This window comes from Ambystoma mexicanum, chromosome 8, assembly GCF_040938575.1.
Source record: "Ambystoma mexicanum isolate Mex_15411 chromosome 8, UKY_AmexF1_1, whole genome shotgun sequence".
In the NCBI taxonomy this organism is placed as follows: Eukaryota; Metazoa; Chordata; class Amphibia; order Caudata; family Ambystomatidae; genus Ambystoma; species Ambystoma mexicanum.
The window spans coordinates 1,184,694,652-1,184,766,740 of NC_090929.1; positions in this window are offsets into that span (position 1 = coordinate 1,184,694,652).

Below are 72,089 nucleotides of genomic sequence, written 5' to 3' on the forward strand. Positions count from 1 at the left end.
TTTGCCACTGCCATCTGTATGCCACTCCTGCAGATGGGTTTTACTCCCGACACCTGCTGCTTCGTGTTAATCAGTGGAGCAGCATTACGATCTTATGGGATGATCGCCAATGGGCCACATGCCCTTACGCAGTACTGGTGGCTCGGAGCAACATTTCGGCCTTTCAGCTGGACTAGTGCCTCCCCATTGGGACGGCCCTGCGGTTCTGTGCGCTTCCATGTTGCCTTTTCGTACGTGAATGTGGCTCTGTGTACCATGAGGGAACAGGGCGTCACACAAGTAGTGGCTGGTCATTTCTTGCGGATGCAGCCCACAATGGTGAAATGTGTTTTGGAGTTCATGGCCTGATGGCTGTATGGGCTTGGTGATTTTGATGTGCATTAAATTTCTATTCTGATTTGGCCCGTGTAGCGTTCTTCTTTGCAAGTGATGTGGCATATGCCTATTTGGGGGGCGATGTATTGTGAGGAGATCTGCACTGGGTTCCAGCTTCGGAGTTTAGTTGCGTGGTACTGTACTGGGCGCGTTTGCCTACGAAGCCCGTGAGGTCAGGGATGGGGGCTGCCAATATGACAGTTTGAATGTTGTCATGCTCAGGGGCGGGGGATTGGGTTTTGTGTAACAGATGCCGGTCAGCCAGGTGGACTGGTGGAATGATGTGATTTTCGGAATATTGCTGGTCACAGGTGCCTGTGTTTGCGTGCGTTTCTTGGTGGGGGACTGTGGTCATGTCCATTGGGATGGCTTCTGTATTCGTGCCATCTGTGCCCTGCAGCTCCCATTGGCCCCTGTTGTGTTTCTTTTGTTCGTTGGCATGCATGGGTGACTTGTACATTTCAATGGTTGCATTGTGACTTCATTGCACCTACGGGGAGTTGTACTTTGTGGGCAGGGAGCGGTGTACGGGCACTCAGTGGGGCCGTTTACGGTTGATTCGCGATGCCGTACTTCTCACCATGGCGGAATGGTGCATTCCGCCATGCTTGATGGCGTTAGGTACATGTCCGCTAGGGTCGGAATTGGCGTACCCTTGCGCCATGGTGGTGTTTACGGTTTGGCATGGCGCGCGCGCGCGTGCTTGGTGCAGTTGGCGTTGGCGTTCACTACGGTGTCGCTAATGGCATCGTACTTTGCGGTGACGGGTCATAGTCGCATCGAGCGCTATTCGATGGCGGTATTGCATTTCCGCCATCGTTTTCCGGATTCCGCCAGGGTCGTAATGAGGGCCTGTATATTTTAATATGTACAAGTGTTACCTATATGTGCAAGGTTACATAAATGGTTCCATGTACATTATTTTCAGTGTGAGGGAGTGTAGACGCTGATCACTGTTTGCATATGAAACAAGTAAACAATATGTTTTAAATACAAAAACATATAGTGCAATTAAAATATAAAATCAAAATAACTGTCAGGCCTGTGGCGGCTGCTAGGGTTAATTCACGCCCCACTGTCCACTCTGGTAATGTTATGACACAGAACACCACGAAACGCATTCATTCAAACAGCAACAATATTAATTTTCCTTCTGTGCATAGTAACATCAGAGTATTCAACCCGCACTCGGACTCCCAGATATGCTGGCGTTACAACCACAGGTATCGCTATGCGCTGATTGGAGGTTGCCATGGAGACTGAGGCCGCGTATGGAAGCTGCTGTCCTCCGACGCTCACCCCAATCACGTGACATGGCCACTGCATTTAAGCCTTTCAGCCTATGAAGGCATCGCTTCTGATTTTGGCGAAGTGTTTTGCTTATATACATTCTAGTTGCCTGTTTCGATCACTGTTTGCTATCGGATTCTCTTTGACCTGTTCCTTGTCTGTTTTGTCATTTTGGATCCTGTTTGCCTTCCTCCTGCCTGATTACGGACCGTCCTTTGAATTGCTACTCTCCACCCCTTCTGACGCTACGTTCTGGAACATTTACGGTGATTCCCTGGTACTTAACCCGGACTGTGTTTGGACTTCTCTTGCTGCTTGCGATCTCTGGATGTCCACGGCTTTGCCACTTGTGTTCATTACCTCGGAGCCAGCATCTTTCTCTCAACACCATTGTGCGGCCCTTACTCACCTGGACTACTTACACAGCGGACCAGGTACTGTGAAGTGGAGCAGACTCCTCTTGTCCTACTGCCTCGCTCGGACTGAAACCCTACATTCCTTGGCAGTATCCCTGATAGGCGTACACGTTTTGTTGGGATAGTCGTTGGGACTGGAGACTGCCTTCCCGCTCTAGACATCCTTGTTTCGTCGGGACAATCTGCAACTGGGCCATTCACCGTTCTCGGCCCAGCCACTCTCCCCTGCACTGCCTCCACAGCAACCCCTGCACTACGGGACTGTGTCTGTATCCATACAGCCCCCCTTCCCAGCACTTGTCTGCACTTACCTCGCACTTGCCACCAGCTGGCCCTTGTTATTTATCCTGTATGCTGTATGCTAATAACACTGTACTGCACTTTCCCCTCTCCCTTTCCCCCATGCACTTTTCCCTTCCCCTCTACCCTTGCACTTGCGCGATCTGAATGACACCTGGCCTAGTAAGATCGTTGTCTGTCTCCCCTTGTTCCCCCCCCTGCCTCGTCGCGCCTTGAAACACTTGTGTATAGGCGCGTTACAAATGCCTTATCATATCATATCATATCATTGGGTTCGCTCCATTCACCACAGTACTGTCACACAGAGCTGCTGCTTGTTCTTCTTGGTAAATCCAGTCCCATTCCACACTAAACACAATAGCTAAAACTTCCTCACTGTCCAGTCCATATCACTTAGGAATCTTATGTTCATGATTACAGATCCTGGTGATTTCCCGGTTCTTACTCATTAACTACCTCTGGGCCATTGAACAAGAAGTGTTACTTCACCTTGTATTCAGAGGTCAGTTATTTTCCATTAGAAAACACAACTTATTGAATTGTTGTACAAGCCATTGATTTTTGTCCTCTGGTGTCCTAGGTTGATGGGTATTCGCTGGTTTCCATTCTTTCAAGGAATCCATCCTCCTGTTCTGTTTATTTTACAGACAGGGGGTTCTATTGCTATAATCAATCTGTCGGCTACACTACGGGGTCAACAACTAGATGGATCCTGACATAATCAGAAGCTGTATACATATATTATGGAAACCAATGACACTATGGCCCAACTCATGCAATTGGTTATGGAATTGCGCAATGATTTGGCTAATGCTCATGCAGCCACGCAACATTGTATTGATGAAATTCAGGCCGGGTTAACACCTGCTGCACCTTCTGTTTCCCCCTCCTGCTGTGGCCCCTGGCTCTGGCTTGTCGATTCCTTAACAGGATGCCCATCCTGTGTTTATGACCACCCTTTTTCCTTTGGCACTGCCTCAGAGGATCAATGGGGAACCCAGAGCATACAAGACATTCTTGAACCAATGTCACCTGCATTATTTGTGTAGATCTCAGTCCTTTCCTGATTCCGCCACAAAGGCCACCTTCATATTGTCACATATGGGGGATACGGCTGCTTCTTAGGCCAATCCATTGTTAGAATCAGGAAGTGCATTGTTGTTTGATTGTGATGCCCTTATTGAAGCCATGTGACAAGTGTTCGACACCAGGTACAAGTCGCAGGCCACGGATTTAGAGTTGCTTGGGTTACAACAAGGTGACTCTTCCCTCCTTTCTTACCTTGCAAAATTGAATCAGTTGGTTGCTGAAACCGGTTGGCCAGAAGATAAGAAAGCATAATTATTCGATAAAGGATTGTCCAACTCTCTAAAAGACGTCCTGGCCACAGTACCTATAGTTCCGGCAACTTTCCCAGAATTACTAGATCTGGTCCTTCAGATAGACACCAGAAAAGCAGAACGGAAGGGGGAGCGTCAACCACAGTTACCTCCACCAGTCGTTCCTTCTGGTACTGCCTCAGTTAACCCTGAACCAATGCAGATAGGTGCAGTAAGAGGCCCCTTGTCTACTGAAGAAAGAGAGCTAAAACGGAGAAACAATCTTCGCCTTTACTGTGGGTCTGCTGAACACTTGTTATGGTCATGCACAAAAAAAACAAAGAAACAGGGAAATGCCAGGGCTCAGCGGGAGAAGGGGTCCACCTGTAGAGCAAATTTCCAATGGACTCCTTGAGGTCAATACCATTCATTGTCACCGCACAAGCCTCGGTCTGTGATGATCCAGCCTGGGATATTCAAGCAGTGCTAGATTCTGGAGCTACAGGCAATTGTATGGACAAAGTCTTTGCCAAAGAATTGGGTGTTCCCATTAAGCCAAAACTATATCAGGAGGCAGTCAATGCGGTAGATGGTGCTACGCTCAGTTCTGGATTGGTAACAGAACAGACTATGAACCTTACCTTAACTATAGGACACGACCATGTAGAAACGATACGTTTTGATCTGATTGTTTCCCTGAAGTATCGTGTGATATTGGGACTGCCCTGGTTAGTCTTGCACAATCTGGTCATTGATTGGCAGACGGGAAAGCTGATGTTTGTCTCTAAGCATTGTGAGAAAAAGTGTTTGGGTTCACCCGTCATGGGCAAAACCCCTTGCCATACCTTGTTGCTTAATGCTCCGGCAATCAGAGCTGTGTCTACCATCTCCATACGCAAGGAGTATGAATCCTTTAAGGACGTGTTCGACGCTAAGGGTGCTGACACATTACCACTCCATAGGTCCTACGATTGTCCAATAGACCTCATTCCAGGGTCTAAATTACCATCGGGTAGATTCTACTCCCTGACACAAAAGGAATATCAAATCCTGAAGGAGTACATTGACAAATCGCTAGCAACCGGTGTCATACGTACGTCACGCTCTCCTACTGCAGCCCCATTGTTCTTCGTACCAGAGAAGGAGGGGGATTTCAGACCGTGCATTGACTATCGTGCACTAAATACAATAACCATTAGAAACCAATACCCCATTCCCCTGATCTCAGTTCTCTTGGACCAACTGGGTTTATCAAAGATATATACCAAGTTTGATTTAAGAGGTGCTTATAATCTGGTCAGGATTAGGCAAGGGGATGAGTGGAAGACAGCCTTCAAGACCAAATATGGGCTGTACGAGGATCAGGTAATGCTCCCCGCCACATTTCAGCATTTCATTAACAATGTTTTTAATGATATGATGGACAGATTTTTGGTTGTATATCTGGATGATATCTTGATTTATTCTGAAACCTATGAGAAACATATACAACACATGAAACTTATATTGCAACGCCTGCGTGAAAACTCATTATATGCCAAACTAGAGAAATGCATCTTTCATGTACAACAAGTAGAGTTTTTGGGTTATGAGATTACTACCCAAGGTATACAAATGAGCACTGCTAAGGTAAAGGCAGTGTTGGATTGGCCAAGTCCTACAACCTTGAAGGCACTTCAGTCATTCATTGGCTTTGCCAATTTCTACCAACGATTTGTAAGATCTTTTTCCAAAATCGCAGCCCCTCTTTCTAGGCTCACTAGCACTAAACACCCTTTCAAATGGGGTCCAGAAGCTGATGAAGCTATTCCAGCGCTAAAATCTGCCTTTACTACAGCTCCCGTACTGCAACATCCAGATCCCTCTCTCCAGTTCATAGTTGAGGCAGATGCCTCGGATTTAGTCCTAGGGGGGTGTGTTGTCTCAGAAGTGCAAAAATACTCAGGTTCTTCAGCCCGTAGCCTACCACTCTAGAAAATTGACCTCTTACAAACAGAATTATACAGTAATGCAAAAGGAACTTCTAGCTGTTTGTGATGCTTTTCAGGTTTGGAGACACCATTTACTGGGCACAGTGGTTCCTGTTCTGGTGTTCACCGACCACCGAAATCTCTTGGCCCTACATTCTGTGAAATGCACTACAGCACGCCACGTCAGATGGCATGAATTCTTTTCACAGTTTAACTTCACTATTACGTATCACCCGGGTTCCCAACACTCTAAGGCTAATGCCCTGTCTCGTCTAGTGGGGGACGCCACCAAGAAAGGGTATAATGATTCTTTGTTATTACCCAAGCAGGTAATTTGTGGGTGTGTGTTACAGACACCTTTGAAAGTGTACCTACAGTCATGGGTCAGACAAAACCCCCAGTTTATACGCGATATGAATTTAGAGGTGGTGTAGGACCTACCCTATTATCAGGGGAATGCGTATCTACCAGACCCTACATATCAACGCACAGCTATGTATTGGTGTAATGATTCCAAGATTGCTGCGCACCCTGGTACCAGGAAGACGGTCAAGCTAATGCAGCGCTGGTGTTGGTAGTCTCACATGGTCAGGGATATAGCCCGATATAAAGAGGCCTGTGCTGTTTGTGCTCAGGGGAAGCTGAGTCGGTCTAAGCCTGTGGGTTTGTTACAACCTCTCCCAGTGCGTGATCAACCCTGGACAATGATTTAGATGGATTTTATTGTAGAACTTCCATCTGTACAAGGGTTCAATACGGTGTGGGTCGTAGTAGACTATTTCTCTAAAATGGCCCTGTTCATACCTTGCCATGGTCTCCCACCTGCTCCTGTTCTAGCGGCCTTGTTTGTGCGCCATGTATTCAGACTTTTTGGTTTGCCCAATGTGACCATTACTGATCGGGGTACGCAATTTACCTCCCATTTCTGGAGGGCCCTTACAGGCGCTTTTGGTATTGAAGACCATTTTGTAGCTCATATCCTCAAACTGATGGTCAGACCGAGCGAGTCAATGCTACACTAGAGCAATACTTGAGGTGCCAAATCTTGCAACACCAGGGTTCATGGTTACCGGCTTTTAGGGAGAATTCTCATAAATGGCTGATTTCCCTTACCTAAAGAGTCCCCCAGCAGCTTTTCTGGATTTCTAGGATTTATTTTTTTCACCTGGTAAAAGTGGGAGCCTTTTTCCCAGTCTTACATGTGTTTTGCTGTGTGTGTTTTTCACTTTTTATGTGATCTTGAGCCCTGGAGCCTCACCTACTCCATGTGCACCACTTTTTGTGTGTTTTACACAGCACATTCAGTGCAGTGACACAGTGTTGTCTTTGAGACTTCCCACTGACTCAATTTTTCTGGGGCTGACTACTGTCCCCCAGAAACAGGTAAAGTTGCCATTAACTTTATATAGTCACTTTAAACCACAGACTCAGTACACCCCATCTTACATGGAGTATTGGAAAGGGTTAACTCTTATCCCTTTTTGTCTCTGCCTCTTGAAGCCTTGTTTCGCTCCCTTAACATTAAGACTTGGCTGGTGGCAGTTGTAACTACCCTAAATTTCCTATCGCGCTTATCTTATGTAAACGTGATATTCTTCCAGGCTATCATAGTAGCCTCGAACATAAACCCGCTTGACCAAATACATTTTATTTTGGTTCTGGCTGGGTTTATTCACCATTTCTTTTTGTTAAAGTCTTGCTCGTGTTTTTCTCTGCGCACCAAACTGGGGATGATTCCTTTGTTCACTGTCTTTTCGCGGGCTTCTGCACAGAAGCCCTCCTTAAGGCGCCTGATAGTTTAGAGGGGCAGGATGTGAGGGAGGGATCTTTGGACCCTTGCCATGGGTTGCCTTGCCAGGCCAGCCACCCTGCTTTGTGATTGACAGCCAGGCTATTTGAATGGGGGAAATCTGCATAAAAAGTAGGTCTCTGGGATTGGAAGAGCAGAGTCGCCACTGGAACGAAAGAACCAACGAGGAACTGGAAGAAGAGGACCCTTACCACGACTGAACCGCCCGGTGAAGCCCTGCTGCAGGTCTGAATCTCCCAATCCAATGTCAGAGAAGATCCTCCAGGAAACTTCTTCCCTTGAGCTGGTGGGACCAACAGTTCACCCAAACTACAAGCCAGGACCCCTCCTCTAGTCGACTTTGCTGTACAGAGCTACAGTGGGCCGGATAGCCAGGAAGGTTGGACCCTGCTTGGGTTTACATTTACATTTACATTTAAGGAATGTTTCCTTAAACTTAAATGTTTAATGTTTTCTTAAACTTCTCCACAGAGAGGAGCCCTTTAAATGTTTCCTTAAACTTCTCCACAGAGAGGAACCCGTTTGCATGAAGCTAGGGAGGTGAGGCTGCTAACCGATAGAGCCCCTAGCGGTGGAAACATTAAGGAGGATCTCATAAAGACGTGCATCTGGGACACGGCCCCATTATATCCCAACCCCACAGAGAAAAAACAACTCCTAACCCTTCCTTACCTATGGTAAAATCTGAGACAATGCATTACTGTAATGTAACAGACACTCTCAATATGATAGGTACTTGGATGAATAAGAACCCAAGAATGCTACCAGCAAGCATGAAGAGTGTTTGACCAGCTGATGTCAATCAAACTGACGTCTCAGCTACTTAAGCTAAACAGTAAAGAAGGACGAGGAGGGCAAATTGCGGAAGGATAAATCAGCAAGCTAAGAGGCCACCAAAGAGCCAGTGAGTTGGAAACAAGGTGTTTGAAGGCTGTATCGAAGCAGGAGTAGGGAGTGACAAGAACGAACCATGGTAAACTGGGAAAGCACCTTATCCGTGGGCTGGCAGTCAACAACACTGAAGTTGAGAGTCAGTGTGGTGTTGGCGCGAGCTGTGCTGGGTGCACTGTGTGGTCCAAGAAAAACACAGAGACCACCCACACTAGCTTACTGCAGAGCCACGTAGGCAATTGCATGTGAAGTACTAGAAACTGTGGTGGTATCGTGACCTGTAATGGGTAGACCGTTTGGTCTGAAACTTGCACCCAGACTACCATCAGCAGTAACAGGCCACGAAGTCAAGAGGACCAAAGAAGAGTTGAAGAAAAAAGAGAAAGAATGAACCCATGACCCCTAGCAAAACCAGTGAAGAGTTCCCTGAAAGAAGGTAATGGGAATGGTAGTAAGTCTGGGATGGAGCTGGGAAAACTTGAGAAGGCGAAACCAGAAGAAAAGAGAGAAGTAGATGATTTTGTGAGGCAACTCCCTCGTCAGTTGGTCAGTTTCATAAGACTGTATTGAAGAGTCAAGAATTACTCAGGGAGCTTCTTCCTCGTCCCAGTGGGGGCAGTTTGAAGAAGAGTGGTAAAATGGGGAAAAATAATGGAGAGTTTTGGGAGTCTGTCTCTCGTCCCAATGGGGGCAAGTTGAAGGACAGTGCTCAAGTAGAGGGACAACTAAATCCATGAAGAGAACTTAAAGAATTGATGAAGAATCTAAAATTGAAGTAACTAAAAAAAACATTGAAGAGTCAAGGAGCGCTTGGGTAGTCTCTCCCTCTTTCTGGTGGGGGCAAGTTGAAAGGCAGTGTTAATTTCAAGAAAAGATTGCTAAAACTAGTAGTTAACTAGGTGAAGGGATCCATTCTCAAGTGTTGTGATATTTATGGAACTTTGTGAAACGCGAACTGTGAGAGACATCTGCCCAGGAGAAGGGTATTCACCTGGGTTGGGAAAGGAGCTCTTCCATTAGCTTAGTGATTTGTGTTTAAGTAATAGGAAGGGAAAAAGGGAGTAGAGAACAGTATTCTTTGGAAATTGTCTTCAGCAGCATCGAGATGCTCCTTCGAAGCAGCGTTGTCTCAACATCGGATTACCCCAAGATTCAGTTTATCCATTCCCCTATTTTCCCCTATCGTTTCAACAAAAAAGAAGAAACACTTAAAAGGAAGCAACTAAAGAGAGAGAGAGAGAGAGAGAGAGAGAGACAGAGAGAGAGACAGAGAGAGAGTAAGAGAGAGACAGAGAGAGAGAGACCATAATACGAAAAAACACTTTCCAGCCAAAGTTTAACCTACAAGCCAGGAGAAGGGAGGAATTTTCCTAGCCATAGATATTTTGACACAGAAGAAGGGATCTCCTGTTATATAGTTTTGTTGCTTTTGGACTTTTGTGTTTCAGTAGTATTGATAGTTTAGAAGTTCAGACCATGACGTATATCCTTTATTTGGACATCACAGACTTCCGGACAGACCCAAGTTTTAGTTTGGTTGAGGTAGGTAAACTACCTCTAGTTAGAGATAGATAAGATTGATATTTTGTGTTAAATAAAAGTGTGTAGCCAAAACTATACAATCCTGATCTGACTTCGCATTTCATTCATTTAAATATTTTATTCTGTGTAAAAATCATATCGTAAAAATACATATTAAAACACAATCATAAATTCCCAATTCATTCTTAAGACTAAAAAGATAAATCAATTTACAATAAACATTGTACATCAATTCTTAACAGATAAAATCAAATAAAAATGGGACAGCTCTTTAGCATTTTAGTTAGAGGAGAGCAATCTCGCAGCCTCTCAAAATCACATACAAATATGAGAAAGACAGTCTAGTCAACATACTTTTGGCAAGGGATCACAAATTACTTTCAACCTTCTCCCTCTTTTCCAATACTTTCATTCTGGCTATCCAACTCCTATGGATATAACAAGCTACTGGGGGTACAACTTGATGCACATTAAAACCCTTACAAAGCTTAACTGCTTCACTGGAGGAACATACCCCGGACTCACAGTGTAGTGATCTTAGATAATATCCTCTCTGTTAAGATGGACGTTGCATGAACGTTGCGTACCTGTATTTTCAGAAGACGGCCGGACTGGAGAAGCCAGACTGTTGCTGCAGGAAGTCAAATGAAGAAAAGATGATGTAAGGAAGCAACCTCCACCCAGTCCTGATAGAACAGGTATGGATGGGGATCCGCTCCTGATGCCATGGAAACACTTCCCTGCGGATTAACGTGACACCAAGACAGTGCAAGCACGGACAGGGAAGTTTGATGATTCAGGAATGTCCAGGTCTGAAGACTGAAGAATGGATACTCCTTGTATAACGATGAAACTTGCCAGTAGTACACAGTCCTTAAGATGTCGCAGAGAGGGATGGCCAGAAGAATCCAAGTGCACAGATGAGACAACAGCAGCAAGCAGGAGCTGGTACCCCGGCCCAGAGACACAGGCAGAGAATCACGGGAGAAAACAAAACAAGGAGGAACAGGGATCCAAGGAAGGCAGGAGCTCCTGGGAAGGCTGGTACTCAAGGGAAAACAGGAACCCAAAAGGAGATGCCCGGGACCCAAGGGAAAGCAAGACCCAAGGGGAAACCAAAAAACCAGGAAGAACTGGGAACCCAAGGAAGCAGGACCCCAAGGGAAACCAGGGGGCAAAAGGGTAGGCCCCTGTGGGCAGAGGGAATCCCAATGGAGAACCGGTAAGGCACAGGGACTGGAAGCCAGGCAGGCCACAAGGCAGCAGGGAACCCGGACCTAGGACAAAAATAGCAGGAACAGGAACAAATAGCAAGGTGAGCTCAGCGGCGAGTCAGGAACGAACCGCGTTAAGACGTGATTCGCTCCTGTACTCGAGCACAATAAGAAGCTCTCGGCATGAAAACGAGGCTTGAAGCGCATGCCGAACTGCGCATGTGCCGACGTCCCTTGATAGCAGAAAGAGGCTTGACACGCAAGCCTACGTTTCCAATGTCCCGTTTCCCCAGCGTGCATCCGCGTCTCTTGGTAACGAGCACGGATGACCGTCGGGGAACACTCCACCTGCCAGCCGGAATCTGGGGTGCAACCGCCAGGGTCAGAAGCGTCTGCCCGTGGTAAGTATCCTAACACTCTCAAGACTCTCAGGTTTTCACAAAAAACAGAAAGTGCGCAACAGTTTCCATTTCAGCATCACATAGGGGGCATATACCTGATCCCCTCTTATCCCAAGATTTAGTAAAGTTGAACAAAGCTAGTGTTTCCATCTCAAATCGGACATACAAAGATCTTTCAGTCGCTGGGCACGTATAATCAAGGTAACTTTCAAAGCCATAATCTGCTTTGCTCTCTAGATAATCTAAGCCAAATTCGAACTTTATAGCAGACTCTATTATCATTTCTCCGTTTCTTATAGTCACTGAATTTTTAATCCTCTGTAAAATAGATGTATCAATACTTTCGGGGGTTTCCCAGAACGCACACTCATTTAATCTTATTAGTTGTACTTTGGAATGTGCAACCCAGTGAATACTTTTCCCCTGTACCCGGTTTAGTTAATGCTTAATGCATCACAGTACTACCCAAGGACTTCCGTGCTACACATTCTGAGCCAGTAGAACTCTGGCTTCAGAGCCACCAAACCCCCTACAGAACCAATATCATATTCCAAATGCAGCAGTGTTGCAGGTGAGCTCTGTGGTAACTGGAACACATTTTTCAAAAACGTGTTTTCATTTCTTTCAAGAGACTGATGGCTCACATATCCTCAAATTTCCACTCCAAAAACATAAGCAGGAATTGCCTGCCTTTGATATAATTCAAGTGCCGGGGAAATTGCACAGCTCCCATGTTTTTTGAAGAAGGAATTCATAGCCCCACTGTACTTTCCCAGGTTACAGCAGGCTTTTGCAACTTGTGAAGACCATCCGAAAGTTCTCATGGACTCTGATTCCAAGATAGTCATAAAATAACATCTGTTCCAATTTAACTACGTTTACAAAGATGTCCAATTGCCTATATTTCGGGAAATGCAGCCTGAAAATCATAGTTTTTGTTTTTCCAGTGTTAACCTGCAGACCCAGTTCCTCAAATTTCTCTAAACATATATTCAAATTTGCCTTCTGACCTTGAGAAGTAGTAGAACAAATGACTGCATCATCTGTGTAAAATAAAGCAGGATAATTATCCTGACCCATCTTAGGGCTTTCCAAACTCTTCTGCACCAGTACTTTAATTATCTCATCAACATATATATTAAAAAGTAACGGGGCAAGGTCACAGCCTTGTCTTACCCCCGTTACCACATCGAAAGTGGCAGTTGACTGCCAGCCACACCAAAATGGCCCTATTCCCAGTATACAGTGACCGGAAAACAAAGATCACTTCAGGACGAGCCCCTCTCCCAATTAGGATCCGTCACAAAGATTTCTGTGATACACTATCGAAAGCAGTCCTGAGATCCAAAAATACAGCATACAGCCTCATCTTGAAAAGCGTAGCGTACTTCTGGATCAACAGGGATAATTGGAAACTCTGATTAACCATGCTCTTATATCTTTCGAGTCATCTTCGACTCCACACTCTCCTTCTCCCCTCACATCTCTGATGTCGCTAAGAAGTCACACTACCAGTAGTACCTCCTCAGAGGTATTCTTCCTTTCCTCTCCTTCCCCCAGAAGCTCACTGTCTCCAGAGCTCTGGTTCTCTCTAGGCTGAACTATTGCAACAGCCTCTTTCTAAATCTGCCTGCTTCTACTCCGCCCTCTGCAACTTATCCAGAACAGGACTGCAAGACTTGTACTTGGCCTCAAGCCCAGGGAGCATATCTCTCCAGGACTGAAATCTCTGCACTGGCTCCCAGTGACCGCAAGGATTAAGTTCCAACCCCTCTGCATCATCCACAAGGCCTTCTGGGGCCTGGGGTCTCAATACCTTCAGCTCTCTCTCCCTAAATATCTTCCTTCTCGAGCTCTTTGCTCATCCGTCTCCAACTCCCCCAGGGTCAGTCGCTTCTCCAAGCAACGAGTTGGTGGTTAGATCTTTCTCTTCGGCTGGTGCCTCCCTCGGGAACAGCCTCCCGCCTTCCCTTAAGCTTGAGGAGAACGATATCCGGTTCCGGAAGCACCTCAAAACCTTTCTCTTTGCTTCTGCATTTTCTCTTCCTCTCCTCTGCTGACCTCCTGGCTGCAACTGAAACTGCACTGTCCGCCTGGATACCCTCTCTTCTCGGGCCCAGGCCCGATCCGTGTTAGTAGCCAGTGTCAAACACCAGCACTGCCCACCTGGCAACCCCCGCACTTGGGGACTGTTTCTGTATCCCTACTGTCCCCCCTGCTGTCCCTCCTACCAGCCTTTGGCACCTGATGTCTGCACTTACCCGTGCACTTGCCACTAGCTGGCCGCTACTTATTGTTATTGTTATCTTTCCAAAGTACTGCACTGTCCCTGCCCCCCTCCCACGCACTTGCGTGATCCGAATGACACCTGGCCTAGTAAGATCATTGTCTGTCCTTCCTTTGTTCCCCTCCCTTGCCTTGTCATGCCTTGAAACACTTGTGTATAGACGCATTATAAATGCCATATCATATCATATCATATACCATATTTTTTTTCTCATCCACCCAAGTTTACAAATGCGATACCACAATTTTCGCAAATATCTTTTCCATACCATCTAAAAGCAAAATAGGCCTATAATTAGCAGGCTCATCCCTGCTCCCCTTTTTATAAATTGGTACAGTATTCACATTTCTCCAGGAGGCTGGGATGACACCCAGTCAAATGAACGTGTTAAAAATCCTACATAAAATTATATCCAGACCTTTGTATCATCTTTTTATAAGATGGAATCCTATCTGGCCCAGATGCTTTTCCAATCTTTTGGGATTCTGTATCCTTTTGGACTTCTGTAACATTGAACTGGAAAGTTTATACCCAGGGGACATGTTCTAAACACTGCTCTGGCCTGAAAATCTGGTTTTGCCCTACATTGTTATTTCCATACATGTTTGAGAAGTGCTGCCAACAAGTATTTGCTGGGAAACAGCATTGGACTGTTTGATCCCCGTTCAGGTTTTCGCACGCTATCAATTTCCAGTATAGGGTATGATCTCCTTCTTCATATGCTTTTAGCAACTCATTCCATTTTTGTAGCACACAATCTTTCTTTTTCTGTGCAGTTAGGGCCTTACATTTGACTCTGCATATTCAGAGCTGTATCTTGTCCACAGTCCCTCCCGAGCCTACATATTGCACTATTTTGTTTTTTGCCTCTCTGCAAGTTTTGTCATACCAACAATGGTTTTCTATTGCATATCGTTTAGCTGCATTCCCAGATGAGGTCAACTAAAGCACCAAATTCACCAAAAATGAATGAAACTCCACCACTAACTCTATATCAGGTACACCCTCTGAGTGAGTTGATACCAGATTTTCCAGAATTACCATATATATATCTGGTGTGTGCCTTGTTCAACCACCCTATGCAATTTCATGGATTTCTGGGCATGGCAACGTTTCACCATCTTTGATTTATATGCTATTATGGATGAAACCTTGTCAAAAAAAATAAAAATACTCAGTGGATTATGGTCCTGGTCTTCCCACAATTCATCCAGTCCTTATGCCTCTATTTAGTTAAGGTCAACTGCAACAACTATGCAAGGCTTTGTATTGTTAGTTCCCTTTCCTGGAATTGATCAATTATTGAATTATTTCCACCATAGTCAACCCATTAACCTCCATTGATCTATTGTACAGATTACATAATAGAATCCATTTATCTTCCCCAGTACTAATAACCAGACAATGAAGCGCCTCCATGCCTGTTGGGCACACAATCGCCTTCTATTCCAATACTGTCTCCTCCAGCATGATAACAAGACCCCCACTTGGTCTACCCATAGAGCCTTTTCTGGCTAGAACTTGAAATATTTGGTAGCCCTGTAGAGTAATCTCCTCTTTCCCCTAGGTTTCCCACAAGAAGATCAGCTGATACCCCCTCAAGAAATCAGTACCAGTAGCATTTTGAAGATTTTTTTTACAATACCAGCAATATTCCAGGATAGGAAAGAACATCCTCTCCCTAATGCCGGGCTAACCACTAGGCCCTGTGGCAGTCAGTCCACTTCTTCTAGATTTCCCCCATCATCATCAGTTGACATTCTCCCCATCCTCTGTCTCGTTGAGGGGTTTGAAAATCTTCAAGATGTGGAAGGGGCATAACCTCTGAATTCCTGATTATCACCCTGCTCTTGGGTACCATGTGTAGGGGCATGTGGGCTAATCAGAATGCCATCAACTAATTCCCAGGTCCAGAGCAAATCAGAATATAATCAGAGAAAGAGATTTGCATAGGGGTCAGAATGCATCTCACTATATCTGTTCTATTAATGGATAAGCATCCCTTAACATGTCTTATCCAATGGATGCATTTATTTTTCAGAGCGCCCTCATCTTCAAAAGAATTGCATAACAGCCTTGGAACATTAACGATTGTAACAAAAGGTGGATTCTATAATGCCCCTCCCTTCCTAATTGTAGATCCTTCACGTAAATTAGTTCAACATTTCTGGCCTTCAACCCTGCCATTATTCACTCTACGATCAGCGAAAGTTGTTTCTAGATCCGATATTCTTTGAGTGATTTTATTATTAGAATTCAAGTTTGGATTTGGAGGTTGAGGCCTGTCAGATCCCACAGGTCCAGCGCTACGATGCGCTAGTGCTGGATTTCTTTCAGAGTTTTAATCATATCAGACACAATTGGGCTTGAAATTCCTCTCCCTTGTAAAACCATAGGAGGCTTGACATTCAGGAAACGCCTTTTGGGAGTCACTTCCTTTCATTTGTGATGTTAGTATGCTTACATTAGCTTTCATATTTTTAATTGCGCCCACCAATTCCATGAAGCAATTACCCAGTTTGTAAATGAAGGAATGAATCTCAATTAACAAACCCCTAACACCTAAGCACTCCGTGAGATCTGTAGAAACCACAGTATCAGTATCCAGTACTCGCAGGATTCCCTTTAATAATCTGTATGGGTCCTCTGTCTGATCTCCCCCCTTTTAAAGCATTTTATTCTGCTATGTTGCCTTCTTAAAGCTATTTTTGTACTCTTAGCTTGTATCTGTGCTGGGTCTTCTTTGGCCGCTAAGGCAGTAAATGTATTATTAAAGGGTATCAGAGGATTAACCTCAAATATTTCTTCACAGCCAGTTTTACCTTTCATCTCCACACTAGGGTCATTTGTTAAGATTATGGTGGTTGCCCCTATTTCCAGTATCTGTGCTGAAGGACTCGCTTGTTCCCCATGTTGGTGGCATTCTATAATATGATTTATACCCCTATTTCCGCCCCCCATGTTGTCAATTGGGAACACATATTTATTACCACATCCGTGCCCTGGTCTTTTTTCCACCTAAAAGGTATCAAGCGAGTCCTTTCTCATTCTACTTATTCATGGGATAGGATCCGCCTCTTTAACCAGAGTAGGTTCATCGAAAATAATCAACCAAGGACCCCAATTTTCATCCTGTGCCACATAACTAAAACCTGTTCCTTTTGTCAATGTGCCCACCTCATCTGTTAGTATTTTCTTAGTATTCGGGCCTTCTGTATCATTTAACAAATCTTTAATTTCAGTGATAAGTGTATTAACCTCTCTGACAGGTTTGAACATCCGAGATATTTCTTTTTGTCTAACTTCCGGAGAAGCGGAAGTAGCAGCTTTCAGTTTGGACATATTTCAAAAATAAAAATACCATAAATACAGAAATTGTCCTGAATATCTGAATAACCAGCTATCTAAGTACACTCAAGAAGGAAATAAAAACATAGTTGGCTCTCCACTCTTTATAAGTTGAGGCAATTAGTCGGGTGGAGGGGCACGTCAAACTGACTCAAAGGGCACCCATTGTACGACTCCCCTCTCACAACCTAACAAAAGGCTGTTATCACACAGCAGCCTATGTTACTGGGATTGCTGCGGTGGCACACAGTATTGTCCAGATGGCCTTTAGACGTAATTTGCACCACACAGAAGTTATTTGAATTAACCAGCTTAATCTCAGTAGCTTTTTCCTGCTGAGGTTTCCAAAAAGAATACACAGATTGTTAAACGGGAAAACATATTGTGCCTCCTTTCTTATATATTTTGGCCTATGCCCAGTCCCTCTGCGAAGAAACCGCGTTTCAAAAGTTCCGATTTTGGATCGACTTCGCCGCCATTTTAGGATCATCCGCCATTTTTATTTCTGTTCAAATGTAATTCTGTGTTCTAAAATGGTGGACTGTGTTTTCAGCTTGCAACCGAGCCATCCCGACCCTTTCACCTTAGTTAATGTTTGGACTGTCCACGGCCTGAATGTTTAGACTGGGTAAAGAGACCTTGTCCCATGCCTGACTTGTGGTTTTAGGATTGTCTGCACCAATAAGCCTCATCCACGAACATACACCGGAAACAATGTAATGCAAATGTCGAGCGTGGACACTGGTTGTAACACATTGTGAAGGTTGTATGTGTTAAGGCTTACTGCTAAATCCTGGAACACACTGTTGCCATTGTAACTTGTTTGTATGTAAACCGAAGATAATCCGTGTGCATATTGTTGTATAAGCCATAAGTGAACTCGGCACAAACTCTAGACCATGGATTATAAACTTGCAGAGCGGCTGAACATTATTGCTGAAATTGTAGAAATAACCGAATGTCCAGATGTCCAGTACCTCTCACTTCTCACACTGAAGGGCTGGTATTCACTGTGATGTACTGAGGGCCAGATAGCTATCTGATTTGTTCTTTGTAAACTGTACAGTAGTAATAAAGATCTGTGAATCTTTATAAGCCCGTGTTTGGTGTATTTCCTTTTGATGGTAGTCAGCCTCGATATTTCCTCTTGCTTTTACAGATGGTGCCCGAATAGGGACCCTCAAGATTGAAGCCATCTCGTTGAAGGTTGATGCGGCTATCGGACCGGGATCGGACGGTGAAAAATGGGGCCCCTTTCTTGGATGAAAAGCGATACCTCAACAGTACTGCATGACCCGATCCCTGGCCGGTGAGCCAGCGGTCCGAGAATGCATCTTGACGAGGGTCCATATATCGAGGCGGGCAGTTTGGCCGAAATCACCAACCACGTGGGTCCTTTGTGTCCTTAGAAATCCGATCGGACCTTCTTAGTTCTTTGATCAGGTGATTCGTGACCCGATTCTTAAGTATCCTGATAATTTGTTTTGGGGCATTGCACTCGCAATTACAGTTATTGACCAGGTAACACCAGTAATCTGACATGCCTGAGAAATTGTCTGCCTGCTTCAGGGCGATATTCCGCAGTGACAGACAATCTTTGGAATTTAGCCGACCGGCGCCAATGGAGGGGTCTCCGGCGTGTACTATGTACTGTAAGCACGACATTGGTAGTATAGTGTTTAATGATATTTGGCACAGACAAACTGACATGCTTCTGAACTTCAGTGGCCAACCAATGGTAGTTTTGAAATTCCTCGTATAGAATACTTATAGTCTATATTATTAAAGAAAAAGGTCAGACCTGCAGCATTTGATGTATTACAGAATTGGAAGAAAGAAGCTATGCAGCAACTTAAAAGTAGAGAGAAACATGCGCGCCGTCACATGTCCAACGCCGAAAAAGCGTTGTTGTACAATCAAAATAAAAAGTCTGAGTCAGAAATATGGATAGGGTTTTTTACTTCGTATTCAGAAAATGTATCCGTCTAAAGACTTTCATGTGTCTGATAAACTAATTGACAAACTTCTAAATGAACGAAGACCTGGTGCCACTGCGCCACCTCCGTATGTTCCTATCCCTGTTGTTTTGCCTCTTCCTGCTGTTGTTCCTCCTCCCGTAGTAATTCCTGCTCCTCCTATCATTCCTCCTAATGTCCCTCTTCCTCCAGCTGTTGTTCCTCCTCTTATCGTTGCTCCTCCACCTGCTCCTCCACCTTTGCCTACTGTTACGGGTTTGGTAGATTTGCCTTCTGCAACAGTGTTAGCACCTTTGTTACCGAATGTACAAGATTTGCCTACTCTTCCTCTTCCGAGTGATTCTATACCACTTGTAGTTGGTAAGGGAGCGGAATCAAATATTGTAACTCGTAATACTGTACCTAAAAAGAGAAAGTGCGATTTGACTGCATGGGCTAGACAGTGCATGGAGAAGGGTCAACAAGCTGATGTTTTTGTCACACTCTCTAATCTAGCAAGTTTTCCTGAGAAAAACATTTTTATTGAAGGGTTGGGAATTAATTTATGTGTAATGTGGAACAGACTTGATGATATAGATCGCCCACAAAAGTTGAGAGATCTGAATGTTTAGCATGTTCAAGAGATAATGCGGAGAAAGTACATGAGCACGTCGAGAGGGTTTTTGAGTATAGAAGGGAGTTGGAAAGGTTACGGAATGAAGAAATTGATGGTGATAGTTTGGACGCTATGTTTGTACAAAAACAGTTCCTTTTTTGTTGTAAGTCAATAAATGAGGAAACGCGAATTTGCACAAAGGATGCGATTAGGTGGATTTCAGACATGTCGATATCTCCCGTAGAAGTATATGGCATGTAAAGTCAGTATACACCGGAAATGCAGAGGAAACTGATACAGGTAATGGTAGAATACCTGCAGGATGAATGCATAAAAAGAAAGATGTATTGTCCCGCAGAATTATTGAATATCTACAAGACAGCTTTTTTATCTAACACTCCTTCAGCTGCTTCAACGCTCGATTTAGCTCTGTTGCTCAGTAAGCATTCGGAGTTTCCTATCTCTCAGTTGCCTATGAGAGAGGTTCCTCCGACATTTGTACCAAAGGTTGAGATTCCAGCTAACGTTGCAGCAGGTACTGCTGCTCAAGAAATTCCTACACATTATGTGTCACAGTTTGCTCACGTCCCGTTCTCAAGACAGGAAGTGAACACCATTAAACAATCCATTCCCGATATTAGAAAGAATCCAATGGGATTCTATAAAGAGATAGAATCTGTTTTGCAGTCATCAGTATTTACCTTGAGTGATATTGATTTGTTATTTCCCGTGCTCCTACCTGTTGATTTGTGGAAACAGATTAGGACTGTAGACGATGTACCAGGGTTAGAGGACACATGGGTTAATATAGTTCGATTAGATAGAGAAAGGCCAGCTGGCGAGAGACCGCCACAGGTAATACTGACTTTGAAGTCAGTATTAAAGAAGGATTATTTGGGACAAACTTACTGCTTGTGTCCAAGGGAAGTCTGAGGGTGCTACCGAATTCTTTAATCGGTTCGAACAAGTGCTCTCAAATTACAGTGGACAAGATTTGAGCACAGAGTCTGGAAAATTACTTTTTGTGGACAAGTTTGTGCATGGATTGTTGCCTGACATCCAGTCACAAATTATGTCTTCGGAGAGCGCTTGGCAAGCTAAGTCTCAGTCTGAAGTATTGCATATAGCTCAGTACTATGAGAACCGAGTCAATAATGAGAAAGAAAGAATTGAAAAGAGAAAGGGAGATCTGAAAACTAAAGTTTTGTTACAACAAATTGTCAGAGGTCCTAGAGGGTGTACTTCACAGTTCAGGGGAAAGTATGCTCCACAGGGAAATGTGCCGTTGGGTCCTGTAAACGTGAACCAGTGTGCTTATTGCAGACAAGAGGGTGATTGGGGTGCACATTGTCCGATCCTCCAGCAGAGGTCGAATAACGCATTTGGTAACACTGGTAGACGATTCAGAGGCCGCCCTGGGGCAGGGGGTCCTGGTAGAAGTCAGTTTTCTCAAAATTTGCAACCTTTTTCGCAGTATAATCAGGCACCAAGTGTGGATAATAGAAACATTTTTGATCATCCTTCTGCGGCATATCTCTCTGAAGAAGATCTTCCTTTTGATGACATTCTGTTTCGCTAGGATTCCCCGAAGCAGGGTTTGCAACTGATGCCTTTTCCCGTTAATCAGAAAGGTCCCTACGTTGAGTTGATAGTGGGAAATAGGAAACATCTATTCTTGATAGATACAGGAGCAGAGACGTGTTCCATTGACCATTCACAGGTTCCAAACATTCCACTCTCAGGGCAAACCAATGTTTCTGTAGGGTTTTCTGGTACGCCAGTAGTTTGTCCGGTTTCTTTGCCAGTACTGATTACCTTGGGTCCATTCTAGGACCACTGTCCATTTCTTTTGACTACGAACTGTGGAGAGAATTTGTTGTGATTGAATCTGTTGAAGGAATTAAATGCGGTAATTCATTGTTCTTCGGATGGAGTGCATTTGACGATTTCACCACAGCAACTTTCTGTCTCTCAGTTCTTGACTAGACCTTTGCCGCCGGAATTTAGTGATGTTCCGGAGTGTTTGTGGGCAATTGATGATAATGATGTCGGTGTTCTACAGATTGAGCCTGTTAAAAGCATTTTGAAATATGGAGTAAAGTTGCCACGTATTCCTCAGTATAAGATTTTGGTTGATGGTGAGCAAGCTTTGAAATGCATAGTCTCTGATTTTGTACATCGTGGGGTAATTGAGGAAATTGCAGGTAGTTTGTGCAATAGTCCGATTTTGCCTGTGTACAAGAAAGGCGATAATGCAATCCCTTTGTGTTTCATCATTGATTTACGTGCCATTAATAAGATTGTTGCTCCACAATTTCCTATTGTGCCTGATGTGACAACAATATTAACCATGATTCCGGCTTCCGCTACTCACTTTAGTGTTGGAGACCTTAAGAATGCTTTCTTTAGCATTCCTATACACAAGGATAGCAGATATCTGTTCGCGTTCACCTTAGGGGGGCGCTCGTTCACATTCACCCTTGCGCCACAAAGATATACGGAAAGTCTGAGTATTCATAGTAGGGCTTTGAAAGAGCAGCTTGATACACTCGAGTTGCCCACCCCTTGTACACTGCTTCAATATGTAGACGATCTACTTTTAGCTGCTTACTCAAAGAGTGCCTGTAAAGAGGGCACCGTGTTGTTGCTTATTCACCTTGCAAAACATGGACACAAAGCTTCACTAAAAAAGTTTCAGTATTGTCGACAGGAGGTTGCCTATTTAGGCTATCTCCTATCAAAGGCGGGAAGAAGGTTGACGCCTGAACGGATAAAAATAATTTCTAGCATGTCTGTCCCAAATACACAGAAGGAAGTCAGAGCCTTGATAGGAATGGCTTCTTACTGTAGGCAGTGGATCCCGAACTTCTCGTTAACGATTAAACCAATGTTGGCTTTGACGAAGAAGGGCATTTCTTCACCATTGCCGTGGAACTTAGAACACCAGAAAGCGTTTGATCTGCTCAAGACTGCACTGTGTTCAGCATCAGTTTTGGGCACACCAAATTATGAAAAGGCCTTTGTGTTGTACGTGCATGAACGTGATGGATGTGCTTTGGCTGTATTAACGCAGGAACGTGAAGGGAAGAATAGGCCGTGCGGCTACTTTTCTTCCACCCTTGATCCTGTTGCATGCGTTTTGCCAAGATGTTTGAGAGCTGTCGCTGCTGCTGCTGCATCTGTAAAACAGAGTAAGGGTATGGTCCTAGGCCATGCTTTAACCCTGATAGTACCTCACTCTGTAGATGTTCTATTAAACAGAACACAAACACAACACCTCACCTCTGCACGATTAACGAGATACGAATTGATCTTGTTTGCTCCGCACATTAAAATTCAGAGGTGTTGTCTCCTGAATCCGGCTGAACTTTTACCTTTCCCGCAAGATACCGCTTGCAGTGACGAAGCGTCACATGACTGCCTCTACACCACAGTGCAAGAGACTAAAGGCAGAATCGATTTGAAAGATACTCCTTTGAACAACCCACAAGGGGAGCTGTTTTGTGCTGGCTCCTGTTTCAAAAACTTCCAAATGGTACATCCACAGCTGCTTATGCAATCACCACATTGAGCATGATTGTGGAGACCAAAAGAATCATGCATAACTCCGCGCAGGCCTTAGAGATTTAGCATTGACCCGAGCTTGTGAACTTTCCGAAGGGCTTAGAGTAAATATATATACTGATAGTCAGTACGCTTTTGGGGTGGTTCACAACTTCGGTAGACTTTGGGCAGAACAAGGTTTCTTGGCCTCGCATGGAACTAAGATCCAATACGGCTCCTTGATAGTACAGTTACTCTCAGCGCTTGCACTCCCCACTCAGTTAGCTATCATGAAATGCACAGCACATCAGAAAATCATAGATGATGTGGGAAAAGGGAACGCTTTCGCTGACCAGATAGCCAAACAAACTGCCACTGATCTCTATTCAGAAATGTATACATCAAGGGAAGCCACAAATGTTTGTACTTTGGATGAGGGTATCGAATCAGTAAAGAGTATTCAAGCTGATGCCACATTAGAAGAATCTAAGAAATGGGCTGAGGGTTTGGCAAGATTGGATGATGACGGGTGTTGGGTGGACAAGTTAGAAGGAAAATGGTTGTTGCCAGATGCATACATTACAATGATGGTCGCAATGGCTCATGGCCCCACCCACATCTGTGCACGGAAGGTTACCAAAATGTTACAAAATGTCTGGGTGAATGATAAAATCTCCAAAATAGCTGAACGTTTTGTTCAGAGTTGCATGATCTGTTTACAGCAAAATATGGGAAAGGGCACATCGACTCCAAGGAGTAGCTTTGGTCCACCTTCTGTGCCCTTTGAGGTCATACATTTTGATTTCATTGAAATGGAGCGTTGTAATAATTACAAGTATGTACTAGTTGTTATCTGCGCCTTTAGTAAATGGGTTGAAGCCTTTCCTCCATGCTTAAGGAATATTTTCCTAGGTTTGGTTTGCCAAGCTCATCTGGTCGGACAATGGTCCACATTTTATCACTGCTGTAATTCTGCAGATATGCGCGGGATATCAGATCGATAAACGGTTCTATTCGGCTAGACATGCTCAGAGTGCTGGTTTGGTGGAGAGACATAACGGCATCATAAAGAACAACCTCGCTAAGACGTGTGCCGGCACCAAACTGAAATGGCCGGATGCCTTAACGATCATGTTGTTATCAATGAGAACGACCCCACAGACTAAGACTGGGCTCTCCCCATTTGAGGTGGTAATGGGAAGGCCAGCTAACATTTGGAACCTGCCTAAGCCGAGATCGTTGCAGGACATTGAACATGTACTTCTTCCCGATTATTGTGACCGGTTGTTAGACGATCCTCTGCACACCAGTTCGCTACAAATCAGAACACTGCTCACATATCTCCACCATCCCCTCCCACGGTTCCAGGCTCAGGTGATTCGGTTAACCCAAAGAACCGGAAACCCCGTACCAGCTTTGGTGTACGGGCTCGATTGCAGCCCTTTCTGCATTGGCAATTGCCTTGGAGAGCGTATGGCAGAAGGGGCGGTGTTACGTCACCACGTCGGTCACGTGATCCAGAGTCACGTGTCCTTGTTGGACGTCACATGATCCAGAGACGTCACATGACTCCCAGACACACAGTATAAAGGTCTGAGAGACAGAACACTCATTGCTTCTCAGCTGGCTTCAGACCCTGTTTGGCGTTACTACTTGCTCCTTGCTATCTTGATCACGGAACTCTACCTCGGACTCCCTCGGACACCCCTTTTGTACCTTTGCTTGGAACTGTTGACCTGTTGCCGGATTTTGGACTTCACCTCGACTTGCCTTTGGATCATCCCTGGTTACCTTGCTGAACTTCTACGCCCTTTCCCTCCTTGGGATTCAAGTCAAGCCCTCTCTCCTACAGGTGGCTAGCCCTTCATCCACGCTAACCTGCGGTTCTACCATTCCAGGGACCGCCGCATCAACTGAGCCTCGAACCTCTCTACTAGGTTACCTGGGTTACCCTTACACCAGATAGGTAAGACATTTTAGATCCTTTTGTTTATCTGACTGTGTTGTGATTGCCTGGTACTTAACCCCGTTCCTTCTCGACAGCAGCATCAGTGTTCCAGAGGCTCCGTGGATCTGGGAAGACATCTCCCACCTGTGGCCTCAAAGGTCGCACAGCGGGTTTCTATTAAGTTCCCCTGTGCGTCACTTGGGGACAGAGGACTCATCGGTCTACACGACACTCAAGTCAGAACAGACTGAGAAGCCGTATAGTCGTGTTTGACGATGCAGGGATCCACGGAAGAACCCATAGCTGCTTTAGTCCAGGCAATTACAATATTAAGGGCAGATATGGCAGCCGCGAACACAGTGATCCACCAAAGGTTGGATTCCATACAAAGTGTTCAGCATTCCCTTCCTGCAGACCCTGAGTTTGGAGATGCCAGCTCCTTCACTACACCCCCTCCCTTGGCTACTTCTACAGTCCCAACTCCAATGATCCTCCCATCTCCTTCCCCCCTGGCTGCTCCGGAACGCTATCAAGGTGACCCCAAGAAATTCAGAACCTTTGTTAATCAGTGCAAGTTACACTTCTTATGCAGACCTTTGGCTTTTCCTACTGCCACTACTAAAGCCGCCTTCGCCCTCTCCCATTTAGCCGGAACGGCTGCCGCTTGGGCTAATCCCCTGCTAGAGAATAATATCCCAGTCCTTTACGACTTTGATTTGTTGGTTCTAGAAATGTCCCGAGTATTCGATACTCGACACAAGGCGCAGTCTAGGGATTTGGAGTTTTTGGAACTGACTCAGGGTAGAAGGACTTTGATAGAATACATCACCCGTTTCAATCAGCTAGTTGCAGAAACATCATGGCCAGAAAACAAGCGGGCGGTGGTCTTTTATAGGGGGTTGAGTAATACCATGAAAGATGCTTTATCAGTGATCCCTTCTATGCCTACTCAGTATCAGGAATTGGTTGATCTCGTCTTGCAGGTAGATGCACGACGATCAGAGCGTAGAGCTGAATTGGGGGTCTCCTCCCATCCTACTCTTGCTAGCACTCCTGCTTCCAGTACAGAAGAACCTATGCAAGTGGGAGGTTTACGTAGTCCTATCACAACATCAGAGAGGGAACGTAGAAGGGTGGACAATGCATGCTTTTATTGTGGCACTACTGGGCATATTGTGAAAGAGTGCCCTCGACGTCCCAAGAAGAGCCAGGTTTTTCGGATGGCTCGACCTTAGATCCGGAGAACAGGTCGAGTGTCCCGTCATCATCTCCGGGTACCTCTCTTGCCTTTGCTCGTGTCCAACCCGTCTCTGTAAAGGCTACTCTATGTCCCTCTACAGGCCTTCTTCATGCAGTCAATATCATCATTGATTCAGGTGCCACTGGTAATTACATAGATATCGATTTGGCCCATTCCCTCAACCTACCTTTAGTGGTAAAAACACGACCGGAACATGTCCAAGCCGTAGACGGCTCTGCATTGGTTTCTAGTCCTGTTAGACACCAAACTGCACCCATCTTGTTGAACATACAAGAAACACACACAGAAACCATATGTTTTGATTTAATTTCCACACCCCAATTTGGTATCATACTAGGTATTCCATGGTTACGTGAACATAACCCACTGATCAATTGGCAGTCAGGCACTGTACTCTTCGAGTCCGAAGTCTGTCAGAATTACTGTCTCCCGGTCCATCAAGCCTCTGACACACCTTCTCGGGCCTTAGGAGCATTAGCTCAACTCACTGTTGATGATCCAGAGATTGTTCATTCGCATACTGTTGGGGGGTTGGTGTCTGGGATTCCTCCTGAGTACAATGCATTCGAATCGGTTTTTGATCGGGGCTCTTCCGAGGTACTTCCTCCACATAGACCATATGACTGCCCAATCGAATTACTTTCTGATTCCGCTATCCCTTCGGGCAGGATCTATTCTTTGTCCCCTTCGGAGGAACAAGCATTGAAAGAGTATGTACAGAATGCCTTACGTTTAGGACACATCCGTCCCTCCACTTCACCAGCAGCAAGTCCCATATTCTTTGTACCCAAGAAGGAGGGGGATTTACGCCCTTGTGTGGATTATCGGCGTCTTAACGCTATCACAAAAAAGGATAGATATCCAATCCCGTTAATCACCCCACTTCTGGACCATTTAACTCATGCTTCCGTTTTCACCAAGCTTGACCTACGTGGCGCATACAATTTAGTACGCGTTCGCGAGGGAGACGAGTGGAAAACGGCTTTCTGTACTCGTTACGGCTTGTACGAATATTTAGTCATGCCTTTTGGCCTATGTAATGCCCCAGCCACATTCCAACGATTCATGAATGACATATTCAGGGATATTCTGGACGTTTACATGGTTGTGTATTTGGACGACATCTTAATCTTTTCTCGTGATCTTGATAACCATGTAAAGCATGTTCGAGAAGTACTATCCCGTTTGAGAGAACATTCCTTATTTGCCAAACCTGAGAAATGTCAGTTCCATAAAACTTCTGTTGAGTTTCTGGGTTTCCATATCACCCCTGGGGCGTTATCCATGAACGAATCTAAGGTCAAAGCAGTATTAGATTGGCCAGTACCCCAAACACTCAAGTCCTTGCAGGCCTTTTTGGGATTCGCTAACTTTTATAGACGTTTCATTTCTTCTTTTTCCACAATTGTTGCGCCGCTCACGGCTCTGACTAGTCCTCAGGTACCCTACCATTGGCACGGGGAACATCAGGAGGCTTTTGAGGCTCTGAAAACTGCTTTCACTACCGCACCGGTACTCCAGCACCCCAATCCTGATCTTCCGTTCACAGTAGAGGCAGATGCCTCTTCTTTTGCTCTTGGTGCGGTATTGTCACAAACGTGTCCTACAACAGGCAAATTACATCCAGTGGCATACCATTCCCGTAAGTTCTCCAGTACTGAGACTCATTACACTGTTACGGAGAAAGAACTCTTGGCTGTCATGGATGCCTTTCGTGTTTGGCGCCATCATCTTCTGGGGGCCAAACATCCCATCACGGTTTACTCAGATCACCGGAATTTGCAGGATCTGGACTCATTGAAGTGCATTAATAGCAGACAGGTCCGATGGCATCTTTTCTTTTCCTCTTTTGATTTTCGTATCATGCATCGTCCTGGCACTGCACATGGAAAAGCAGACGCCTTGTCACGTTCCCCAGGGGGGGTCGTGTTGCCAACCTTTCCTGACACTGTTCTCGGAAAGAGTCATGTGATTTGTCTTTGTACACCTTCATTGTCGTTATTAGACTCGGTACGATCTTGGACTAGCAATCACTCCGACCAGTTGCGAGAATGGGACCCCGTGTTTTCTGATGGGTTGCCTTTCGTACATGAACGTCTATTCTTTCCCACACCTGACACTCGTAATCTGGCCCTTGAGTGGTCTCATGATGCCCCTTTTAATGCCCATCCCGGTCAAGAGCGCACTTTAGATCTCCTCAAGCGCTGGTGTTGGTGGCCCTCTATGAGGCGCGATGTAGACTGCTATGTCAATTCACGTGCAGTGTGTGCTCAGGCTAAACATCGGAGAGGCCGACCGGTTGGGTTGCTACTTCCACTTCCAGTTCCTCCCAGGCCTTGGCATACACTGACTATGGATTTCGTTACCGATCTCCCCAAATGACGAGGCTTTGACTCCATCTGGGTAGTGGTGGACACGTTTACAAAAATGGCTCGTTTTGTCCCTTGTAAAGGTATTCCTTCGGCCCCGGTCTTGGCGGACTTGTTTTTTGAACATGTGTTCATGTTATTCGGCCTCCCTTCGGTCATTATATCCGATCGAGGATCACAGTTCACCTCTCGGTTTTGGAGGTCGTTGACTAAATTGTTGGGCATTGATACCAGGTATTCTTCGGCATATCATCCTGAGACCGATGGGCAGACCGAAAGGACGAATCAATCTATGGAGCAGTATCTTCGCTGCCTTATATTGCAACATCAGACCTCCTGGTTGGCCGCTTTGCGGCTTGCTGAGTTCGCGTACAATAACGCGGCTCATTCAGCTACAGGTTATTCTCCTTTCTATGCCCTCTACGGCCAACATCCCAAGGTCTTGCCAGTCCCTGATGCTTCTAGTTCTTCGAATCCTGCGGCCACGACGTGTCTTAGGGATCTGTCTGCTGTACATGCTAGTACTGTGGTGCATCTCACGGAAGCGAAGACTGCCATGAAGGCCCGTGTGGATGGCAAACGTCTGGCTGCTCCCCGACTGGTGGTGGGTTCTAGGGTCTGGTTGTCGTCACGTCACCTTCGCCTAGTGGGTTGCCGGAAACTGCTACCTCGTTTTGTCGGCCCGTATGTAGTCTCACAGGTAGTGAATCCGGTGGCTTTTCGTCTGGTGCTTCCTAGTTCTTGGCGTATCCATCCTGTCTTCCATGTGTCCCTCCTCAAGCCTTGCCCCGATTCTGTCCGCCTTCGTACCCCTGTTGCACCGGTGTCCCTGTCCTCTCCTGATGTCTTTGAGGTGTCGGCCATTTTAGGGTCCCGATGGTTTAGGGGTAGGCTCCAATATCTGGTGGATTGGAAGGGTTACGGCCCGGAGGAGCGTTCATGGGTTTCCGCCTTGGATCTGAACGCCCCTCGGCTGGTGACCCGCTTCCATAAGGATCATCCGTCCAGCCCACGGGGTCGTGGGCCGTTGGGGGGGGCTATGTTAGACGATCCTCTGCACACCAGTTCGCTACAAATCAGAACACTGCTCACCATCCCCTCCCACGGTTCCAGGCTCAGGTGATTCGGTTAACCCAAAGAACCGGAAACCCCGTACCAGCTTTGGTGTACGGGCTCGATTGCAGCCCTTTCTGCATTGGCAATTGCCTTGGAGAGCGTATGGCAGAAGGGGCGGTGTTACGTCACCACGTCGGTCACGTGATCCAGAGTCACGTGTCCTTGTTGGACGTCACATGATCCAGAGACGTCACATGACTCCCAGACACACAGTATAAAGGTCTGAGAGACAGAACACTCATTGCTTCTCAGCTGGCTTCAGACCCTGTTTGGCGTTACTACTTGCTCCTTGCTATCTTGATCACGGAACTCTACCTCGGACTCCCTCGGACACCCCTTTTGTACCTTTGCTTGGAACTGTTGACCTGTTGCCGGATTTTGGACTTCACCTCGACTTGCCTTTGGATCATCCCTGGTTACCTTGCTGAACTTCTACGCCCTTTCCCTCCTTGGGATTCAAGTCAAGCCCTCTCTCCTACAGGTGGCTAGCCCTTCATCCACGCTAACCTGCGGTTCTACCATTCCAGGGACCGCCGCATCAACTGAGCCTCGAACCTCTCTACTAGGTTACCTGGGTTACCCTTACACCAGATAGGTAAGACATTTTAGATCCTTTTGTTTATCTGACTGTGTTGTGATTGCCTGGTACTTAACCCCGTTCCTTCTCGACAGCAGCATCGGTGTTCCAGAGGCTCCGTGGATCTGGGAAGACATCTCCCACCTGTGGCCTCAAAGGTCGCACAGCGGGTTTCTATTAAGTTCCCCTGTGCGTCACTTGGGGACAGAGGACTCATCGGTCTACACGACACTCAAGTCAGAACACCGGTTAACTAACAATCTGTATTTTATTTATCAACAGGTGCGAGAAGCCCTCCCACTCAAGTACGAGGGCCCAGGCCACAGCATACGGCCTGGAAGCTGGGTGCTAGTCAAGTCATTTGAAATAGCATCCTGCCTCGCACCGCGTTGGCGGGTCCCGCATCAAGTTCTATTGGCCACACAGACAGCCGTACGAGTGTCAGGGCGAAAGCATTGGATACACGTGTCGCATGTCAAGAGGATTCCCTTCCCTTTGCCACAGGATACAGAAGACACAGAAACCCTTACCTGCGCTGCTCCCAGCGATCATAAAGTATTGAGCAGCACTGAGAGTGCTTCGGAGACTCTCCCTGAGCCCGTGGGCACTGGGGAAACAGCCGCTTTATCTCCACACTCTCCTACAGATCCTTTTTCACCATTGTCAGAGTCTGTCATGAATCCACCACTTCCATCAGGAAGCAACGACACGTTGTTCGCAGATCACGCAGTACCAGGAGTCACAAGGTACGATCTGCGTCCACGGAGCTAGACTTACTGCACGATTCGGCTGTGCCACCAGGGAAAAATCATCATAGGGCTTGTCTTTTGGCCCTGTTCTTTTGCACGTAAGGAATTCTGTTGGCTAGGGTTAGGGAAGGACTAAGAAAACGCACGATCAGGAGATCACCAGCAAATAAACTCTGGAGTGTTTCGTTTGAAGAAACAATGCCTGCAACCGTTCCCACTCGTACGGAACAAATAAGAGACTGTGTGTCCGATCGTAACAATGAACAATCGAATGCCTGGGCCCCGAAAACATATTGTTGTCTTGTTATTATGTTAACTGGCTTCACAATAATAATTCCCTTAGGATTTTGGTATTTGGAAGAAGTACATCCGCTTGAAATTCTGTTACCCACTGAAAATGTACCTACTGTTTCTACATCTTTTCTGCATCTGCACACTCTATCTCCTAGAGACTCTCAGCACAGACAGAGTTACCATAATAACACTCTATTACTCATAATGAATGCCACACATGCCATTTTTAATAGGTCTAATTGTTGGGTCTGCTCGCATTTACCGCAACACGGAGACAAGGGGTTGGGCTGGTATATTCATCATTTACCTTTGACTACTGCATGCTATGTTTCTTTAAGGGCACTATTCTTTGGCCGATGGAACAATAGCATCTCGGGGAACTTTGATGGAATGAATTTGAATGATTTTGAGAAACAAATTCTTATGCCCCTGGGATTCTCACTCTTCGCAAATAGGATCAAGCTTAATGTTGCTTCTATTAGGCCTTCTGATAGACTGTATCGTCCTTTTCAATCTTTGATCTCTTTCAAGATGGCTCCTATAGGCAATAGGGATGTCACGCCACCTTCCTACACTGTTAACCACAGCCCTGATTCAGTTTCTTTCTGCGTACAGAGGAATGGTACTCAGTCAATGGGTGATTTCAAGGGCTGCACCAATGTTGCCAACTTGACCAGTGAGGACAGACCTTTGTATGTAGGCGAACCTGTATACTTTGTTTGCGGTAGTGAAGCTTTCCCATGGCTACCTAGGGATTTGCAGGGAACTTGTTATTTAGGGATTCTGTTACCCGGGGTATTCATAGCAAGTACCATAGAAATCTCTAAGGCTCGTCCAAGGCGGGACGAGAATAGCGATACTTCAGCACAAGTTCTGGGTGACATAGCTAAATCCTTTACCTTTTTGGGGGCAAATATTAAACTCTGAGGATATCAGAAGACTAGCGAGAGTACTGGAGAGGACCATCAACCGGACCACTGACATACTATATAACATGACTTTAGAACAGAAAGTGATAAGGTTAGTGGCACTTCAGAACTGGATGGCATTAGACGTCATCCTGGCTGAGCGTGGTAGAGTATGTAAATTATTGGGGTCCGCTTATTGCATTTTTGTGTCAGATTCCTCCCCAACCATCTTTAAGGCAATACAGAATCTGCACGTCCTTAGTTCAGAAGTTCATGTTCCCGAGGGAAACTGGGATCTTAGCACTTGGTTCTGGGACTTCTTACGATCTTGGGATGGAAGCTACTTTCAGTCTTGCTGATCATTTTGGGTATTCTGTTGTTTTTCTGTTGCTGTATACAGTGTCTTCCTGGCATCTGTTAGGTGTTAGGAGGATGTTGTGCACAGGCGATGGGAACATTGTGACACAAGGTACGCGCCCCAGAGGATATGACAAATGAATTTGTGTTGAAAGAAATATCTGTTTCTGACCTCATGGCGATCGATATCTCTGATGATAGTGATTCAGGGTGTATGGACATTGAGACGTGGAGTTACTCGTAAAGTGACTAGAAGTAGTTTAGCGCTTGGCTTAGGCCAAAAGGAGGGTTTGTTAAACAGGAAATCATATTTTGCCTCCTTTCTTATATATATTGGCCTAAGCCCAGTCGCTCTGCGAAGAAAACCGCGTTTCAGAAGTTCAGATTTTGGTTCTACTTCCCTGCCATTTTAGGATCATCAGCCATTTTGATTTCTGTTCAAATTTAACTCTGTGTTCTAAAATGGTGGACTGTGTTTTCAACTTGCAACCGAGCCATCCCGACCCTTTCACCTTAGTTAATGTTTGGACTGTCCGCGGGCCGAATGTTTACACTGGGTAAAGAGACCTTGTCCCATGCCTGATTTGTGGTCTTAGGATTGTCTGCACCAATAAGCCTCATCCACGAACATACATCTGAAATAATGTAATGCAAATGTCGAGCATGGACACTGGCTGTAACACATTGTGAAGGGATATGTGCTAAGGCTTACTGCTAAATCCTGGAACACACTGTTGCTATTGTAACTTGTTTGTATGTAAACCAAAGATAATCCATGTGCATATTGTTGTATAAGCCATAAGTGAACTCGGCACAAACTCTAGACCATGGATTATTAACTTGCAGATGGGCTGGACATTATTGCTGAAATTGTATAAATAACCGAATGTCCAGATATCCAGTACCTTTCACTTCTCACACTGAAGGGCTGGTATTCACTGTGATGTACTGAGGGCCAGATAGCTATCTGATTTGTTCTTTGTAAACTGTACAGTAGTAATAAAGATCTGTGAATCTTTATAAGCCGTGTTTGGTGTATTTCCTTTTGATGGTACTCAGCCTCGATATTTCCTCTTGCTTTTACAAGATGGGAAATCTTTTTAAAATCTTTCAAATCTAAAAGTCCAGAGAGTCCGTAAATAGCATAAGTTGGTGTCCAGTCATTCTTTCGAAAACTTAGTTTCGACATACAAAAGTTGTGAATACAAAGATTCGAAAACAAAAGTTTTGAATACATTTTTGTTTCATGTTAAGGGTTTTATTTTAGTTTCGTATAGAAAAAAAAGTTTGTTTGAAAAGAAAACAGGGGCTTGGGAGGGAACCCCCCATTAAAAAAAAATTAAAATGAAATTGCATTCGAAACTTTTGTTTTAGAGACTTTTGTGTCGAAACTTTTGTATTTCGAAACTATCACTTTTGAAAATATCACTATGAACCGCATAGGTTCAAAAGAGTGGTGAATCTTACAAAAACCCTTAGTGGCCTTAATGCTGTACACTACGTTCTCACTACATTCTCACACTTTCAGTTTGGGTCCACTTTAAATCCACAGTGCATATATACTGCAAGAGGTGACTTTTCCGAGCTGCCAACACTCAGAGAACAGAAGACCAAAAGTTAAAATGCAACAGCAGGCGTTTACCACGGCTCATGATGCAGCTGTAACACAGAGCATAGCACAGCGTCTGGGAAACACACTGAGGGAAGTGAAAGCAGTTGCAATGCCAGAAGCAAAGAAGCAAAGGAACAATTAACAGTGCACCACAACTTCATGGTGTCTGCCAGCTCACCTCATTGCTGTGGCTCCAATTATGCAGGACTCTGGTACTGACCCACCATAACAATGCAATACCAGCGTAACAGCAGCAGCTTTGGGCTCTGCTGACCCAGGCTTTGCCATAAGGGCTAAAGGGTGCTGCTTAAATGCAGCTTGTGCTGGCTCTCCTCTTGGGGGCATGGCTCCTCGGCTCTCCAAGTTAATGTAGCAATATAGAAATAAAATGCAGCATTACAACAGCGACTTTGGGCTCTGCCAAACCTGAATTATCATTCAAGGTCACCACAGTATTCATTCATGACTTTTTGCATTTTAAATGTGTTATGTGTAGTAACTATAATTGTAGCAATGTTTCTTTATTACTTATTTCTCATTATTAAAAGATGTACATAATGCATGAGAGTGTAAGAAGCATTCATTGAGTGTTCATTATTCAGTGTTTAGTGAATAAGCACTTTAACATGAACTTTATATGTGTGGCATCTATTTAAATTTACTGTGTATTGATATGTTATATATGGTGCATGTCTTTAATACACACACAAAGGGTTACTGAAAATTATGCGCCGTGGACTATGAATAATAAGGTGGCATTAGTAAACCTTTCCTGCGCTGATGAATGAGAGTAATTGCTCTCTGCAGAGAGTTGTTGTTTACTCTCTTTGCTGATGCACTGTACAGGTATGTGCTCTTCCATATCTCTATTCTTACCACAGCCCCTGCTGGGGGTGGGGGGGTCTTGGATACTCCCCTGGTAGTATAGATAGGGGTGATAAGAATCATGTCATCTGGGTTGGATGGCACTGCACAATGAGGTTCCTGTGGGGCTCAGGGTCTGCTAAATTCAGCGTCAGTGAGAAACCTGAGAGTATTCCCACTACAATTCCCCATGGGTCCTCTGCACAGATGGCCAGGGAATGGCCATCGCTCTTGGATCCCGATCCTGGGGGTGGACCATTGGGGGAGGATCACCTCGGTGGAGGGTCTATGGGGAGTGGGATGCCCTTGCGAGAGACATGGTACCCCCCTTTTCCTACTAATGACCAACCCAACCCTTCCCGTCTTCATGGGGTATTATAAATCAAATCCCCTGACTTATTCATACATAAATACAAAAAGTACTGACACAAGGAAGAGGCAACCAGGAGTAATGAAGACTAGTTGCTTTCACCACTCAGGTACTGAGATGACAAAGAGGCATGCTGAGGTCAGGCATATACCCTTAACGATGGTCAGGCAGGGCTAATTGTTAACTCACACCAGCAGCCTGTTAAAGGGCTGCAGGTGTATAAGAAGCCCCGCCAAATGAGAGAGAGAGAGGAAGCAGTGTCAGGAGCAGTGGCAGTGAAATTGCGGCAGCAGCAGCGAGGTCAATAGGGTACAGCAAGGAGCTGTCTGTGTGGAGCACGCTTATGGTTCAGGGAACAACGGACCGGGAGCTTGAGCTCTGTAGAACCAAAGGAGGCCTGAAAGGGAAGCCATGCTGGAAAGCTGCCCCTTTTTCTATTGCTCAAAGTGCTTGTTCTCCTGGGGCCAGAAGCTGACCCAGGAGTGCCTGAGGGGCAGGAGGTGGAGCCCTGAAGGAAAGACCAGTAGGCTGAGAGATCTGAGCTGCAAGAACTCACATCGAAGCAACCAGTGAGTTTCTAAGGAAACAGTATGAAAGTGTTTAATCTTGTGCACAAGGTTATTTTGTATCGGAGTGGTTGTGTGAATGGTGAGACACGCTTTGGAAAGTCTGTGATCCAAATCCTTGCAAACCAGCAAACAATAGGACTTGTTCATTCTTAAACAAGAGAGAATATTTTGTTACGGAGTGGTTGCATGCAGATGAAAGCACGTTTTCGAGTGTCTCCGAGTGCTGGGCATATTGAAAGGCATACCACAAAGACATATTACAATTAAGTGAATTGAAAATAACAGAGTGATTTATATGAAAACCTTTAAATATTATTAAATGCCAAACCAAAACCAAAGCTTAACAAATATTTGTATATATTCTGAATACCGCACTTAAAGAAAATCATTACTTATGAAGATTCTAAAGGAAATAAATCTTTACCATTTAACTAAATATGCTGTGTGCCAATTCCAATAGTGAATAAAATGTACATTGGAAGCAAAGCTAAAGCTAATTTACATTGAATCTACAGGTCAATTAAGTGTTAAATCAAATAAACCAATGCATATTGAACTTTAAGGTGAATAGAACTTTAACAAGGCCAGCAAACCCAATGTGTACTTTAACCTAAAGTGAATGGAACTTTGGGAAATGAACTTTAAAAGGTGAATTTAAATGAACTGCCATTTTCAACAAAGGCATTTTGTTGTGCAAAGACTAGTCATATGTAGAGGGTGCAAGTGTGGCACAGAACACTGGGAAACACTATCATATCGATACATCATTGAAAGTACATCTTGGGGAAAGGATCCCTGAGGTTTGAACTATTTATTTACTTGAGGACGGAGCCTCGGAATATTTTGAGTTTTGGAACTTGGGGAAGGGAACCCAGAGTACTGTTTAATCCGATATTATTTTGGAACGTAAGGCAATTCTGAGACTTTTGTTTGAACTGCTTTATACTTGGAGAAGGGAGCTGAAAGAAAGCTATGAGCTGGACAAAGCTCTAAACTTTATACGGAACACTATTTTGTTGGTTGCTGACATCCCTACACATTGTAAAAGATTAGTGTAAGTAAAGGTTTTGGACACAGATTCCTAAATTGAACTTATGGACTTTGACTTTCCTTAGTTTGGGTTTGGTAGGGAAATCCCACCATAGTATAGGGCAAGATAGGTGTTTTCCATCCTGACATTGGAGTTAATAAAAGTGTTTATTTGAACTTTGAATCTCCTTTCTTTGTCTTACTCCAGGATGTCTTCACAGCCCATGACCAGTCAGAAGCCAGCCCATTATCTGCACCAATGAGAGGAGCAGAGGCAGATTCTGTGTTGAACTTTCCAACCTTTCAGCTCTTTGCAGACCAAGGCTCTAACACCATGAAGCTGTTCTGATCATAATGTGCAAATATTGGTATTACTTATCTATGGATGTTTGTGTTTGGGTTCCTTTATTGTAATCTTTAACTGCAGCTCTTCATATTGTGGGCCTCATTATGACCCTGGCGGAACGGGTTAACGGGTGCCGCAAAAGGATGCGGACCCGTTAAACCCGTTCCGCCACATTACGAGGTCCCCTCCCGGGACACGGTAAGCACGCCAGGTAAAACCAGGCGTGCTTACGGGGTCCATCGAGGGGAAGAGGGAGCAAACAACGGGCAAATCGTAATCGGCCCGTTGTTTGCCTCCTGTATGTGTGCCTCAACCCAAATATAGCCAGGGATGGGATCTCTCCTCATCATTCAATCTTGTTCTGGTCCCCACAGGCTAGGGTCTCAAATAGGGTGTTTGCCATCTTGGAACAAGGCTCCAGTTTCATTGTGGATGGGCAGCCAGGCATTCCTCCTCCAAGTGCCTTTAGTATTTTCACTGACTAAATAACTGTGCAAGGTGTGCATATGTACTGTCTGTGTTCCTCACCTTTTAGGCAAACCATGTGCTTTGGGCTCTGGCCTGAGATACACTCCATTGCCTACACACCCAAACTGCACTTAACGCAGAATCCCTCTGTGTGGGCTTACTCGCGGAAGTAAGCCTGGTGCAAGTGTTTGCCCACCAATCTCTACCGTATTCCGTACCAGCCTTTCCTAAAGCCAACTTTCATGGGGTTTCTTCCACCTTATCCTACCCCCCTTTGACTGTGAAACTATAGTGCACTAACCCTCAATTTGCATGTAATAGATGTCCTGATGAGCTATGCTATGGACATTTCCCTGAAGAGGTGACTAAAGGATGCAAGGTGGGATGCTTGATTGGTAACTGGTGAAGCTCTGGGGGATCCCCCAAATACAAACTCTGGGGATTGCAACATGTACTTGGTGGCGTCCCCTGGCCGCCAGAATTCTCAATTTTCCCTTCAATGCTTCACAAGATTTGTCTCCGTAACACCATGATCTTAGTTATATCAAAGAGGTTTCATATGTCGACTGGAATCACCTGAGACCTGGTTTCTTGTACGTTGGTTTACTTAAACCCATGGCATTTTGTGCTATGGGCTCACGTTCCCCTGGCAACTAACTATATGATATGATATGACATGTAATTTATAACGCACCTGTACAGAACTGTTTCTTGGTGTGACAAGACGGGGGGGGGGGAGACATCGGTAGGAAAAGATAAACCATCTTACTAGGCCTTGTGTCATTCAGATCGTGCAAGTGTGACAGTGCAAAAGTGCATTGGGAAGGGAGAGGGGGGAAGTGCCAGGGAGAGGGAATGGGAAGTGCAATCAGGGCAGCATTGCTCTGAGTGAGTGCAGTCAGGGCAGTGCAGCTCTGGGTAACTGTAAGGAGGCAGGGGGGCTATAGAGGTTACAGTTACAGCCCCTAGTGAATGATAGGCCTGGAGGCAGTGCAGGGGACACTGATCATGGAGGAGCCTGGTACCCAGAGACTCTGGGGTAGCCACGCAGCCAGTTGGCACAGAAGACAGGTAGGTCAGCAGGGGAGAGAGAGAGAGAGAGAGAGAGACAGAGAGAGAGAGAGAGAGAGAGAGAGAGAGAGAGAGAGAGAGAAAGCAGAGGAGACAAGGAAGGTCTTGAGCAGCTTCCAGAAATTCAGGTGGTCCGGTTTAAGTTGGAGAGGGGCGGGGAGGCTATTTCAGATGAAGGCACCTGCAGAGAAGGAATGCTGCCCCCCACTATCTGCCTGGAGAAGCCTCTGATCCTCAGAGAGTTGGACGGTGCTGAGCGGAGGGCTCGAGAAGGAAGGTATTTTGGAAGAGAGAGTTGGATGTAGTGTGGGCCCTGGCCCTAGAAAGCCTTCTGGACGATGCAGATGGTCTTGAACTTCACCCATGCAGCCCCTGGGTGCCAGTGGAGAGATTTCAGGGCTGGAGAGATTCGGTCCATGTGTTTGAGGCCAAGGATAACTTGCACAGTCCTGTTCTGGAGTATTTGCAGAGGGCGTAGAGTAGAGGAAGGCATATTGAAAGGAGGCTGTTGCAGTATTCCAGCCTAGAGAGAACCAGGGCTCTGGAGACAGCGAGCATCTGGGGAAAAATAAGAACAGGAAGAATACCTCTGAGAAGATACAGCTGGTAGTGGGCCTTCTTGGCAAGGTCTGTGATGTGAGGAGAGAAGGAGAGAGTGGAATTGAAGTTGACACCAAGGTTTTTTGCCTCACAGGAAGTCAAAGGAAGGGGCCCAACAAAGGTGGCCAGAGTGAGAGAGAGAAAGCGGGAGCAGGGGTCCCAATGAGAAGGATCTCCGTCTTACTGGCATTAAGGCACAGATTGTTGAAGGCGCACCAATCCTGAATCAGGGATAGACGGTCAGTAAATAGCAAGCGAGGAGAGGAAGCTGAGGGGATCCTAAAGGAAAGCTGAGTGTTATTTGCATAACACTGAAAGTTAGAGGAGAAGGTAGAGATCAGGTGGGCCAAATGGGCCAAGTAGACATTGAAGAGCGAGGGGCAAGAGCCCTCAGGAACACCACATGTGAAGAGAGAGGTGGTGGAGAGAAAGGACCCAAGTTGGACCTGAGATGGTCGGTCCAGGAGGGAGGAGGTCAACCACTCCAGGGCCTGATCTATGATGTCCAGGTTGTCACAGAGTCGATTGATCAGGATGGCGTGATGACCGTGTCAAAGGCAGAGGAAAGGTGAAGGAGGATAAGGACAGAAGGAATGCTGGAATCAAGATTCGAGGGCAGATCTTCACAAGTGTTGAGGAGAGCGGTTTCCGTACCTCTGGCTGCTCTGAAGCCAGACCTATGGTCAGGTAGACAATCAACTGATTGAGTGTGCAGCGTAAACTGGGAGATGGCCAGCTTTTCCAGGAGTTTGACCAGGAAAGGAGTGATAAAGATCGGTCAATAGTTTGCTGGACAGGTAGGGTCGGCTGAAGGCTTTCTAATGAGGGAGTGCACAAGGGGGTGCTCTAGGGGAGAGGGGAAAGATACAGTGACAAAAGAGTGATTGCAGAAATCGGCCAAGGCTGGAGAGAGGGTGTCAATGTGGTCCTTGATGGTTCTGGAGGAGCAGGGGGGTACCTGTTTGGATGATACTTTCATAGATCAGACTTGTCTAGAAACATCATCAGGTGTTGTCATAGAGAAAGAGGAGAAAGGAGGAGGAGAGGGGGAGCAGCCAGTGGGGGTCAGGGAGAGGAAGAGGGAGAGGAAGGGGAGAGCAAGCACAGTATTCCCTGGGTTTTCGTGGTGAAGTGAGAAGCCAGAGCTATACAGAGGGCCTGGGAGGCAACAGGAGATGTAGAGACTGCAGAAGGATTGGCCAGCTCCTTGCAGTTTTGAAAAAGTCTGGCCGTGTTGTAAGAGAGCGCAGAGAAACAGGCTTGGATGTGGACTCTCTTTTTGGACAGGATAGAGAGTCTGTATCGCCTTTGGAGCAGGCATCAGGCCAGTTTGTCAGAGCAAGCGCCCAAGGCCATGCACTTCCTCTCAGCCATCCTGCATTTGCGTTTCAGGGCAGCGAGGTTGGAGTTATACCAAGAGTTGCACTTGGAGGTAGATTTCAGATGGATTCTCATGACAGGGGCAAGGATGTCCAGAGCACTGGAGATAGAAAGATGCAGGTTAGAGAGGGCTGTGCCAGTGTGTGAGACAGCCCCAGGAGCAGGAGGAGCAGAGAAAGTAGTGGCAAAGGCAACCACTGACACACGCTTCATGCGCCGAATGACCAAGAAGGTAGGTGGCAGTGCTGGGGGTTGTGGCTTTGCCTGAGGGATAGAGAGTTTCACCTGAGAGGAAAGCAGGAAGTGGTCAGTCTAAGAGAGAGGAGTGGTGAGAGGGTTAGAGAGGGGGATGTCTGAGGAGATGAGAAAATACAAGGGGCCTCATTATAAGTTTGGAGGCAGCCAAGGCCTTAATAAGGGTATGGCTGCCTCCAAACTCGGGTCCGGGTTCCCTGAATGGGGAAATACCGGGCCATTCCGACCTTGGAGGGCCCGGTATTTCCCCATTCAGGGAACCCGGACCCGGTCCATCCCCATTCCCATTTGAGCCCCCATAGGGCTCAATGGGATTGGCGAGCATGCTAACAACGGGCCCGTTAAGGACGGGCCTTTTGTTAGCATGCTGGGCCGCTCGAGGGACCCGCTCAGGACGCCTGGTAAAACCAGGCATCCTGAGCGGGTCCCCCGAGCTGACCTCATAATGGGGCGGTAAGGGGTTAACGGCTCCGGCACCTTTACCGGCACCGTTAACCCCTTACCGCCCTCCTCGTAATGAGGCCCAAGGTGTGTCCAGAAGAGTGTGTTGGACCAGAGGATAGGATGGAAAGAGAGAGAGTGTTGCAGATGTTGCGGAAAAGCCCCGAGTGGGCATTAGAAGCATCCAGGTGAATGTTGCGGTCTCTGAGAAGAAGTTGAGAGGTAGATGCAAGGAGGGAGCAGGAGAGGTCTGCCCACTCTGAGAGGAAGAGGGCAACCTGGCCAGGAGGCCTGTAGATGGTGGCCACAGTCAGAGAGAGGCCAGGAGAGATAGAGACTCTGCAGACCAGACATTCAAAGGAGGAGTAAGCCCGCGTGGGAATGACAGAAGCAGTGGCTCACTCTGGAAAGATCAGAGCTCCTTCACCTCCAGGTCGGTTGGTTCTGGTCTTGGAGGGGATGTTGTAGCCATCGGGGAGGAGAGTGTCAAAACTTGTGACAGAGCTGGCTGTGAACCATGTCTCGGTGAGAGCGAGGACATCCAGGTCAAGTTCTTCGAGGAGGTGGCAGATGTCAGAGGAGTGTTTGACAGCAGAGTGAGAGTTGAGAGTAGCAAAGTGGAGCAGGTTGCCACATTTGAAACTCTTCTGGGGTGGGGTACAGGTTTGAGGTACACCCAGCATATGTGGTAGAGGGTCCTGAGAGTGGCAAGAGGTGGTAGCAGGAGGTGGGATAGTAGCCAGAGATGAAGAGGGAGGTGCTAGAGAGGCGGCAGAGGTAGGAGGTGGCAGAGGAGCCAGAGAGGTGCTAGTAGGAGTAGCAGGAAAGGGAAGGAAGTTGGTAATACACAGAATATGCCTATCAAAAAGAAGGAGATTTGGGTGAGGGCCTTGGACCAGGATGGTGTCATTCAGATAGACATTAATGATGGTCTTGGAGGAGTGGAAGGTGGCCAAGAGGACCTCCCACTGAGTGCTACCATTAATGGAGAGGAAGAGATGGAAGAGAGAACCGAGACCATATGAGGGGTCCATAGCTCTGGTGAGGGAACGACAAAGAGGATGTCGGTGAGAGTGTAACGCTCACCTGATTCCCGTAGAGGCGCCGGTCTTGACTGGGCGTATACCGTATCTTCAAAGGTGATGTGTAACACACGGCTGGCTCTTTGGGCTGGACCTCTGTGCACTGTATGTCTGACTCGAAGGGTAAGAGGTCTGCAGATAGAAAATGTGGGATTAAGGAACTGGGTTATTGAATGTCTCTCTCTTCTTCCCTTTCTCTTCTCCTGTAGAACCCCAAAGGTTAACGCTCTCACCTTAGGTAAGTGAACGCCGTGCTCTCCATCTGCTTCGGGGCAGGGTGCTGTAACCAGTTTCTTCACTGGATAAGGGGAGCAGGCCTCTTGACTTCAGAGGACTGCTGTCCGTCGTTTATTGCACGAACGGTAAGTTTCGAGTAATTCTAATGTCTTTAAAGTCTTTAGTAATGATGTTTCTTGTTTTGCAGGGTTCCGGCGATGGCGGATGACAGGCTGAAGTGAGTTGAAGATGGAGCCCGTGTGATGAATAGAAGCGCCTGGAAGCACGTAAGTAAGCGCTTGTTGCCTGCTTCACGATGCGCTCTAACTGTCTTTTTATTTTGCAGGTACAAGTTCGGAGCGGCTGCAGGGTGCCGGAATACCCACTGGGTTAGATGTGGAAAGGAGTAATGGCACGTGAGTATTAAAGTTCCCCAATGTCTTTAAACGCACCTTGTTTTGTCTTTCAGATGCGGGATGCAGCGCCGAAGGCCTCCGGAGCGTGCGAAGAGTTGGTAAGCTTTTGTCTTTCAGATGCCGGAATGCAGTGTGAAGACCTCCGGAGCGCACGAAGAGTCGGTAACCCTTTGTCTTTCAGATGCCAGAATGCAGCGCGAGGCGTTGGTGACAGCCGATGGACCAGGTAAGTGAAGAGCTGTCACTGAAGACCGTAATGCTAACCTGTTCTTTCTTGTCTTTATAGGTGTTGCTGAAGACTGGATTCAGGATGGTAAGCCTTTTTCCTTAGGCCCAGGATCAGATGCAGAAGACACGATGAGCGTTCTGCTGCAGAGGATGCAGAATAACGCAAAGCAAGATTCATCCATCGGGTGTGGTTTAAATAGCCTCCTGTAGTGCTTAGGTGTCTCCTTCCACAGCCACGCCTAGGTAAGAAAAGAGTTCCTGCTTTCCAGAAGAGTTCCAGTGTTCTGAATCTAGGGAGTGGCTCCTGCCCCACCCAACAGGAAAAGTAGTTCCAAACAGAAGAGGATCAGAGGCTCAACTGGCAGGCAAGTAAGCAGCATGGTCTGCTGCAGGTAAGTCCACCCAAGCATTATGAGCCCGGCGCTTCCAGCGCTGGGACTGGGCATATTTATGAGCCTGGTGCCACTGGCGCCAGGACTGGGTCCAAAAGGTCCCAATTGGGACTGGTTGGCACTCGGAACCTGGGTTATGGATCTGCTTCCAAGGGAGTTGGGAAAACCCTGACCTTTTGGAAGCAGAGATCATGACAGAGAGTCTGTCTGGAGGAAACACTGATGTAAGTATCAGCCGTAGGCAGGCCTGGGTTGGAGACCAGGATGTCCCTCTTCAACGTTTTCCTTCCAGACTTAGTGCGAGGGATAGGATAGGAGATAGAGTGGCAGTTAGAGAAGATGATAGAGATGGAACGCACCATATACGGTGCGATGAGGAAAGTGGAGGAGGAGGGACAAAAAGAGAGAAGGAAAGACACAAAGGAGAGGCACAGCCCAGCGCTGCACAACGGAGGAAGTGTAGAAGGGAAGAGGGGGTCACATAGTAGGGAACACACAGGAGGAGAGGAAAGGAGATACACAACAGTACAACGGTACCCCAAGCGAGTAGAGAGTGGGAGAGCGCCCAATGGGACACAGTTCACAGTACGAGAGTAAACACAATGCAAAACCATGCAGATTTGACTGTTTGACTATATAGAGAATGAAGAATACTAAGGCAAGCTCCAAAGACTTGTGCCAGGTGACTCCCCTTTAAGAAGCTTGTGGATACTCGCCAGAGCTTGTGGCTAATAGCCAGACGAAATTGGACGCATAGCCATATATTCCAGAGTAGTAGGTGGAAATGCCTGGTTGTGAGCATCAAACAATGGAGTATGTAAGACTGTATTATCCCTTTACTCTCATTAAACAAATACAATTCGTCTAGCTTTACCCCGAATATCATACACAGATCTAACATTTCCTCTGTGTGTTGAGGGGATGATGGGGAAGCTGTTTTTTAATGTTTTTTTTTTAGAAAAGCAGCTATTTAGAAGGAAATTATTTAATTGTACTAACATTGAAAACTAGCTCTTTGTAAATGTTGCAATGTTACTTTTTAATGATCACTTGCAGGATTTATTTTTTATCATAAAAATATTGTTACACATACCTTACTGAGCAAAGCACATTATAAAAACCTAGAATAACCATATATCATATGTTCTGTCATAAGGTTATAATTCCAGATGGACTGTCTGTAGAATACCCATATGAGAAAGGAGAAGAGGACAAATAACACCATTGAGGGAACATAAAAATAACCACAGATTGTATATTTGAAAAATATGTTTTTGGTAAAAAATGGTTTTATACTTGAATAACTACATAATGTGCACTGGGGTTGGTGCTCATTTTATTTTCACAACACGTGGCCTGCCATTAAAATGCTCGTAACATTGGTTCGGACAGTTTCATGATGTAGATGAGCAGAAAGATTTGCTGTGCCATTAGCAACTATGTTGGGGGACAAGGGCCATCTAAGGATAATGGTTACTTTCCCTGTGCAGAGTTTTAGCCAAATGGTGGGGGAGTAGGTCAAGCATGTAGAGATTATTTTCATTTGGTTTAAGAAGGAACAGGTATTTTTCTTTTATGTTTATTGTGGAGCAGGTTGAAGAAGAGCTGGCTAATTCGAGCCTTATATGAGCAGGGCACCCGCTTGGGCCTCATTACGAGGTGGGTGGTAAGGGGTTAACGGTAAAGGTGCCGGAGCCGTTACCCCTTACCGCCCTATTACGAGGTCGGCTCGCAGGACCCGCTCTGGACACCTGGTTTTACCAGATGTCCTTAGCGGGTCCCGCGAGCGACCCAGCATGCTAACAACGGGCCCGTCATTAACAGGGCCCGTTGTTAGCATGCTCCCCATTCCCATTGAGCCCTATGGGGGATCCAATGGAAATGGGCATGGCTACCTCCAAACTTGTAATGAGGTCCAATGTCTGCACTGAAGGAGACGGTTAAACAGAAGGCAATATTCGGGGACCATTTTTTTTTAGAAGTGCTAATGTCATGCAGGGGAACAACAACAATAGCACTTATATGCTGTTGGGTCCTCTGCAATGTTCCAGTTTCACAAAAAGGATTGCCGAAGGAAAAAGTGAAAGCAGGCAAAATCCCCTTTATTCTTTCCTTTAACTTTATGGTTGGTGAAAAATATAAATGCCCTTTGCAAATATAGCTGCATTCACAATAGTGTCCTGTGCTACCCCCAACTATCAACAGGTGCTGAAGGCTGACAGATTCTACAGAAATCCACTTGCTTTACACGTGCATAAAATATCATGCAAGTGTAAATGTAGGTGGTTTTGCAGGCGGAGTGGAAATGACGAGGATGAATTGCATTTCCCTCTCATCTCCTCCTCCAACTGCAAAAAACCTCCAACATCCCCTGGAGCATGAGCAGGACCTAAAACACTTAAAGGGACTCATTACGAGTTGGGCGGTATCCCGGCAGTAAATCAGCCCGAATACCGCCCAACTGAATAACTGTTACCGCCACTTGTTCTGGCGGAATTACCACCATATTACAAGTGCGGTGCAGGTGTACATCCCAATTTGTTTCGAGTACATTGGATTCAATGCCGCTTGTATTGTATTGTTTTGTATGCTAACTTGTAAAGCGCAGCAAAGATCGGAAGGCATCAAGGTGCTAAACAGAAAAAAAATGCCAGAGAGGGAGGCACAGGAGCAAACTCAGAACAAGCACATTTTCAGTAGCCTCCGAAAGGCAGATAGTGCCTGAGTGCTCCTAATATGCAGTGGAAGTGTATTCCACTACGTGGGAGCCAGCACTGAAAAGGATCTGACACCCATCTGCGTAAGCCGGAAGCGGGGAACGGTCAGCAAGAAATGATCAGTCGAACAAAGGTTTCTCTTAGGCTGATAAAGAGTGATCCTAGACTGCAGAAATGACGCCCCAGTAGCATGAATGGCCCGATGGGCAATACACAGAATTTTAAATTGAACCCGGGACTTAACTGGGAGCCAATGGAGTTGCTGCAGCAGGTCTTGTGAATGAGAATGTCTAGGGCATTCAAGGTCAGCCTGGCTGCCGCATTATGTAGATTTTGAAGCCGCTGCAATAGTGTCACTGGTTGATCCAGATAGATGCTATTGCAGTAGTCAATGGCACCCATGATGGGAGCTGTGACGATTTTACTCCTGGCACTGCTGTGGAGGAATGGAAGTACCTTCCTCAGTATCTTAAGTTTAGCAAAACCACTGCAGCATACTGCAGAAATCTGTGCCTCTCTGGAGCCGGATGACATGATCTTAATGCCCAGGCTCTTCACTACAGTGGCCGATTGAGGATAGGGGCTAAAGCAGGAAGGCCAGTAGTCCGGAGTCCAGCCAGTGGTTGTTTTTCGATGACAAGTATTTCTGATTTGTCACCGTTTAGCTTTAGCCAATTGTCAGACATCCATTGGCATACTGCAAAGAGATGGTCCTTCAGGAAGGCCGAGGGACTGTCGGCCGGAGCATTTAGATGAAAGAAGATATCGTCCACATACATGTAAAAAAGAACACCGAAACTGGCACTAAGTCGTGCCAGGGCAGCCATGTATAGTTTGAAGAGCAAGGGGGAAAGCGCCCATCCCTAGGGAACTCCACAGTCAACCACCGTGCAGGTGGATGTAAGGGGAGGACGAGACACCACCTGGGTGTGCCTTGGTAGAAAAGAGGAAAACCACTTGAGAGGCATTCCCTGCATCCATGGGACACTGCAGCAGTCTTGGGTGGTCAACCGTGTCGAAGGCCGTGGAGAGATCGAGTAAGATAAGAGCACTTGTCTCTCTGCGGTCTGACGCCAGTGCAATGTCATCATGGAGAGCCACCATCACTGACTCTGTACCCATTCCAGGATGGAAACCCGCCTGAAAGGGGTGAAGGATGTCATTAGCCTCGAGATGAGTGGATAGCTGGGGAGTGACAATGGTTTCCAACAGTTTGGACATAGCAGGGAGGAGTGATATAGGGCGATAATTCTCTGGCAACTTGGGTTCCAGGTGGGGCTTCTTAAGCAGCGGGGAATCACTGCAGGCTTCATAGAAGGGGTGATGAATCCAGAACTGCATGAGAATTGAAGTGCCTCAGTAATGGGGGGGAATATGTTCAGTGCCAGGTCCTGTAAGATATACAAAGGAATCGGGTCCATAGGAGACGCTGATTTCAGTTTAAGAAGTACTTCTACAACCACACTATCTGAGAAGGCAGCAAACTGAAACATATTAGAGCACTTATGTGTAGGACAATGCGAGAATTCCGTGGCCTTGGACGTGGCGCGTCTCTTAGCATAGATGTTATTTCTGATCGTGGACATTTTATTTTGAAAAAATGAAGCTATCAGGTCACAACGAGATTAAGAGCGAGAGGCCACCGTGGGTAAGCTCCCTGGCCACTAAGAAAAGCTATTTAGAGGAGCATGGGGCATTGAGGATTCAGGCAGCATAATACTGAGAATTAGCAGATTGAACTGCCTTCTGATAGTGATTTCTGGCCTGTACATAGAACGATTTAGATTCGGGATTGGGTACTGACTGCCATTTCCGCTCAAAACAGTGGCGTTCTTGTTTCAGAAGCTGCAGTGCAGGAGAATACCAGGGGGCCGAGGGCACGTTGCGCGACGGGCGAAGCTGGAGTGGAGCTAAGGCCTCCGCCGCATCTGTAAGGGCTACAGCCAGAGTGTTACAAACATTCAAGCTGTTGCTTTTGTGGTGTAAAATAGATTCTGAGACAGCACAAGAAAGCTTGCCAATGGGGACTTGAGACCAGCGTCGTTGAAGTTTCATAAGGGGTGGAGATTTGATCCTGCGGTATTAAAAGGCGACGGAAAACAGAATGAGAAAGTGGTCAGCCCAAAGCATAGGCAGAGGCTCAAAGGCAGAATTACTGCAGCAGCATTTCCACTGTTGTAATTCTGCCGATTCTGCCGATTCTGCAGAGGCGAGTGGGAGGATTTACCTCCAGCATTTTTCTGTAGGTGAGTCCTCCATTTCAGTCACAACCTTATAATTTGGTGTAGTGGTAAATTTGTCGGTAATGGATTTACCGCCAATTTGACCAGTTAACACCATACTTGTAATGAGGCACTTGCTCCTTTGATTACCACCTTGATTTTGCGCATCACATGATCAAACATGGCCCCCGTTTGCCACAGTCTCAATACTTTATTGTGTAGGCATGGAGTAAGCAACTGCATGTTATGTGAAACAAACGGTATGAAGTTTAGAAGTGCTTTGAATATCAATGTTTTCCTTGTGGCACTCTAGTCATTACTTTTTCTTGGACCCCTCCAAAGGCTTGCCAGGGACTTTTGCAGTATATGTGTGAGCATTTTGTAATGGCATTGTGCCATCATAAAACGCTTCTGCACTGTCATCTGAGTATATTTTTCCAGAATGTTCCATCATGGGTGTAATGTCCTTTTAAGAGATGTATTTTCAGTGATACAAATTAAGAACAATTCTTAGTTGACATTGTTTTCAACTAAATACATCCAGGGCTTTGCGGAATTTTAGAGCATTCTTTATTCTTTAATGGCAAGTAGATGTTCTCTTCCAGTAACGCTTGAAATAGAAAGCATTACTGGCCGCCCATTGAAATGGAAAGCAGGATATCCTGCAATTGTTCAGTTATAGCGCAGCCTTTAATACAAAGTTGGACTTTTTCGATTGAAATGATTTCACACTTTTGTTAAAACTGTCTGGTTGTGAAATACTAACAATGCGAAGACAGACGTTCAAGGCGTAGGCGACAAGAAATGTCCTGATCCTAATTCCCTCAAAGAGTCTTAAAAGGAGACTTGGATTCCTGTCTCCAGGTCTTACATAAAACGTGTCTGAGCTGAAATTGCAGGGGAAATTAAAATATAGCACATGATACCATACTGCTTAAGGACATTTGGATCCCAATGGAAGCTTCGTTTCGCAACAAGCACGTAGAGTGAGTGTAAATAGCACTCTCGATAACAGAAATAATGACAGGTGGGATTTGTGAGAGTGGATTAATAAGGTATCTGCCCACATGGCCTTGTACATGGTCTGAATTCCCCAGTAAGAAAATGGCGACCAGTGTGCCACATAAGTTTCGATTTCATGTCAAGAAATTGTGTCATTTCATGAAAGATAGCTAAAGTACCGCGCAGTTGTCATGGGAACGAGACGATGGCATGCATCATGGGTTTGATATCCCAGTAGGGTCCACTCAGCCCTTCACGTCCCCACCCCAGTGGTTGGTAAATTGAGTACCACAGTGTGGTTAATAATGATGGTAATAATTAACATTGGTTTCCAAATGCACTGAAATATAAAACACCAGAATTATTATAAATTATTATTTCTCCCAGCAACAGCATAACATACATAGAGGAGCAGCCTCTTTTGTTCTGAATGATGGGTGGCGGGATGGAGCCTAGGAAGTCCCTGATGTGGGAGTGAGAATAAGACCCTCAGCCCAGCGAGGGTAAGGATTTATTTTCTCTAGGAGTTTCCCTTCTCGCTCCATCTATTCCCAGAAGATTACTGCATCACAAGGCAATGGATCAATCTAAAGCCTGGTGTAGATGGACTCCTCCTATCTTGTTCTGGTCCCTCTTTCTGCCAGTGCATAGAGTGTTGCCCAACCTCATGCAAGGGCAATCTGTGGTATATCCCTGAACCTCCTATATTTAAAAGTGAAAATGTTCTTGTGGGTTTGTGGGTTTGTGGCTTCGCCTATGTTCCCTATTCAATTCCACACCGTTTCACCAATCTGCATCACATTTTGCACAGTCACCTGTTAGGACCCTGTGGACATTACTGGCTACATGGCATCTGGACACCCCACCCCTTTGCCCAGATTTCAGCAAAAGTCCAAATTTGTTTGTGGGTTTGTGACTTGGCAAATCATTGTTCCATATACAATTCCACACCGTTTCACAAATCAGCGCCAAATTTTGCAGTTACCTGTACCGATGAGGGAATGAAAGCTTGGGCAACGCCTGGTACATCAGCTAGTATAAAATAAATTCAAAAGCACTTGATTTTCTCTGGTTTCAAAACAAGTATGGTATTGGCGAAAAGGTTACTTGAACTAACAACATTTGAAACATGTATTCCTTTCTATTCAGCTTGTCTGTATAGATGTGGGGTTGTGAATATATTGGCTATGTGCAGGTTATTTAAATGAAGACAATGCACCTCATTATGAGTTTCCTGCTAAATAAGTGGTAATTCTGCCGTGCCGTATTACCATTTCTAGGATGTTGCCCGCTGGAATTACTGGCACATTACAGGTCCTCGGGCACGCGCACATCCTTCTGCTGGAAACGCTAATACCAACAAAGCAGAAATTATGGCCTCAACAGCAATGCTCAATTTGTGGAAATAGCAATACTAGCACCCAAACTTTCAGAATCGCCGGCGCCTCAAAAATAGCCTCACCACAGGAACGTGAAGATCACTGTGGTCATAACTCAATACACTTTAAATCTCCCACTTCCTGCTACCATCCACCAGAACTGGAATTGCAAATAGGCCTAGGAGTGGTAAATCTCGAGTGCCTGAGGTCCGGTAAAGGAAACCGAAGTTCGCAATACGTTGGTACTGCATGCTGAGGCGTCTTTGGGGCTGTCAACAGGAGGACCTGCCAGAGGAGGTGGACAGCCATCGGGCAGAAGGTGGCAGACAGGGTCACGGCCGTAGGAACTGTCCCCTGCATGCCAAGGAACTGCCACAAGCAGTGGGACGACTTGCAACAGAGGGTCCGACATCTCCTGGCAACTCACAGAATGGAATCTGCTGTCATTGGAGGAGGGATGATTATGATTGCACCCCTGACCCTCATGCCCTGGGAGGTGACATGCAACTCCATCATGCACATGGAGGGCATAGAGGGAGAAGGGACAGCAGAGGCAGGAGCAGGGACCCAAGGTGATGGGGGTAAGTGCAACATACCCCATGTAAATGCAAATGTTGAATTCAAATAGATGCATTCCCAGGCAGGCAAACACCAAATGGGCAAGGGAACAGGTCCAACACATGTCAGTCACAGCAAATGACCCGAACACACACACATGCTAGGAGATGCAGGCAGATTTAGCCATGTACAAGCAATGTTGGCAACATTAATAGCCCCACACATGTACACATGATGAGCATATATGTGTGCTAAGGGAGAGCAGGACAGGAATCATAGGCCCACTGCACATACAACAAGCCACCTTGGCAGACAGTCAATGTGCACCCCTACCAAACACATGTAGAAGCACACATCGGAGCAAACAGACCACTGAAGCTGCATGACAAGATCATAGCACACAGTGTAGCTTGAGTGTAATGCAAGCCAGCAAATATGACTCCCAGAAGACTAACAGCATGCTCATCTCTACCCAACAGGTACATCCTTTGACAGCAACGTCCCTGGACCGTCAACGTCAGGCCCAGCATGTGCAGGCAGGCCTGTGAAGGCCACAACACCAGCTCCTGCTGCAACACCAACTCCTCCTGCTGTACCAGAGCCACCTCAACTTGCTGCAACACCACTGCCAGCTGTACCAGCACCAGCAGCTCCTGCTGCACCAGCACCACCACCTTCTACTACAGCAGCAGCACCACCTCCTGCTGCATCACCACCACCAGCTGCACCAGCACCACCACCTCCTGCTGTACCAGCACCAGCACCACTAGCTGCGCCAACACCACCAGCACCACCCCTGTGGACACTGGCCCCACCATCCTTCCTGTGCCCTGCACACTCCATGGCCACAGCAGCCAGAAGGCCATTGTGACAGATCCAGCACAAAGGAGGAGGACAATGAAACCACCTACAGGACCCCATCTCACAGCCAAGAACACTGCACAGTTCTCCTCCTCCACCCACGTCCAGCATCCGGGCCATGGTTGCATGACTACATGCAATGGAGCACAGGCATGTGGACATGACCACACTCACCCAGCAGTGACTCTCTGACTGTCTGTCAGCTATCCAGGAGTTGTGTGCCACCAATGGTCTTGCCTTAATGCCAGTAAGACTGAGATTCTTCTCATCTGCACACCTGCTCCCTCCTTTCCTGTCACTCTCTGGCTGCCCTCTCTCGACCCCCTTCCTGCTCCCACCTGTGAGGCTAAAAACCTTGGGCTCATCTTCAACTCCACACTCTCCTTCTCTCCTCACATCTCTGATGTCTCTCAGAAGTCACACTACCAGCTGCACCTCCTCAGAGGTATTCATCCTTTCCTACCCCCAGAAGCTAAATGTCTCTAGAGCTCTGGTTCTCTCTAGGCTGGACTACTGCAACAGCCTCTTTCTAAATCTGCCTGCTTCTACTCCCCACCCTCTGCAACTCATCCAGAACAGGACTGCGAGAAGTGTCCTTGGCCTCAATCCCAGCGATCGTATCCCTCCAGGACTGAAATCTCTGCACTGTCTCCCAGTGGCTGCGAGGATCAAGTTCAAAACCCTCTGCATTGTCCACAAGGCCTTCTGGGGCCTGGGACCTCAATACCTTCAACTCTCTCTTCCTAAATATCTTCCTTCTCAAGCTCTTCACTCATCCGCCTCCAACTCCCTCAGGGTCAGTCGCGTATCCAAGCAACAAGTTGGTGGTATATCTCTATCTTTGGCTGGGGCCTCCCTCTGGAACAGCCTCCCTGACTCTCTGAAACTTGAGGAGAACCAGCTCCAGTTCTGGAAGCACCTCAAGACGTTCCTCTTTTCTTCTGCTTTCTCTCCTCCTCTCCCCTTCTGAATGCCTGACTGAAACTGAACTGGTCACCAGGCTACCCTCTCATCTCGGCCCAGGTCCCCTCCTCTGCCAGTTGCACACCTGCACTGCCTCCTGGGAAACACCTGCCCTTGGGGCCTGTTTCTGTATCCCTACAGTCCCCTACTCGTTCTTGACCCTTGATGTCTGCACTTACCCATGCACTTGCCACTAGCTGGCTGCACTTGTGTACCTATGGTTCTTATTTATTTTATTGTATTTATCTATTTTACAGTTGATCCTATGTATTGCACTGCCTCTTCCCCTGCACTTTTCCCTTCCTCCGTCCCCTGCACTTGCGCAATCTCAATGTTACCTGGCCTAGTAAGATCGTTGTCTTTGTCTTCCCTCTGTTCCCCCTCCTTTGACTTGTCGCGCCTAGATATTAACAGGGGGTGTGTCCTACCCTCTGGTATTTCAATCTTTGCAATTATTTAATGCAGAAACATTTGTACCTTTGCATTAATCCAATGGGACAAGACCATCTTTGTCTCATGGGTGAGCAGCCTAGAAATACACATAGAAAACTGTAATATTTCTGCAGCTCTTTATTACTAGGCAGTGAGCCAGTTCAAACCCAAAACATGAATGCCATTGTGAAAGCTCACAGTGTATTATGAGCACAGAATTGACCATAGAGCTGCTTGCCACTTTCAGCAGGGATGATCAAAACAGAAAATGGGCCCAACGGGTCCCTGGACGCAAACTTTGTGGTCTTAACCACTGTATGCAACATTAATCAACAAACAAGCACTTTATAAGTTAAACATTATAAACATAATTACATATTATGTAATAGTGAATTGTGTCAACCATGTTGGATTGTTTATTTGTATATTTGTTTGAGTCTGAGTCTCAATTGAGTAGGAGGCTTCCAAGGAGGTGCACTTATGCCCGGCAGAAGGATAACCTATGTGTAGGTCCTTGAAACACTTGTGTATAGGCGTGTTATAAATACCATATCATATCACCCAGCAGCAGCTTACCAAGTTGAGGCTGCTACATGAATACATCCAGGCCAGCAGCCGCAGGAGTACACAGGCCCAAGGCCATACAACCGCTGCCCTTCTCATCCTCAACCAAAGGATCTGTGAGTGCAATGAGATGGTGTCAGCCATGTCTGAGTCCCTCACGCACTCCATGCATCTCACTCTTGAGCACTTGCGGGCCCAAGGGTCTAACACCACCCACATCCACTACTACCCCTGAGAGCTCACAGCAGGGCAGACCAAGGCGCTGCTCCCAGTGGCTTTCAACAACACCTGGGCCAGCCAAGAGCTCTGTGCCAAAGATGCAGTGCAATTGACACTTGGCCTAAGACTTTAATTCACTTTGTGCCTATGGGGTGTGTGGGAAGAGGAAGGGTGTGTGTGGGGAAGGGGGTGTGTGGAGAAGGGGAGGGGTATGTTTGGGGAAGAGGGTGTGTGGGGAGGGTGTGTGTGGGTGTGTGGGGAAGGAGGTGTGTAGGGAGGGGGATCGATAGGGGGGACGGAGTGTTGGAGCATGCATGTTGTTTTTCAGTACACAGTTTTCACTAGAAAGGAAATTCCTTTTTGGTACACGTCTTTATTGTGTGTGCACATCATAAGCAGAAATGTGCAAGAGAAGTGTGGTGTGAAAGGGGTACTCATAGAAAGTGCTCCCTGGCCTCCATTAACATGTGGATGGGCCCAGCTGGCACTACATCATCAGCATCATCCATTGGCAGAGGAATGTCCAGATCTGGGGGCAGGGGTATGTTGCATCTGATGTAGACATTATGCAACATTGCACAGGCCCGGACTATCTGCCCCACCATTTATGGCCTGTACATGAGCGCACCCCCAGTTGGGTGTAGGCATCTGTAGAGTGGCTTAAAGAGCCTGAAGGTTTGTTTGATGGTCACCTTGGTCCTCACATGCGTCCTGTTGTATGCCATTTCCTTCTGCATTAGGGGATTCGTCAGAGGGGTCATCAGCCACGGAAGCTGCAGGTATCCTGAGTCACCTGCAATGTGTAAGGACACAGGTGTGAGTAATGATGCTCGGCCGTGGTGTTGCCTGTGACATTGTATCTCAATGGTCAGTATGTGCATGTATGTCTCATGTCTCACCAGGACATACATCTCATGATCCTAGGTGGCCTAGTCTACAGATTCACTGGCATTGCAGGGGTGGGGGTTGCTGTAGTGCATTATATGTTGATGTCCTTTTTGGGTTTGAAAGGGCCTTGTCAGTGACTGCTACATCTCCAATCATGTGCTACTCCGGTGTGTTGTGGCCTGTCAATTGAGGTGTGCGCTGGATGGTCCTGCTTGTGCAGGGTGCTTGCCAGACATGCATTTGTGACATAGTCCCCCCTTTGCCTGTCACCCATGCTGCAATGTAGGTATAAATGTTCATGTACTCACCCAACATCCAGGTTCTTTGTCCTCTGTGATGCACCATGTAAGCCGGCAGCGTGCTGTTTCACAGGACCATGGAGTCGAGGGTTGGCATCACAGGTCATCTGTACATTGAGGGAATGGAACTGCTTTTGGTTCCAGTAGACCCCCTCTGAGGCATGGGGGGGGCTCCAGCTCTTCATGTTATTGTTGTTATTGTTATTGTTATTTTGCATTTATATAGCGCCTTATATACCATTGGTATGGTCTGAAGGCGCTGGTAGGTTGAACGCCCTTGGGAACCGAAGTTCAGATCAGTAGAGGGAGTAGAGAGAGTCAAAGATGCGTGTGGGCACCATGTATGTGTGCAGCTTGTGTGGTATTCGTGTAATAGCTGCTTCTTAGCGGTAGGTGTGGTGGTTGAGGGGTCAGGAGTATGTGTTCGTTCTGGCAGGATTTATCCAGACCGGATGTGGCTGCGTTAGGCCTGAGGAGAACGCCTGGCTGGGGGTGTGTAACCAGCAGTGTTTACATAGAGTGATGTGGAGTATGTGACGGATGTTGGTATGAGAACAGTTATACCGAATGGTGTCATAGTATCTCTGTGTTCTAGTTGAGTGGTGGTGTAAGGATAGAGTAAGCATAAGGTGGGTTATATGGTCATTCGAGTGTTTTCTAGAATCTTCTACCGAGGCTATTGGGAACATTTCTAAATTCAACTTTCACAAAGAGGCTATTGGGCACATTTCTAAAGTCAGTTTTCACAAAAGGCTATTGGGGACACTTCTAGGTTCAACTTTTCACAGAGGCTATTGGGCACATTTCTAAGTTCAACTTTCACAGGGGCTACTGGGCAACTTGGCAATTGGGCACACTTCTAATTATACTTTCCACAGACGCTATTGGGCACTCTTCTAGGTTCAACTTTCCACAGAGGCTATTGGGCACATTTCTAAGTTCAACTTTCGCAGGGGCTACTGGGCAACTTGGCTATTGGGCAAACTTCTAATTCAGCTTTCCACAGAGGCTATTGGGCACATTTCTAAATTCAACTTTTCATAGAGGCTATCGGGGACACTTCTAAATGCGACTTTCACAGGGGGTATTGGACACACATCTAAATTCAACTTTCTCAGAGAGGCTATTGGGCACACTTCTAAATTCAACTTTTCACAGAGGCTATTGGGCACACTTCTAAAGTCAGTTTTCACAAAAGGCTATTGGGAACACTTCTAGGTTCAACTTTTCACAGAGGCTATTGGGTACATTTCTAAGTTCAACTTTCACAGGGGCTACTGGGCAACTTGGCTATTGGGCACTCTACTAATTCTACTTTTCACAGAGGCTATTGGGCACATTTCTAAATTCAACTTTTCATAGAGGCTATTGGGGACACTTCTAAATTCAACTTTAACAGAGAGGTTATTGAGGACACTTCTAAGTTCAACTTTCACAGAGGCTATTGGGCACACTTCTGAATTCAACTTTAACAAAGAGGCTATTGGGCACACTTCCAAGTTCAACTTTCCACAGAGGCTATTGGGCACATTTCTAAATTCAACTTTAACAAAGAGGCTATTGGGCACACTTCTAAATTCTACTTTCTCAGAGAGACTATTGGGGACACTTCTAATTCTACTTTCACAGAGAGGCTATTGGGCACACTTCTAAATTCAACTTTTCATAGAGGCTATTGGGGACACTTCTAATTCTACTTTCACAGAGAGGCTATTGGGCACACTTCTAAATTCAACTTTCACAGAGAGGCTATTGGGCACACTTCTAAGTTCAACTTTAACAAAGAGGCTATTGGACACACTTCTAAATTCAACTTTCACAGAGGCTATTGGGCACACTTCTAAATTCAACTTCCCACAGATGCTATTGGGCACACTTCTAAATTCAACTTTAACAAAGAGGCTATTGGGCACACTTCCAAATTCTACTTTCTCAGAGAGACTATTGGGGACATTTCTAATTCTACTTTCACAGAGGCTATTGGGCACACTTCTAAATTCAACTTCCCACAGAGGCTATTGGGGACACTTCTAATTCTACTTTCACAGAGAGGCTATTGGGCACACTTCTAAATTCAACTTTCACAGAGAGGCTATTGGGCACACTTCTAAATTCAACTTTAACAAAGAGGCTATTGGGCACACTTCTAAATTCAGCTTTTCATAGAGGCTAGTGGGGACACTTCTAAATTCAACTTTCACAGAGGCTATTGGGCACACTTCTAAATTCAACTTTCACAGAGGCTATTGGGCACACTTCTAAATTCAACTTTCCACAGAGAGGCTATTGGGCACATTTCTAAATTCAACTTTCACAGAGGTTATTGAGGACACTTCTAACATGCTAACGATCCCATTTCTATCTATATGCGACGCAAGCTAGGGTTCAGAGTTCTAAGTGTGGTGTATGTTAAGAGTACCAATTTTTATCTAGGTACGGTGCAAGCTAAGGTTCAGTTCCCTACACGTCTGGCACTAGCTAAAATTGGCAAGTAAAATCATGTGCATCGTAAGGCAGTATTTGCAAATCAATTTATAGTGGTCGCAAGTTTTCCTAGGTATGTCTTGATTTAAGTCTATGGCAGTCTATGCTATGGAAGGTAAGGTAGAGTGACAGGGGCTTTCTGGAGTAGAGTGATTGCTCTACACCCCACCCATGCCATACTCACAGTTTTGTTGGTGTCTGGCTTCCTTTGCGGACACCTGCAGACACGTCCTGGAGCCGCCAATGTAGGAGCCGCCCTTTGCCTCGGGCCCTTAGCCGCAAGGGCTGCCGGGCAGTGGGCTGCCCTGGAAGGGTCAGTCAAAGGGGCCAGCAAGCCAATCACACCACGGGGGACGGCAAGGGGGCGGGAGGAGGGAGGAGAGGGGAAGCAGGGACACGGGGCGGACAACGCTGCGGGCAGGGCCGGGGGGCTCAAGCAGTGAAACAAGGCCCAGATCGCAAGGCCCAGGAGGGTCGGGCTCTCACCCACGCTCACCTGAACACGCCCGGATGGAAAGGCGGTCAGGAGCTGGGACGGCGACTAGGTTCGCCGGCTGCCTTAGAGCAGCCAATCACACCACGGGGGACGGCAAGGGGGCGGGAGGAGGGAGGAGAGGGGAAGCAGGGACACGGGGCGGACAACGCTGCGGGCAGGGCCCGGGGGGCTCAAGCAGTGAAACAAGGCCCAGATCGCAAGGCCCAGGAGGGTCGGGCTCTCACCCACGCTCACCTGAACACGCCCGGATGGAAAGGCGGTCAGGAGCTGGGACGGCGACTAGGTTCGCCGGCTGCCTTAGAACAGCCAATCACACCACGGGGGACGGCAAGGGGGCGGGAGGAGGGAGGAGAGGGGAAGCAGGGACACGGGGCGGACAACGCTGCGGGCAGGGCCCGGGGGGCTCAAGCAGTGAAACAAGGCCCAGATCGCAAGGCCCAGGAGGGTCGGGCTCTCACCCACGCTCACCTGAACACGCCCGGATGGAAAGGCGGTCAGGAGCTGGGACGGCGACTAGGTTCGCCGGCTGCCTTAGAGCAGCCAATCACACCACGGGGGACGGCAAGGGGGCGGGAGGAGGGAGGAGAGGGGAAGCAGGGACACGGGGCGGACAACGCTGCGGGCAGGGCCCGGGGGGCTCAAGCAGTGAAACAAGGCCCAGATCGCAAGGCCCAGGAGGGTCGGGCTCTCACCCACGCTCACCTGAACACGCCCGGATGGAAAGGCGGTCAGGAGCTGGGACGGCGACTAGGTTCGCCGGCTGCCTTAGAGCAGCCAATCACACCACGGGGGACGGCAAGGGGGCGGGAGGAGGGAGGAGAGGGGAAGCAGGGACACGGGGCGGACAACGCTGCGGGCAGGGCCCGGGGGGCTCAAGCAGTGAAACAAGGCCCAGATCGCAAGGCCCAGGAGGGTCGGGCTCTCACCCACGCTCACCTGAACACGCCCGGATGGAAAGGCGGTCAGGAGCTGGGACGGCGACTAGGTTCGCCGGCTGCCTTAGAGCAGCCAATCACACCACGGGGGACGGCAAGGGGGCGGGAGGAGGGAGGAGAGGGGAAGCAGGGACACGGGGCGGACAACGCTGCGGGCAGGGCCCGGGGGGCTCAAGCAGTGAAACAAGGCCCAGATCGCAAGGCCCAGGAGGGTCGGGCTCTCACCCACGCTCACCTGAACACGCCCGGATGGAAAGGCGGTCAGGAGCTGGGACGGCGACTAGGTTCGCCGGCTGCCTTAGAGCAGCCAATCACACCACGGGGGACGGCAAGGGGGCGGGAGGAGGGAGGAGAGGGGAAGCAGGGACACGGGGCGGACAACGCTGCGGGCAGGGCCCGGGGGGCTCAAGCAGTGAAACAAGGCCCAGATCGCAAGGCCCAGGAGGGTCGGGCTCTCACCCACGCTCACCTGAACACGCCCGGATGGAAAGGCGGTCAGGAGCTGGGACGGCGACTAGGTTCGCCGGCTGCCTTAGAGCAGCCAATCACACCACGGGGGACGGCAAGGGGGCGGGAGGAGGGAGGAGAGGGGAAGCAGGGACACGGGGCGGACAACGCTGCGGGCAGGGCCCGGGGGGCTCAAGCAGTGAAACAAGGCCCAGATCGCAAGGCCCAGGAGGGTCGGGCTCTCACCCACGCTCACCTGAGCACGCCCGGATGGAAAGGCGGTCAGGAGCTGGGACGGCGACTAGGTTCGCCGGCTGCCTTAGAGCAGCCCATCACACCACGGGGGACGGCAAGGGGGCGGGAGGAGGGAGGAGAGGGGAAGCAGGGACACGGGGCGGACAACGCTGCGGGCAGGGCCCGGGGGGCTCAAGCAGTGAAACAAGGCCCAGATCGCAAGGCCCAGGAGGGTCGGGCTCTCACCCACGCTCACCTGAACACGCCCGGATGGAAAGGCGGTCAGGAGCTGGGACGGCGACTAGGTTCGCCGGCTGCCTTAGAGCAGCCAATCACACCACGGGGGACGGCAAGGGGGCGGGAGGAGGGAGGAGAGGGGAAGCAGGGACACGGGGCGGACAACGCTGCGGGCAGGGCCCGGGGGGCTCAAGCAGTGAAACAAGGCCCAGATCGCAAGGCCCAGGAGGGTCGGGCTCTCACCCACGCTCACCTGAACACGCCCGGATGGAAAGGCGGTCAGGAGCTGGGACATTACATTGCAATGCTGCCAAAACATTTGACATGCATGCAATCACATAGAAGTGTGCCTGGGTGGTGTTTAACTGTGCCTGGGCGGTGGGGAGGGCACTGTGCTGGCTCACATGGTTCACGAGGGCCTCTAGTATCAGCACCAGCACTCTGGAGAAAGCAGGCTTCGAAATGCCATGCAGCTGAATCACAGAGTGAGGAATGTGTCACTGGCCAGGAAGAGCAGGACCAACACCAGCTTCACCAGTGGTGGTATGCCTGTCCTTATGCCGATCCTGCACCCAATATTCTCCAGGATATGTGTCAGGAGGCCATGAATGATCTCCATTTTTAGGTGGTAAAGGGTAAGTATCTTGCTGTCTGTGAGGGCCCAAGGTGTGGCCCTTGTGCAAAGGATCACAGCACGACTCTGCCTCACCACCTGCATCAGCTGTATCCCCCTCCTCCTCCTCCTCCTTCTATTCCTGACATCCATTGCTACTGCTGCTGCTCCAGCACCATCAGCTTGACATTAGCATGGAGCACTTCCAGGTTCATAGTAGTGGCAATGAGTGGCAGCATGGTTGTGTTGAAAAGTGTTCTTGGGGAAGGTGTGGCCTTTAATTACTGTTCCTTTGCGTATTGGGTGCACCTTGGTGGATTGGTGTGCCTGTGGCCTTCTTTCAACGACCTTTGTCCATTTACCAGCTGCTCTGAGGTGTTGTTATCTCTGCCTTGTTTTTGCCAGTATTACCAGCAAACATCTACCGATAGTACCAGAAAATCCATTCTCGTGACATGCCGGTGATACCATTGTGCCGGAGTTACCAGCACAGCTTTCCAGAATTGCTGGTATTTTCTTCCTCACACTTTGTAGGACCAGTAAAAGTTCTGGTACACAGCATTACTGGCACTTTTACCATTTACTGGCAAAGTTGTAATCAGGGCCAATGTGTAGCTTGCATTTGGCTCCTACAGGATGGAATTGAGAAAATAAATCTCTCAGGGACATGTGTGCAGTCTTCTCAGAATATGTATGTGCAGCTTCCAATAAACAAGTTTGTGTGTAACTTTCAGTATACCTGTGCGTGTGTGTGGGTATGTGTGTGTGCATGTAGGTTTAAATACACCTGTGTGTCCAGCCTCTCACTAAACATGTGTGTTTTGCTTTTGATTTATATATATGAGCAACTGTAAATCTATGTATGCATGCACAGTTTTTAATGTGTCTGTTTGAAGTTTCCAGTCCACATGTGTTTTGGACTAGAGAAATACTATTCAAATACCATGTTAAAATACCCCTGCCCTTTCACTTAACACATAGGTCTGTCTGTGCATTTCAAAATAAGAAACTGCAAGGGTTTAACACTTTGCATGATTTTCTATGGATATAATGAATTCTCTGTGTTAGTTTCAGTTGCACAGATATTTGATTTATGAATAGACTCACATCGGCTGCTTAACGCATTTTATCGCAAGAGACGATAGTGTGCCATGACTACATTATTGTCATGAAATTACGCTACCGCCCCCTCTGGACATCTTGGTCTATACGGCAACGTACCAGAATGGCTCCACACACCCCCCAACATGGCGGACACCGCTCTCAGATCCGCTTCTAGCTCGGCTAGATAAGCACCCCGCCCCTGCGGATGGGCGCTTGTCAATTCACTCACAGTTCCGAGTTCCAGCGGCTGTTTCTAGTGTTTGCTACTTGGAATCTTTTAGTGATCCCTTCCTATGCCTTCCTGGACTGCTCTGCCGCTACTTGCCGCCTTCCGCGGTTCTCCCTCCCAGGACTACTCTCCTCGTGGCTGCCTTCGGACCACTCTACCTCTTATCTCCGGACTTCCTGTGCCTCCCTGGACTGCTCCACCGTGGCCATGGCTTGCCGCCTTCCGCAGTTCTTACTTCCAGAACTGCTCACCTCGCGGTTGCCCTCGGACCGCTGTACCTCCTTCCCTTCCAGGTTTCCTGTGCAGAAGTGACTCCTTTCCGCTGCTAATCCTTCTTGGGGCCCCTTCATCCACAAACTTACATGAAGCATTCTCACTGCCTCCTCTCCTCCCTGGGCACCTGTATACATCTTGGACATTGAACTCCTACGAACAACTGCTACCGACAGAGTGGCGTCGGGTGAAGCCCGTCCTTACCTCCACGAGACCCACACCTCTAAGAAACGCGGGGAGCTTGAGTCAACAAAGAAGAAGCACTCCAAACATCAACAGGTGAGCCCACAAACAGGCCGTGGTAGTTGTGACAATCATGGCCTGTGGGATTCCATACCGGTATGAGCCAAAGCTTCTATTTAATGTTTCTTAACCTTACCAAAGGGCTCTGCATTTAAGTTGCTTCAAAATACTCTCAGCTGCGTCCTTTGACACAAAATAAAATGGATTGGGCTTTTTGAAAATAACTTGAACGACATGTGACTTTATATTCAATGTAACAGTGAGGCACAGAACATTATATCTACCACCTCACAAGTGTCTTTGTCAAATTAACATTTCCCATTTAATTCCCATCCTTTCATATCCCTGATTCTACTATAGACAGTCTATATGGACAATTTGGATTTGCATTGGGGTTTCATTTATCTTTTGAAATGTGGCTTCTAAGTTGGGGGACCTCAGCTTGGACCCTCTCTCTGGAGATGTTGCCCTCAGCTGCAAGGCCCTCACTCTGCTGGCTGCCTAGACTCCAAGCTTGCCCATTTTTCCAGCCTGTTTTCCAATCAGTCTCCACATCTTAACTCTCCCCAGCCATCAGTCTTCAGTTGTATCTGGAAAATGTTCAATGTTCATACACCCATATTACTGAATCTCTCAATTCTACCTGAATATTATTATATTAGATGACACCTCCGCATCCTTGTGACTGGGTGTGGCTTCCCCAGTCCCATAAACTGCAAAGGGAGGGGAAACCTCACCCCTAATGTAAAAAGTGGCAATTTCATTTTTGGGGCATAACTTTGGATGTAAATGTGCGAGATTAATATATATCAATACCACCAATGTCTGTAGATCAGTCTACATGATCACCTGCACCGCCTGTCCCGTGTGAAATATATTTTCAGAGGTTAGTGTTTTTCATAATTATATGCAAATCTTTCCATGACACCCAACAAGACTTTATTGTGTGGTGAAAACACATATTTTCTACCTATGGTGTGCAACTAATCTTGGGTTTCTAGCAGCTTCCCTCACTGAGATATGATTATTCAAATAATCAAAAATTTGATCAAAAAGATACACAAAATACCTTTCTTCAATTTGTAAATGAAGAACATGCTGACTATGGCCACTAGACGGCAGTGTTAATACATCTCCAGCACATCCTACTGCTTGATATGAAATTATGTGAAGTCAAGGTTTCTTTTGTTTTTTGTTAATGGAGATTAGATCAATTATTGCATGACTTCAGCTGATGGATTTTATGAGGGCTTTGAAATGATATATGTCACAGGTTACTTTAAGTTTATCCCTTAACCAGCCTAATGGTAGTATACACATGCGGAACATGAAAAACCAGCTTTGTGGCCTCTTATCTTGTGACTAAATTCCTGAACTTGGGTCAGAGTTTAGAAAGGTCATTCTTTGGACAGTTTAAAGTTACCTCACGCAACAACAGCAACAGTTCCAGACCGTTCCAAACACATTTTAAACGATGCACACTGAGGGTCAAAGTGAAACATATGCAATCAGAATAATATGGGACATTAAATTATACTTTTTCAGTGGGACCATTTACATTATTTTAGTTAAAATGAAACATATGCAAAATACTATCATTTAAAACATGTGACATGTTTGTAATAAACAAGTAGATTTACTTCAGGTTTTAAAACTCTGAAAAAGTGTCCTTAGGCCTACGAAATCCTTTAAGATGCTGGAAACACACTGAAGATCTAGGCCTTGTCTGTTCACATGGCAACTATTCAGACTTTCCTGTGCATTTGTCTGCATGTCTTTAACAATGATCAGGCAATCAATGAAGAAATGTGCAAAATTCTGTTGTGCCTTCAAATTATGAAATCACACTTTTATATTGTCACATAGAATGTTTCTGTTTAAATATTCACAATTTCCAGCCTGACAGTAATCTTGACAATACATGTTGTTGAAAAGTACATTAGAAAACTTTATTGAAAAGTACATTAGAACTGGTCCCATTCTGTAAGGGTTTCTGTTATTTTGTTTGCATATTTGTTAGACATGTGCACATCCCCCTACACCTCAAAATAATTTAGGGGCACACCTTTTATCATGACAGTGAGCAAGATATGTAACTGCTTCTCTATTGACTATCCTGCTCTCCTCACTAAATCTGGTGGGAAAAAGTTTAAAAAGGACATCCTGGTCTCCAACCCAGGCCTCCCTATCCCTGACACCTATACCAGTGCCTCCTCCAAGGAAATTCTCACCGACATCCTCTTTGTCGTGCCTTCACCTGACTTATGGACCATTCACATGGTCTCTGTGCTTGCTCCTTTCTCCTCATCTCCCATTAATGGTGGCACCCGTTGGGATGTCCTCTTGCCCTCCTTCCACTCCTCTAAGGTCATCATTAATGTTTACTCTAATGGGACCGTCTTGGTCCAAGGCCCTCAGGCCATCCTCCACCTCTTTGATAGACGCTTCCTGTGCCTCATCAATTTCCTTTCCTCTCCTGCTGTCCCCCCTCTACTTTCCTCAGCTGTCTTGCCTTCCCCCTCCCTCTCTGCCCCTTCTTGGGTTCCTTCTACACCTCCGCGGGGTGTACCTCTGAACTGTACTCCCCCAGAAGTCCTTCAAGGATGGCAATGTTCTCCACATTGCCACTCTTAACTCTCGCTCTGCTGTCAAACATTCCTCTGATATCTGCCACCTTCTTGAAGAACTTGATCTCGATGTCCTCGGTCTCACTGAGACATGGTTCACGACCAGCTCTGTCACCAGCTTTGACATGCTCCTACCAGACGGCTACAAGATACTCTCCTTGCCCAGGCCCGATCGTACTGGTGGGGGTGTGGCCCTTATCTTTCCTGAGTGGATTCCTGCCTCTCTCACTCCTAAGCAGACCTATTCCTCCTTTGAATGCCTTGTCTGTCGCTCTCTCTCTCTCCCAGTCATTCCCTTACTGTGGCTACTATTTATCGGTCACCTAGTCAGATCTCTTCCTTCCTCTCCGAGTGGGCGGACCTCTCCTCCTCACTCTTGGCTTCAACCACTCAACTCCTCTTTCTTGGAGACTTCAACATCCACCTGGATGCTTCCTGTCCCCCCTCTGGACACTTTTGTGACCTCTGCGATTCTCTCTCACTCTCCATTCTCCCCTCTGGCCCGACTCATTCCGCAGGGCACACTCTCGATGCTCTGATCTCCTCTGACCTTCCTCTCTCTGCCCCTCTCACCACTCCTCTCTCCTGGAGTGATCATTTTCTCCTATCCTCCCACCTCACCCTCCCTACCCCACAGGCCAAGCCACCTTCATCACTGCCGCCCACCTTCTCGGTCATCCGACCCATGAAGGGCGTGTCATTAGAGGCTTTCGCCGCCACTTTCTCATCCCCTCCTCCCCCTTTGGCTGACTCTCACCCTGACACAGCCCTCTTCATGCTCCACTCTGCTATATCCAATACTCTTGATATCCTTGCCCCTGTCATGAGAATCCGCCTGAAGCCCAAATCCAAGTGTAACTCCTGGTATGACTCAGATCTCATCACACTAAAACGTAAGTGCAGGGTCGCCTCGAGGAAATGGTGTGCTTCATGTTCATCCTCTGACAAACTGGCCTGCCGCCTGCTGCAAAGGCAATACCGGCCTCCGTTCTCACCAAGAAGAGAGCCCATATCCAATCCCGCATCTCTGTGGCACCTAACAACTCGGCTGAACTTTTTAAAATCTGCAACGATCAGGCCAATCCTGCCACAGTCTCTACCTCTCCTGTCCCCTCCCAGCCATTCTCTCGCCTCCCTCCCTCTACTCCCTCCTCTTCATCGGATCCTTCTTCAGCCACCTCCCCTCCCTCCTTCTATGCCTTTCCCCTTCTCTCTGCAGACGAGGTCTCTCGACAAGTCCGATCTATGAAAGTCTCGTCGAAACAGGTAAACCCCTGTTTCTCCAAAACAATCAAGGATCACATTGACTCCCTGGCTCCTGCCCTGGCCGACTTCTGCAATCACTCCTTCGCCACCAGAGTCTTCCCATCCCCCCTGAAGCACTCCCTTGTGCACCCTCTTCTTAAGAAACCCTCCGCTGACCCCTCCTGCCCAGCTAACTATCACCCAATCTCCATCACTCCCTTCCTGGGCAAGCTTCTGGAGAAACTGGCCATCTCCCATCTTAATCTCCACACCCAATCTGTTGGCTGTCTTCATGACCATCAGTCTGTCTTCAGGGCTGCCAGAAGTACGGAAACTGCTCTCCTGAACATCTGTGAAGACCTGCTCTCCAACCTAGACTCCAACACCCCGTGTCTCCTCATCTTGCTTGATCTCTCTTCTGCCTTTGACACTGTCAATCATGCCATCCTGCTCAACCGTCTCCGTGACAACCTGGGTATCACTGGATAGGCTCTGGCATGGGTGACTTCTTTCCTCTCCAAGCGACCCTCCCAGGTCCAACTTGGGTCCTTCCTCTCCGATATCTTTTTCTCTAACTGTGGTGTCCCCCAGGGGTCTAACCTCTCTCCCTGGCTGTTCAACCAATACCTGGCACTCCTTGCCCATCGCATCGCCGCTCTCTGTCCCAACTTTCAGTGCTATGTGGATGATACCCAGCTCATTTTCAGGCTACCTTCGGCCTCCTCCTCTCCTTCCCTCATCTCCGACTGTCTGTCTGCTATCCAGGAGTGGTGTGCCGCCAATGACCTCTGCCTTAATGCCAGTAAGACTGAGATTCTACTCATCGGCACACCCACACCTTCCTTCCCTGCAGCTCTCTGGCCGGCCTCTCTTGGCCCTCTTCCTGCCCCACCTGCAAAGCTAAAAACCTTGGGGTCATCTTCGACTCTGCACTCTCCTTCTCTCCTCACATCTCAGATGTCTCTAAGAAATCACGCTACCAGCTACACCTCCTCAGAGGTATTCTTCCTTTCCTCTCCTTCCCCCAGAAGCTCACCATCTCCAGAGCCATGGTTCTCTCTAAGCTGGACTATTGCAACAGTCTCTATCTTAATCTGCATGCCTCTATTCTCTGCCCTCTGCATCTTATCCAAAACAGGACTGCGGGACTTGTCCTTGGCCTCAAGCCTAGGGATCGTATCTCTCCAGGACTGAAATCTCTGCACTGGCTCCCAGTGGCTGCAAGGATTAAGTTCAAAACCCTCTGCATTGTCAACAAGGCCTTCTGGGGCCCGGGGCCGCAATACCTTCAATTCTCTCTTCCCAAATACCTTCCTTCCCGAGCTCTTCGCTCATCTGCTTCCAACTCCCTCAGGGTCAGTCGCTTCTCCAAGCAACGAGTGGGTGGACGAGCTCTCTCTTCAGCAGGGTCCTCCCTCTGGAACAGCCTTCCAGTCTCCCTGAGATTTGAGGAGGACCATCTCTGGTTCCAGAAACACCTCAAAACCTTCCTCTTTGCTTCTGCTTTCTCTGCCTCTCTCCCCTGCTGATTTTCCCATCTGAAACTGCACTGGTTACCTGGCCACCCTTTCTGATCTTGGGTCCAGGCCCCGCACCTGCCCTGCCCCCCTGGAAATCCCCGTACCTGGGGACTGTTTTTCTGTATCCCTACATTCCCCTACCAGCACTTATTTTTGCTCTTACCCTGCACTTGCCACCATCTGGCCGCTTTTATTGATCTTATTTATTCTTCTATCCCTTGCACTGCACTTTTCCCCTCTTCCTTCCCCCAGGCACTTGCCCTTCTCCCTATTCTTGCACTTGCGTGATCTGAATGACACCTGGCCTAGTAGGATCGTTGTCTGTTTTCCCACTGTTTCCCCTCCCTTGCCTAATCGCACCCTGAAACACTTGTGTATGGGCACGTTATAAATGCCATATCATATCATATCATATTATATATGCAATGTAACTGTTTCTTCACAAGAAAAATAATGAAAAATTGTACATTCATATGCAGTTCCAAAAAACTCATACAAGATATTAGTAACTGGGTGTTGACTACTCCTTCAGTACAAAAATGTTTCATCATATCAGGTCCTTCTTCGGGAGCTTCTTAATTCTATTTTCCTAAAATATGATAATGAATAACTATTACTGACTACTCATTATATGATGTAAAACATATATTTCCCTTTCAAAAGAGATATTTCATTGCTAAACTCTATACAAATATATGGGGTAATCTGATATCAGACCCATATCTCATTATATAATTGAAGAGCTTCCAATAAGCAAGTGGTCTGTTGTATGTGTGCTTCTATTTTGAGCTAATCATTATTTAATTGAAGAGCTTCCAATAAGCAAGTGGTCTGTTGTATGTGTACTTCTATTTTGAGCTTACTCTGGAAGAGCTAGTATCACAAACAATATACAATGTTTAATTAATGGTTATGCTGAATTTTTGAGCAATCAACATTTTTGATCAATACTTCAAAATCACACATTTTGAGTTATTGTAATAAGAAGCAACAAATTACCCAATTATTTTTCAATGGTGTTAGCTTAACAAGAGTTCATTGTTTTGTATATATAGCAGTGATATATATTGATAATCATACATAGAAGGACCACTCTATCAAAATGACCACACTGATGAAACGGGCATATTCAAGAATTTAAAGTTGTTCAGCTAATTCTGGGGACAATGTGGTCTATCCTACCATATAAATGTATGGGACCAAATCATGTGGAATTGTTCAATATGGTGTAGGTGTATGGGGTAATTACCCTTAGATTGTGATGTGAAAGCAAAGCACAATTTCTTTAAATACGGTTTGGTTGTCTTCCATCTACAGCAAATTAACTTGTTTATTTGGAAAATAATGTATCACTGGTCTCAGCTACCCTGTTATGGGCACCAGTATTATAGTGGATGTCCATTTTGACCAATGAGAATGTTGTGCTAGCTAGATTCATTCTTCAGAGTGTGATGGCCATGAACAAGTGTCAAATGATTACATTTACTATTAGGATTATGCTCCCAAACCTTATGGTCATTTTTACCGTGCTCCCACATTGTTAGATGCTAATAGAATGGAGGTAAATTGTTCTGCATTTTTGAATCACCAGAATGAGAAATTGTAGTTACAGTTATTACGTCCAATAAAAGAGAAATGTGTCCATCCATGATTATTTCACAAAAGAGAGATTGTTATTTATCTTTGGTTTCAAATTTACCACCTAGGAAGTTGATCACTAAGTTTCCATCAATTGCCCCAGCCTATAACAACAATACGTAGCCCTTTACTAGATATACAATATATAATGGTGGCCTTACCTCTATTGAAACTAATATGCACTTTCTTTTATTGTGTCAATAATGTAACATTCTTTGTGGGTCATTTCTAAATCAATTGCTAAATGTATTGAATTTCAACCATGTAGATTGGCTTGTTTTTTTCATATTCAGGCCGATGTTATAAGGGAATGTTAAGGTTTGGGGTATTACATAAGAGCTAAGAATTTGTCAAGATGGATGGCTGGCCCCGTCTACCCTCCTTCATGTGGATGACCAGCTATGATCATACTGTTCCGCCATTATCATGTGGCGTCTGGAGTTTACTGATTCATGTGTTTGCTCACATGCTGCCCCCTCTCTGTTTTTTTCCAATCTTGCACTCAATGTCGGCTGCAACTATGAGAAACTGCTTGATCCATTGTTAATTCCTTAGCTGTCACCACATTTAGAGAGGCCATGATCTGTCTTCTTTGTGCTGCAAGCACTTCATGTGGTCTTGTGTGAGGCTGAACTAAGCACCTCCTCTGTGCAGTGTACAGCTGTCTTGTCTGTGCACAACCACACACAGTCTCATAGTGGAGCCTTCTCTACACTGCGAAGACACAAGGCGCTAAGAAGGCCCATAGTTATGACCCGGGGAAGTCAGCATTCTCTGCTCCGGTATCCGGTCAATCCATTGACAACCAAAGCATCGCCTGCCATGCCATCAAATTATATGCAACGAAATTACATTCCATCGAATATCCATTTTATTGTATATAATTTGATGGATCCATCGAAATTAGTGGGGTTAGGGTTAGGGTTATGGCTAGATTAGGGGTTAGATTAGGGTTAGGGTTTGGGCTAGGGTTAGATTAAGGGTTACACTAGGGTTAGGGTTGGGGCTAGGGTTAGGGTTAGGGTTGGGGCTAGGGTTAGGGTTAGATTAAGGGTTACATTAGGGTCAGGGTTGGGGCTAGGGTTAGGGTTGGGGCTACTGCTATGGTTAGGGTTGGGGCTAAGGTTAGATTAAGGGTTAAGTTAGGGTTAGGGTTGGGGGTGGGCGTGGGTGTTAGCGGGGCTGGGGGGGACCCCACCCCCTAATTAACAATAAAAAAATTAAAACGTTACATGGAGCTGGCCAGTGCCGAAATTTCAGCACTGGACAGCTCCATGTAACGTTTTAAAGAAGGATTGAAGTGCTGTTTTTTACATGTGAAAGTGCATTTCCATTGAAATCAGTACATTTATATTTTTGATGGACTGGTTTAGATGTAAAGGCCCTTTTACATGTAAAAAATAGCCTGTCGATGCGTTGGCATTCGGTCCTTTTTATTAGATGCTTTGGTTTGTTGTTGGTTTTT